The 67,069-nt window shown below is 48.9% G+C and overlaps 23 protein-coding genes across 23 annotated transcripts; 10 read left to right on the top strand and 13 right to left on the bottom strand.

Annotated features, from left to right (window-relative positions):
- Window positions 1–1,395: 1,395 nt before the first annotated feature.
- On the top strand, window positions 1,396–2,586 carry ANOM_002083 (uncharacterized protein; the record flags this gene model as incomplete). Its single annotated transcript, XM_015547340.1, has 1 exon — window positions 1,396–2,586. One exon carries the CDS (start codon window positions 1,396–1,398, stop codon window positions 2,584–2,586), a length of 1,191 nt encoding a protein of 396 aa, XP_015411036.1.
- A 1,599-nt stretch (window positions 2,587–4,185) lies between these two features.
- Window positions 4,186–5,340, top strand: ANOM_002082 (uncharacterized protein; the record flags this gene model as incomplete). Its single annotated transcript, XM_015547339.1, has 1 exon — window positions 4,186–5,340. One exon carries the CDS (start codon window positions 4,186–4,188, stop codon window positions 5,338–5,340), a length of 1,155 nt encoding a protein of 384 aa, XP_015411037.1.
- Window positions 5,341–6,630: 1,290 nt separating this feature from the next.
- On the bottom strand, window positions 6,631–7,731 carry ANOM_002081 (MDR family NADP-dependent oxidoreductase; the record flags this gene model as incomplete). The annotated part of the gene is made up of 1 exon (XM_015547338.1): window positions 6,631–7,731. One exon carries the CDS (start codon window positions 7,729–7,731, stop codon window positions 6,631–6,633), a length of 1,101 nt encoding a protein of 366 aa, XP_015411034.1.
- A 1,382-nt stretch (window positions 7,732–9,113) lies between these two features.
- Window positions 9,114–12,239, bottom strand: ANOM_002080 (non-ribosomal peptide synthetase; the record flags this gene model as incomplete). The annotated part of the gene is made up of 1 exon (XM_015547337.1): window positions 9,114–12,239. The coding sequence occupies one exon, from the start codon at window positions 12,237–12,239 to the stop codon at window positions 9,114–9,116; it is 3,126 nt and encodes a 1,041-aa protein (XP_015411035.1).
- Window positions 12,240–12,920: 681 nt separating this feature from the next.
- On the top strand, window positions 12,921–14,037 carry ANOM_002079 (NmrA/HSCARG family protein; the record flags this gene model as incomplete). The annotated part of the gene is made up of 2 exons (XM_015547336.1): window positions 12,921–13,175; window positions 13,231–14,037. The coding sequence occupies 2 exons, from the start codon at window positions 12,921–12,923 to the stop codon at window positions 14,035–14,037; spliced, it is 1,062 nt and encodes a 353-aa protein (XP_015411004.1).
- Window positions 14,038–15,557: 1,520 nt separating this feature from the next.
- ANOM_002078 (cytochrome P450) lies at window positions 15,558–17,302 on the bottom strand (the record flags this gene model as incomplete). The annotated part of the gene is made up of 4 exons (XM_015547335.1): window positions 15,558–15,720; window positions 15,772–16,238; window positions 16,297–17,016; window positions 17,078–17,302. The coding sequence occupies 4 exons, from the start codon at window positions 17,300–17,302 to the stop codon at window positions 15,558–15,560; spliced, it is 1,575 nt and encodes a 524-aa protein (XP_015411003.1).
- A 702-nt stretch (window positions 17,303–18,004) lies between these two features.
- Window positions 18,005–19,762, top strand: ANOM_002077 (cytochrome P450; the record flags this gene model as incomplete). Its single annotated transcript, XM_015547334.1, has 4 exons — window positions 18,005–18,223; window positions 18,290–19,013; window positions 19,066–19,528; window positions 19,597–19,762. 4 exons carry the CDS (start codon window positions 18,005–18,007, stop codon window positions 19,760–19,762), a joined length of 1,572 nt encoding a protein of 523 aa, XP_015410998.1.
- A 339-nt stretch (window positions 19,763–20,101) lies between these two features.
- ANOM_002076 (glycerophosphoinositol/ glycerophosphocholine transporter) lies at window positions 20,102–21,697 on the bottom strand (the record flags this gene model as incomplete). The annotated part of the gene is made up of 3 exons (XM_015547333.1): window positions 20,102–21,022; window positions 21,079–21,450; window positions 21,506–21,697. The coding sequence occupies 3 exons, from the start codon at window positions 21,695–21,697 to the stop codon at window positions 20,102–20,104; spliced, it is 1,485 nt and encodes a 494-aa protein (XP_015410997.1).
- A 721-nt stretch (window positions 21,698–22,418) lies between these two features.
- ANOM_002075 (MoaD/ThiS family protein) lies at window positions 22,419–22,736 on the bottom strand (the record flags this gene model as incomplete). The annotated part of the gene is made up of 1 exon (XM_015547332.1): window positions 22,419–22,736. The coding sequence occupies one exon, from the start codon at window positions 22,734–22,736 to the stop codon at window positions 22,419–22,421; it is 318 nt and encodes a 105-aa protein (XP_015410996.1).
- A 754-nt stretch (window positions 22,737–23,490) lies between these two features.
- Window positions 23,491–25,766, bottom strand: ANOM_002074 (bifunctional molybdopterin adenylyltransferase MobB/molybdopterin molybdotransferase MoeA family protein; the record flags this gene model as incomplete). The annotated part of the gene is made up of 4 exons (XM_015547331.1): window positions 23,491–25,250; window positions 25,307–25,344; window positions 25,398–25,438; window positions 25,497–25,766. 4 exons carry the CDS (start codon window positions 25,764–25,766, stop codon window positions 23,491–23,493), a joined length of 2,109 nt encoding a protein of 702 aa, XP_015410995.1.
- Window positions 25,767–26,560: 794 nt separating this feature from the next.
- Window positions 26,561–27,129, top strand: ANOM_002073 (molybdopterin synthase catalytic subunit; the record flags this gene model as incomplete). The annotated part of the gene is made up of 2 exons (XM_015547330.1): window positions 26,561–26,806; window positions 26,881–27,129. The coding sequence occupies 2 exons, from the start codon at window positions 26,561–26,563 to the stop codon at window positions 27,127–27,129; spliced, it is 495 nt and encodes a 164-aa protein (XP_015411002.1).
- Window positions 27,130–28,148: 1,019 nt separating this feature from the next.
- ANOM_002072 (uncharacterized protein) lies at window positions 28,149–29,582 on the top strand (the record flags this gene model as incomplete). Its single annotated transcript, XM_015547329.1, has 1 exon — window positions 28,149–29,582. The coding sequence occupies one exon, from the start codon at window positions 28,149–28,151 to the stop codon at window positions 29,580–29,582; it is 1,434 nt and encodes a 477-aa protein (XP_015411001.1).
- Window positions 29,583–32,129: 2,547 nt separating this feature from the next.
- ANOM_002071 (sulfite oxidase) lies at window positions 32,130–34,143 on the bottom strand (the record flags this gene model as incomplete). The annotated part of the gene is made up of 3 exons (XM_015547328.1): window positions 32,130–33,732; window positions 33,789–33,859; window positions 33,883–34,143. 3 exons carry the CDS (start codon window positions 34,141–34,143, stop codon window positions 32,130–32,132), a joined length of 1,935 nt encoding a protein of 644 aa, XP_015411000.1.
- A 4,754-nt stretch (window positions 34,144–38,897) lies between these two features.
- Window positions 38,898–40,484, top strand: chi3 (putative class III chitinase; the record flags this gene model as incomplete). The annotated part of the gene is made up of 5 exons (XM_015547327.1): window positions 38,898–39,006; window positions 39,061–39,147; window positions 39,192–39,205; window positions 39,260–39,387; window positions 39,443–40,484. The coding sequence occupies 5 exons, from the start codon at window positions 38,898–38,900 to the stop codon at window positions 40,482–40,484; spliced, it is 1,380 nt and encodes a 459-aa protein (XP_015410999.1).
- Window positions 40,485–43,601: 3,117 nt separating this feature from the next.
- On the bottom strand, window positions 43,602–45,452 carry ANOM_002069 (uncharacterized protein; the record flags this gene model as incomplete). The annotated part of the gene is made up of 3 exons (XM_015547326.1): window positions 43,602–44,577; window positions 44,626–44,881; window positions 45,431–45,452. The coding sequence occupies 3 exons, from the start codon at window positions 45,450–45,452 to the stop codon at window positions 43,602–43,604; spliced, it is 1,254 nt and encodes a 417-aa protein (XP_015411032.1).
- A 1,202-nt stretch (window positions 45,453–46,654) lies between these two features.
- On the bottom strand, window positions 46,655–47,744 carry ANOM_002068 (uncharacterized protein; the record flags this gene model as incomplete). The annotated part of the gene is made up of 2 exons (XM_015547325.1): window positions 46,655–46,947; window positions 47,069–47,744. The coding sequence occupies 2 exons, from the start codon at window positions 47,742–47,744 to the stop codon at window positions 46,655–46,657; spliced, it is 969 nt and encodes a 322-aa protein (XP_015411033.1).
- A 1,103-nt stretch (window positions 47,745–48,847) lies between these two features.
- Window positions 48,848–50,610, bottom strand: ANOM_002067 (GMC family oxidoreductase; the record flags this gene model as incomplete). Its single annotated transcript, XM_015547324.1, has 3 exons — window positions 48,848–49,037; window positions 49,086–50,268; window positions 50,325–50,610. The coding sequence occupies 3 exons, from the start codon at window positions 50,608–50,610 to the stop codon at window positions 48,848–48,850; spliced, it is 1,659 nt and encodes a 552-aa protein (XP_015411042.1).
- A 711-nt stretch (window positions 50,611–51,321) lies between these two features.
- On the bottom strand, window positions 51,322–52,199 carry ANOM_002066 (sulfotransferase family protein; the record flags this gene model as incomplete). The annotated part of the gene is made up of 2 exons (XM_015547323.1): window positions 51,322–52,058; window positions 52,112–52,199. 2 exons carry the CDS (start codon window positions 52,197–52,199, stop codon window positions 51,322–51,324), a joined length of 825 nt encoding a protein of 274 aa, XP_015411054.1.
- Window positions 52,200–53,445: 1,246 nt separating this feature from the next.
- ANOM_002065 (uncharacterized protein) lies at window positions 53,446–54,231 on the top strand (the record flags this gene model as incomplete). Its single annotated transcript, XM_015547322.1, has 1 exon — window positions 53,446–54,231. The coding sequence occupies one exon, from the start codon at window positions 53,446–53,448 to the stop codon at window positions 54,229–54,231; it is 786 nt and encodes a 261-aa protein (XP_015411043.1).
- Window positions 54,232–54,641: 410 nt separating this feature from the next.
- On the bottom strand, window positions 54,642–55,413 carry ANOM_002064 (uncharacterized protein; the record flags this gene model as incomplete). Its single annotated transcript, XM_015547321.1, has 3 exons — window positions 54,642–54,689; window positions 54,745–55,230; window positions 55,276–55,413. The coding sequence occupies 3 exons, from the start codon at window positions 55,411–55,413 to the stop codon at window positions 54,642–54,644; spliced, it is 672 nt and encodes a 223-aa protein (XP_015411055.1).
- A 1,210-nt stretch (window positions 55,414–56,623) lies between these two features.
- ANOM_002063 (cellulose-binding protein) lies at window positions 56,624–57,964 on the top strand (the record flags this gene model as incomplete). Its single annotated transcript, XM_015547320.1, has 3 exons — window positions 56,624–56,980; window positions 57,045–57,364; window positions 57,418–57,964. 3 exons carry the CDS (start codon window positions 56,624–56,626, stop codon window positions 57,962–57,964), a joined length of 1,224 nt encoding a protein of 407 aa, XP_015411056.1.
- A 393-nt stretch (window positions 57,965–58,357) lies between these two features.
- On the bottom strand, window positions 58,358–59,917 carry ANOM_002062 (uncharacterized protein; the record flags this gene model as incomplete). Its single annotated transcript, XM_015547319.1, has 1 exon — window positions 58,358–59,917. One exon carries the CDS (start codon window positions 59,915–59,917, stop codon window positions 58,358–58,360), a length of 1,560 nt encoding a protein of 519 aa, XP_015411044.1.
- A 3,636-nt stretch (window positions 59,918–63,553) lies between these two features.
- Window positions 63,554–65,887, top strand: ANOM_002061 (putative MFS transporter; the record flags this gene model as incomplete). Its single annotated transcript, XM_015547318.1, has 4 exons — window positions 63,554–63,746; window positions 63,803–65,531; window positions 65,582–65,631; window positions 65,700–65,887. 4 exons carry the CDS (start codon window positions 63,554–63,556, stop codon window positions 65,885–65,887), a joined length of 2,160 nt encoding a protein of 719 aa, XP_015411045.1.
- Between the last annotated feature and the right edge of the window lie 1,182 nt (window positions 65,888–67,069).

Here is a 67,069-nt window from a genome sequence, read left to right as displayed (position 1 = left end):
GATATACGAAAAAGTCAGTATTGGTTAGTCTTGCATAGCCTGAGGTATCCTTAATGCACTATTTATATCCAAGCCCATACCTAGCAGGTAACCTACTCGTCCGTAGGCTTTACTGTGCTCTTGAATACTCAGACATGGTGTTGGGAATTCCATTAATCTGAAATAGTTATAAGGGTTATGGAAAAGAATAGAAAGAGGTAGAGGTGATGTCTATGAATAATGTCCTATTCACTACCATGAGTCTTATGTCAGAACTTATGTCTGTGATTACATACTAGAATTTCCTTCTCGAGGCACCGGCAAATGCTTCGAAAAAGGTAGTAAGATTACCATCACGTCTCCATTGATGTGTCTATGATCTAATGATACCACCTGCAGCCTCTTTGGGTCTTAGTTTGGTCTGAGCCTTTGCGCATTTCGTCCTTGTTTCCATGTTCTTTATGTGTGCTCGGTCCTATTCCACTCGTTCCCTCATAAATCACTGTACGGTTAAGTGTATACAGAGCTTGGTACTTTTATATCACTCATACATGCACGCAGCCAGGAATACGTGATTGGCAGCCCGAAGAGTTAACCATTCCATATGCTCTATTTTCACATTTGCTTCCTAGTGAAACCACACTATCTGGCCCAGATATCAAGTATCGGCTTTTAGAAATAAACACCTTAAAGTCAATGGAAATTGGCATTATGTGCCAAGACACTTTGGCCTTTCCCAAAGCTGATGGTAATACAGGAAGGCAACAATGAACATCATCTCGGACCATTCCCTCGAAGATGTATACTTAGCCGAGATAAAGATGGAGTTACCCGACTTAGACATGGAAATGGCCCATCGGGGTTGAAAGGAAAGACACAAAAAAGTCTGACAAGGCACCTCCCAATAGCACTCTGGTACATCACGCACCGGAACTTTTCAAATAGGGGTTCATTTAAGTCCCTGTTGGTATCTCCGTACATGTCCTGGACTGGAAAATGCCAAATGGTTTATAGTACTAGTTTAAATCAGTTCCATTGCCCGGAAGGGTCACTCTTATGGTAGATAAATCCCATGTAGATCGGCTAGAGACCCCGGCAGTAGTCGGTTTCAACGAATATGAATATCTATAAAAGCTGTACGATTCCAACCGTGGATGATAACTTCATTCCTCCAAGCCTAGCACCCGTTGGCAAGTCCTCATCAAAGAGTCTTCACAGCTGTTATTTCATTTTACATTTACCCGGTTCATCTTAGACGCATCAGCTCGTTAGTGTGAAAACGATACGAATAGAAGCAATTGGTGTGCCACAGCCATCCTATATCTGGTGACGGCAGCGAACATCACTCCTCTACGGCAAGCCTCCTTCGCCTTCCGTCAGCCGCGCCTTATCACCAGTCACTCTGGAATCTACAAAATGCTTCCTCACAAGCTGATCTATTCTGCAGATGGAGGTCCAAGGGATTATCGTACCCTCCTGAACTTTCCCCCACAATTTGCAATTTTTTCGCGATGTTGGGATATAGAATCCGTACAGGATCCGGAGCCACCGCATTTATTTCTCTCCGATATTGAGCGTGACAAGCTAGCCTGCAAGAAGGCGATAGAGTACGATCATGAGTGGCTGTGGACGAAGTCAACTTGCGCCGACCATATTTCCAGCAACGACCTCTTGAGATGTATCTATGACATCTATGCGAAGGCATCCCTATGTTTTGTATATCTATCTGACATTGGACCCCACCAGGATTGGAAGGAGAGCGTCTGGTTTAGGCGGACAGATACACTCCTAGAACTGGTGGCCTCGGGGAACATACTCTTCTTCAGAAGCGATTGGACGAAGGTGGGTAGCAAAGATGACCTTTGCGAGGAGCTGTCTCTTCTCACAAACATCGATGAGAAGGTACTAAAGGACCCCGGAAAAGTGCAAAGTTGCAGCGTGGCCGAACGTATGTCTTGGGCATCTCACCGACAACCTCCTGTTAATAGACACGGCAAGCCAATAAACGAAGAATCCGCGTACTGTATGATCGGAATCTTCCGTGTGTCCGAGTCGTTTGTTCCAGAGTACGGCGTTGGCCTGAAAGAAGCGATGCTTCAGCTCCAGCATGAAATCATGGAAGCATGCCCCAATGACCTTTCAATATTCGAATGGACACACAGCGATATTAATGACCCACGTACAAATGGAATCCTTGCGGGATCGCCATTCCAGTTCCGCTGGTGCCATGATGTTGAAATAGTTAATGTTAGGGAAACGATAGAGAAGATACCAAGAAGTGAATCAAGTGATGAGATGTTTTCTATCAAAGTGCACGCTATCGCTCAGGGTCCGGGCCAGATCAGCTGGGTCCTTAACTGCTACCACCGTGAGTTTGGTTCTCATTCGTGCACGCTCATTCCTCTGAGCAAAGAGCCGCCCAAATCGCCCGAAACGACTACAGTAGGGTGTCACCGTACGGACATTAGCAAAGTAAGCAATATTGATCTTTCATTCGTGGACAGGAAACAGACAAGAACCGGACGCCTCTACATCAGGAAAGATGGAACTGCCTTCTTTCGGCGGGGGGACTTTGCTGCCAATCCCCCTGATGTTTTGATGGACTAGGGTGTTCTGCCTTTTCTATCTAGATGAATGAGCGAACAGCTTATCCTTTGTTACTTCCCATACATCCACTGCCTCAATCTGTTGTATGTTTCCACGTTTTCCAAGCTCAGCGCTCGGTGTCACTCCTTGCAAATTCTTACAAATTGTTTACCAGATGGCCCAATGACGATGCCATCTGTCTGGCCACTCTTTCTTTTGACATGCTCTATCTGGTTTTCTAGACATATTACAAGAGTTTATCAGAATGCAATTGCTGGTTCACCTAGTCCATCTGGTTTATACATGTCGTAATAAGAGCTCAGTAGCATTGATTGATCCCACGGGTGGAAGAAGACTCAATGCAGTAGGCTTATTGAACCAATCCCATATTTAGTGAGTTATAAGACGGTTTACCAAGGGGATGTGTTCGGCAGCGTCCAATAAAAGTCTAAAGACTTTCCTGAGGTGAATGGTAGTTCTGCTGAACACACTACATTGTAGCGGTGTTTGGGCTTTTCAGACAAATTGGGCTACCTCGGCTCATGGTCCTCTACTTCAAGATTCATCTTCCTTAGCCCGATCCCTTCTATTACCTTTCATTCGATTCATTATTCTATCATTTCGCTTCAATCAGCTTCAGGATAGGGGTGTCCAGCCGTATTGGTCTGATGGTTTTCTTTGAGCATCCCGCAATGGTTATGTAGAAGGTCAATGGGTAACGGATTAGATGAATAAAGGTCTCTTAGAGCCAGACGGGGAGTTGTTTGAGATTCCTTTGTGGTCAGTTGGGGTTTTTTGTCCAGTCATTGGACCCACTGCTTTCAGTGTTTTATCTGAATCATATAATCACGGTGCTACACAAACAATGCCCTTTGACACTGAGTTTCGGCTGTAGTGGTCGTGACAATGAACAGGCAGATATAGCACGGTGCATGTTCGGTTGCATATGGATACAAGTAAAGGGAAATAACAGCATGGCGAATCAACCTACGACATCCAAGCCGGATTACTTAGGGCTGTCTGGTAGGTACGCAGTGATGATGATGCGAGACCATGAAGACTAGGCCAGCAATAAAAGGCTTGCAACTCTCCTGCCATCGAGGACATAAATACGGTATGAAGAAACGGCCCGTTAGCATGGCGAATAAGAGAACGATCTCATTAAGTACCTACTTCGGTGCCCTACCAAGTCTACAAATTTAGCACAACAGCACCAAATTGAATTCATTGATATGTAGTTGGAGAAAGCTCCATAGATAGCTCTGATTGGGTATCTTAAGATCGCTCAACAGCCATAGTCGAAACATTTGAAAGGCCATTCTCCAGTTTTATATTAATGGTTCGGAAGGACCCGCTGCATTCTGAGGCAGTGTGGGTGATGCACGCCTGCTCTGTCCATCAGAGGTATCCCTATAACCAGTTGGCTTTCTTTATAGACCTAGAGCCTTTGTCCAACATGGTCGTCCTTGATAGCATCGTGGTTATAAGAGCTGAGAACCTGCCATCCTAACGATTGCCCAATCCAATGCTACAAATATATCAACATCAAAGCAAGATTATTTCTGATTTACGTTCTAGTTTGACCCCTCACGCTGCTATCTCCTCTAATTCCCGAACATAATGGAACGTGTCGCAAGCTCTCGGGATAATAACCATATTGAGGGCTCAGAAGCGACGCAAGCTACCCCAATATATGCAAGTGTTCTGAATGGGAGCCTCAAGCCGTGCCCACCGGAAGACGTACAGGTCAGCATTTTCTCCTATACCTGGAGGGATTTTAAGCCCGGTTCGCCAGTTACGGAGAGAAAAGACACAATGTGTACAAAATACGCAACCTGGGTTGGCAGAGCGTACGTGCAACTCGCTACCTGCTTTAAATTCAATGGTGAAAATATCATGCCGCAAGAGGACATGGATATTTTGCAGTATTCGTGGTACCGAAGGGCAGCTGTGTGCTTGGTCTATCTCAAGGATGTCCAGTACACAGATAGTGGTCCGGAGATGAAAAATAGACTTCGAACAAGCCAGTGGCTTCGAGAGCCCTGGGCCTTGCAGGAATTGCTGGCTTCACAGCAAATCTACTTTTATTCTCAAGAGGGCACATACTTTCAGGAGACAAAGTCCAGTTTACTCGACTGGTTTGAGCAAGAGACTGCGATCGAAAAGTCAATCCTCCAGCATCCTCAGAACGTAGAGAATGCGTGTATCGCGAAGCGTATGTCCTGGGCAGCCACTCGAATCTATGACACGCCGGATGCGGTACACAGCCTAAAGGGAATATTCAATGTGAGTATGGCTTCGAAGCGGGATAAAAGTACACGCGATGCTTTTCACCGGCTGCAGATAGAGCTGATAAAGAAGTATTCCCGTGATCTTTCGATATTCGCGTGGAAGGTTGACCATCAGAATGGGCCTCTCAGTCACAACATATTATTGGCAGATTCACCCAGGGAGTTTGCCTCATGCTCGAGGCTCGAACTCTGTGAAATCCAGTTGCCTGTGTCGCAAGTTTCTAGAGGTGATGAAAATATATACCTCAATATTCCTCTCCGCCATATGGGGAATATTTATAACATGTTATACCTTAACTGCTATGAACCTGATGAACTACTTGCTATAGGGATCCAGATCATAATTATGCCAGAAACACAGTCCGTTCGCCGGTTTGATGTTACTGAGACCAAACGTTGGTATAAAAACCCCGAGTCGGCGAATATCAGAAGCAGACGTTTTGTTATAAAACCATCGGGGGAGGTAACAATTGAGAGAAACTAGTCTCGCTAGTAAGAATGCAGGGAAAGGCTGGCACAGTCAGAGGAGAGACAGCGTCATCCATGCAGAGCAGTCTTGCTCCCACTTCATTCCTCGGAGGCCACGGAGCCTGTACTGGTTACCTTTAAGATGCTGAAAAAACTTGCGTATTAATGACGAATTGTTATACGTTTTAAGTACATCCACGTACCTTCTATTTGACGGTCTTGCTATGCCTTTCATCTTTGAGCAAATCATACTTCTCGTTGTATCTAAGTGGCGTTCTATATCAAGATTCAATCATGGTGCTTTCAGATGAATGGACCTCTAGCCACTATATGACACAAATTGCACAATGATTCTAAGTCGCTGGTCCATAGTGTCACTCAATTTGGCGCTTCGATTAATTACTGGCATTGAGTCTCTTAGGTAGACATTAAGATGTACAGTTCCGATTATATATAATCCTGCCGAATTACATGGTGTGGTAATCCCATTCTCTAACTCCTTATACATAACTCAAAATGCAGCTTTCGCATAAATAAACCAGCATAGCAACTATACAGACCGTATTAATGTGATACTAAATTTGTTAAAGGCATTAAGTTCTCCGTTGAGACCCTGAACCAAGGCAATATAGCCCAGGTACCCGAAAGGATCCGAAGAGCCACGGCTCACGGGTGTTTCGATGGCCCGAGCTTTTATCTGACCGCCTACTGTATATTTACAAGGTGAACGTGAGTTGTTTAGTATGAAGGCGGCCCCTCTTCGTGTAATTCAAGCCTCTAAGAAAAAGCGCAAAAATATCGGTAAAGTATCAAGACTTAGTAAAATCTTCTCCAGCTAGCATTCCCGTGCTAGCAATCGAGTGAGGTACAGGGATTTGGTGTTCGGTAAAAGGCAGCGCTTTTGTCAGGCAGAAGGAGGTGAGCGGTGGGGCGGTCTACAACGGTCGCTGTTTTCCCGTTTGGTGGATGAACTATGACCGGCCAAATTCCCCAGTTCCCATTGAAGAAAAAGTATGTCGAGAGATCGGAACTGACGAGAGACGTTCAATGGGCTGGAGGGAATTCACCGGCGTCCTTACAGGCCCCTGGAGTATGGCACAAACGTGATGTGCTGTCGCGTTGGCTCGCAAGCCAAGATGATTGCGGAAGGTAGTCGTCGCATATGGCCCATGTGACCATGTATGCCCTGGATTTGCTGCGATTGGAGACACGGAGGATGAGGGAAAGGACAGCCTCAACTCTGTCAGGGCAGCGCGGGCGAACGGTGTCGAACGGTGTATTTCCCAGATCAGAAGCACGTCGCTGATCACGTAACCGCTAAGATGGTATGCGTATGCGTATTCTCGCTGGAGTAGAAGGCCTCCACGAAGGCCTTAGCCGCGTTGTCCATACCGGTAATCTCGAAGGTAGGGATCTTGAGTTTTTCTTCCTTGACCCATTGTTGCATGCGCTCCATATGAAGCTTGCCCCACTTCTTCCCAAAGCTGGGGTCAGACAGCGCGAATCCGCGGATCGTAAGTCGTTTCAGAACAGTATTGTGCAAAAACATGCCGATGATAGGGTCCAACACGGTCTGCTCGGCGATCGTCCCATAAAACATGATCCGGCCGTACCGTCGCATGGACGCGAATGCTGCATTTAAATGTCTGCTACCGAGAAGGTCGAAATGGGTATCAAGCCCGCCGATATTCAGGCGGGACATCCAGCTCAAGTTATCATAGTATATATCGATGCCGTCGGGGACGAGACGAGGGAGAGCCTCGTAGGGACTCTCCTTGGCGTAATTAAATCCTCCATCGAAACCGAGTTCTGTAATAAGAAAGTCGAGTTTTTCATCTGATTCAACACTACCGAACACCTTCAGCCCTTCCAGTCGAGCCATCTGGCCGACGAGTTGGCCGATTTCGTCGCTCGCACCCGCGATGAGGATCGTTTCACCTTTTTTAGGTCGACCGATTTCGTATAACGAGGAGAAGGCTAAGAGACCTGGGACGCCCAGGACGCTGAGGAATAACCGAATATCGTCGAACTCGCAGGGATTCTCGAGGAGCTTCAAGTTGGTCACGTCATTGGCTTTAATCAGTGCGTATTGTTGAACCGGCAAGCGACCGATGACCATATCCCCCTCCTGGAAATGCTCATTGTTGGATTTGGTGACTTTCGCGATACTCATCGTCTCAACCGGCTTCCGGCCCCGCAATTCCGTCGCGTCAGCCGAGGAACTGGCCAGGTCCCGTTTGAAAAGGTCGTAGGTCGCATAGAGGAGCTGTAGCATTAACTCGTCCTCGGCGATCGGGGCGGTCGCATCATAGGGCACGTCCTCGAGGGTGACCTGTTCCCCGGCGACCAGATATCCGGAGTCCATATTCTTAATGACAAGGACCTTGTTCTCCGTGTCTTGATCCATCGTGACCCGTGTCATCTCCGCGAAAACGGAGACGTAGTATTTAAAATAAGCTCGAGGACAATCCCAAATGCATGGCGACGCGCTGGAGGTGCCTGAAAGTCGAACGCGCCACTTCTGAATGGCTTTTAAAGGATCAAAAGGCGCGGAACATGGGGGAATTTGACATATTTCAAGTATGAACACAAATAATTGGAGTCCGTTAGGAGTAGTGGGGTGCTGACGACGGTCAATGAGGGGCAACCCTAACTATTTATCCCTATAGTGCGCCGTTGATCAATGGTCTGGTGGAGAAGGTGAGACACCCTTTTCCATGATCAGCAAATCCGAGTGAAGGGTACACGCCAATCGTTGAATCTTTCCGTCGGCAGAAAATCACATCGACGGTTGAGGAATGTTCTCACGGTGGTTGATGATAATCCTTGGAAGGATCTATTTTGAGGACATTGACGAGGGGGTGTGCCAGTCCCTACTAGTACTTACTTAGGGTTCTCTCGTACCACGGGGGGCCAACAAGCGGAATAGGGGCAAAAGGCAAACGCCCCCGTGACCAGAACCCAATCTGCATGGTTTTCCATGTTTTGTCATTGGGTCAATGGGCCTCACCGCTCACGCACTGGGGAAGTTATGCCGGGTCAGCCCATCCCCCACCGCCTTCTCCTTTCTCACGGCTCGCATGCTTAGGCACAACTTCTATATATAGGATCTTCCTCTCCACAACCGACTATTGACCCGTCTACTGACGCCAAGATCCGAGAATAGACCACTCTATTGCTATATCAGACTATCAGTTGCCACGGCGGGCATATCCAGCCGTTTGTGACGGGAGGCTCCGTGACTATCTCAATGAGAATACGTGTTCTCAGGTGGAACTGTGTGACAGAGAATTGAACAGTTGCAGTAGCTCGCAACCCTGATTTGTTCCCGGGTTCCTCCTGATTTGTCCCTACTGACAGCATGCGTTAGTCCATGCCCGTTTAGAGCTAGAAGTGTCGTTAGCCGACACCGTTTTCGGCACGGATGTCAATAATTTGACATTTATTTTTAGCGGATTAATATGAGAGTGAATCCCAGAACCCGCGTGGAAAATCAATAGTTTCCAATGCCACGTGGAAGACGGCCCGGGAGAAGGGACCAAGGTCAGACCACAGCGAAGGGAGGTGGAGATTGATCTTGATATTGACATTGCAAATGGCTGCACTATACGAAAACAAAGCCTAATTCCCCCATATGATGACGTTCTTTAAGACAAAACCCAAGATACCTGAAGAAATACCTTCCCCCAAGCCCGACTAAATATAACTTCTTCATTGCGAGCATACAGCCGAGATTAACATCTATACAATCTTCGGCAATGCAGCCAATAGTGTTGTGGATCGTGCTCCTTAGCTGTCCGTGCCGTTCAACGCATTTTCCTCTTTCGGACACGTTAACTGAGTTTGCAGGTATCGGATATATTTTTGCATCAAGGCGGAGTCCAACACGGGAAACTTGAGACCGCCAGGGTAGCTCTCCAGTGCTTGTCCCGTGTTGGTGGTGTCATACACGGGCATGTTCTCGTACAGCTCCCACCGTGTGAGTCCTTGGTATAGCTTTTCCGTCAACATCGGTTGTAAAGGCCGAAGCCGCTCAGGGGACTGTCTATCCAACTCCTCGATCCACTGCTGGTAGCTTACACCACGGACGGAGGAATCGCCTCCCTCGGTCAAGGAACCAACCAACTCCATGGAGTCATTCATATCCAAGGAGAGGTCCCGGTTTGGAGGCACAATATGATATACCCGGCCCACAGCAGTAGCCGCTGAGGCGATATGCAGGATAACGGCATTGACGTAGTCAACGGGTACAAATTCCTTTCGTTGATTTGGAAGTAGAGGATATGACCCCATCTCTTCGCAGGCAATGATTAACCGGCTGAGAAAGTCATCGGGGTTACAGACACCAGTTTGGCTATGTCCCGTGATAAAGCCTGGCCGATATACCACAACGGGAAACCCGTTATCCATCAGACGTTGTAACATGTTCTCCACCACCCACTGGCTTTGGGCATATCCGTGGTCATAGGGAAGGGCGTCTAAGTGTCGCAGAAGGGATTCATTCTCCATAACGGTCCGTGTGCCTGTTACAAACCCCGTCGGGCCGAAACAGGAGATACTAGAAACATAGTGCAATGCTTTGGACCGACCAGCACATGCCAGGCGCAGGACATTCACGGTACCTTGGACATTGGCGGGACGATGCAGTGAATAGGGCTGGGTGTAGTTAACTCGGGCACCGAGATGAAAGACAACACTAGCCCAGTGGGCAATTTCCTCAAACCGATCCGGCCCTAGCCCAAGATACTTGTCTTCTAGGGTGCCACAGAGAGGTAATAGTTTATAACGAAACTGGTCCTCCCAGAGGTTATATTTCGCTAGCGCATTTTGCAGACGCCGAAGGCCCGTCGCTGGGTCCACAGCGCGTACCAAGCATCCGACCTGATGCACGTTCGGCTGACGCAGTAGGTCAGCAAGTAAGAACGACCCTACAAAACCGGTAGCCCCGGTTAAGAACACCCGTCCCTCGGTGTCACGACACCAATCGACCGGAGGGCCCGCAAGAGGGACTAGGCTGTCCGCAAGCTTGCTATCCTCAAGCCACATGTGCTTTTCTGACTCCTTGCAAAAGCTTTCCTGGGTGCCATGTATACGTTCCTCAATTATACCGGCCAGTCCAATGAGACTGCTATTGTCATACAGTGTCAGAAGAGACACCTGAACATCAAAAGCTTTCTGAATGCGACTGATGAGCAACGAGGCTTGCATGGACGTAGCACCAAGGAGGAAAAAATCAGCATTGTCATTGGAAGCGGGGACAGGTACACCCAAAATGCTGGCCCACAGGTTGGCAAGTTTACCGCGCGTGCTATCCTCGTTGTCGATATCGATATGCTGTTTAGCCCACCGGTTGCGGAATAGCTGCTCGAGGTACTTTCGGTCAACCTTGGCATGGCTATTGACAGGCATTTTGGAGATGAGCTCAATCTTGGGGACCATGTAGTCCGGCAGGACAGCTTTAAGCATATCCACGGCACTCAGGACCGCGTGGGGCTTAGTTCCAGAGAGGGCAACTGCAAAGGCAACCAGAATGGAACCGGCTCCTTCAGAGCCCGCTTCTACCTTCAGGGCTACTGCCTCGGAAAACTGTCCCGTTTTCATAATCGCAGACTCGACGGCTTCGAGCTCAATTCGAAACCCACGAACTTTGACTTGATGGTCTCGTCTTCCGACGTAGTCAATTTGGCCATCTGCCACCCGTCGGCGGACAATGTCCCCTGTTCGGTAGAACCGCTCACAGTCGCTACCTTCAATAGGCACGAAGGAAGCTCGGTTCTTGTCTGACTGGTTGATGTAGCCTGGGGAGACACCTGCCCCACCGATAAGCAATTCACCTTCGTGGCCATCCGGGACTGGGTGACCGGCCTCATCACAAATATAAGCTACAGTCCGTCCGATTGGCTTTCCAATGCTGACTGCTCCAGCTTGCACATCGGCGATGGTCACTCTGTGTGCAAGGCAGAATATACAGCACTCAGTCGGGCCATACGCGTTGATGAGCTGTGTCGGCGGGCCTGCTTGGAAGATAGTCTCAATGGCCGGAATATTGGCAGCTTCGCCTCCGATGAAACATAAGCGTAACTTCTCAAATGCACGAGGGTATACCGACGCTGCCAAATTGAGAATAGCGGTGGTAGTAGCCATCACCGTAATTCTCTGCTGATCAATGTAGGCTGCCAGGGCTTCTAGATCGAGCAAGGTGACCTTGCTCACTACCACAATGCAAGCTCCGCGCAGCAGCGGTGCCCAGATATCAAAAAGGGAGACATCGAAGCTTGAGTTGTTGACATGGGCCACTCTATCTGTTGGGTACAGAGGCTCGAACGGCGCATGGAAGACCACCTGCAGAATAGAGCGTGCCGCGATCTGAACGGCCTTGGGTTCGCTGGTCGTGCCGGACGTATGTATGATGTGGGTGCGATGCTGGAGGGTTGTCTGCATAGGCTCGTCATTGTCCGAGACGCACGAGTCCTTGGCAAACGACGCGCTGGAGTCATCGACGACTAAGGAATGGAATGGCAGGTCACGATGCTGGTTAGCCTTATCGACGAGGATATACCTTGCCTCTAATCTGTCTAGTCGACCCTTGATCTGCAGGTCAGGCAGAGTTGGATCCATGGGAACACAAGTACCCGCTGCATACAGGATAGCCATTTGGGCAACCACATCTGAAATTCCATGTTGCACGATAATACCAACCGGCTCTTCTAAATGCAAATTTCCCTGTTGAAGTTCTTGGGCAAGCACTGTAGCCCTCACATGCAGGTCCTGATACGTCAAATTGGCATCACCGTCCACCAGAGCAAGGGCGGAAGGGTTGAGGAAAACATGATCGAAGAATTGTTGGGCAAGACCCTTCCCCTGGCGTACAGCCAGGTCATACTCTTCCTCATGAGTCAATATTTGAGAAGGCATCGAGGGTGTCTGCTTGGGTCGGTAGTAGAATATTCTCTTGATAGGTAGGGAAGGAAGTTGAGCTACACAAGTCACCCTGGAAGGAGCTGTTTATATACGCCGTCCAATGCTTTGTCACCTTGTACATACAGAGCCTCGTCCATATTGTCATCAGTACTACATTACTGCATGATGAACCGAGAGAAGACCCGAGCGCAAGGAATCCAACCCTGATATCAGGCCGCCCAGGTAAGACAGTATCCTGAAGTTAGGAAGTCCCATACCTTCATGGGAAACCGCTGTATAGCGCCATTTATCGTAGGTATATGGTGTGGCATCGTGGGAAGCACTATAGGCCAATGGGAAGCTGTCATCGAATGCGAGGGCGGCCTATCCATGCACATAAGGGCGTAATGTTAACCTAAATAGATGATGACACGAGCTGCGTCCTACGAGCCAAACTCAGATACTCCAGGATGTGCTTAACGCAGCTCGTTTGATGCCGCCGTTCATTGCGTAATGGTGCTGCCTGCTGCCTGGAACTCCCCTTCTATGGTTGTCAGTTATCTATAAAGTCAGGCCCAGATGCGCAAGTTCGGTTTTCGGAAACCAACTCAGTCTTCCTGTTCTTTTGATGATATCTACCAATTCATTACGAGACTTTGTCTACTGAATACAGCGACTCCCCGACACCATTTCGTCATGAGCTCAGATCGTAAGCTCATCACCATCTTTGGGGGTACAGGCAAGCAGGGTGGTTCCGTGGCTCATTCGCTGCTTCAAAGCTCGGACTTTAGTGTACGTGTGATTACTCGAAACCCTGAGTCTGATGCCAGCCTAAAGCTTGCTGCCCTCGGAGCCGAGCTCGCTCAAGGAAGTGGATTTAGTAGCGATGACATGTTGTCAGCATTTAGTGGTTCTTGGGGGGCATTTGTCAACATCAACTCTGATGACAAGGTGGGTATGGCTTATGCTACCTCGACAGAGTCAAACCGTTAACAGGCGTATTAAGGTCTTTACTACTGAAGGTGGGCCAACAGAGTTCGACATGGGCAAGATAATCATTGATTCTGCTGTTCAGGCTGGTGTGAAGCATCTCGTCTTTAGCTCTGGGCCCCCTTGCACGGAGATGACAAATGGCCAAGTACGGATGAAGGCAATGGACAGTAAGACCCCTCATCACAGGACTGTGGACCGGAGTAATAAGAATAACCCCTGGATAGTGAAGAACAAGATTGAGAATTACGTAAAGAGCCTTGAATCTTTCGAGACCTTTACCCCTATTGGCGCCGGCTGGTTTCTAGAAAACTTCCTCGGCAAAGAGGTCGCTCCTGTGTTCGGTGGATTTCCCTATTTCCCTGATGACCACGGATACCTTACTTTCAGAGTACCATACTGGGGTGGAGATGAGCATGTTCCATGGTTAAGCGTCTCAGACGACTTCGGAGATATTGTTCAAGGTATCTTCCTGGACCCTGGTCGATGGAACGGTCACTTCGTTCACGGTGTCAGCGACATCCGCAGTTTTGAACAGGTCGTAGCGGATTTCGCCGCGGTTACAGGACGCAAGGCGCGGTTCCAGCCCATATTACCCACATGGGAGGCATTTGATACGCATGGAATCCAGGAGCTTGAGGACGTGAAACTCATGTTTGGCTTCACGCAGCTGACAGGCGGCCGATACTTCGGGCCGGAAGCCACGGAGGTCGATACCGCCAGGCAATTGAAGCAGATCACAGCGTTGAAGTTGGGTCGGCCGGAAGAACAGCACAAATTGACTTCTGCGCGTGACTGGTTTGCTGCGAGATTTACAAACTAGGGTATTGCTCTTTGTGATCTATGGACTCCTTGCTCAGGATTGTATAACGGGCTGGTGATATGGCCCGAGGTACCTAGTTGATTATTGTATCGAATGGACGTTAACTTTTATTGGGACAACCCTGAAGAGAGTAGTACAGTACGCATGATTGTCTTGAAGCTTTCAAATAGAACTCTATCCAATTATAGATGTCTCGTCTGGATTGTGCTGTCGTTATGGATCAGGCCCGCCAAAGCCAGCGGCTGCATATACGCCACTAATATGCCATGTGTCATGCTACATGCATATTCAGACCTGAATAGGACAGGTCAGGAAGGTCCCAATCATCTATCACAAGCATAGTCGAGTGTCATAGAGATTCATGCGTCTTCATGCACTACTAGTAAGACCCGTAGCGATCGGCCGGAACTCAAGCGCCAAGGGTCCAGACATATTCGTATTCAACGCTCCTATATCGTCCTATTGGAGGATACGAGGTCCGAGTCTGACAGTGAACTACATCCTTCCAGCACATAAGGCCACCGTTGAGTTTGACCTTAATGTTCCGCCGCCCTGCATCTCATCACACAGACCCACCGAATAAGCATTGATCCACCATGAGTGGTTATTACTGTGGTTGTGGATGCAGTAGTGGCAGTGTATATGTACATGTTTCCTGTTCTGTCTACTCACATACCGGATTGACTTTCATGCTCAATGATTCTCTAAGCCGCTGACCTTTCAATATCATCTACCAAGTGGAGTCCCCTTGTGAAACCTCACACATCAAACATTGTGGTTACAATGCTTTGTATTACGGCTAGCCCGTACAAGACTAGAATACGTGGCCGGTTGGAGGACTAAGTTGCTTTCCGGCTTCAGTCGGAAAGGCCATGCAGTTGGCATATTCCGACCCATGGATACCGTGTGCTACATCGGCTGCCGATCATATTGAGATCCAGGCAACCCGGTTGCTATCGTACCACCCGACATGTCTCTGCCACCTGCAAGTTTTGAATTCAATACTTGGCACATAGTTCAGCGACCTCGTATAGAATGCATCTCCTGATTCTATTACATGGCTTGACCATGGGTCAAGCATATTCAGGTTGGAGGGTTCTGTCGGTAAATGTATAGCCAACTTCGAAATGGATCTAGTGGACACCGTCACATTGCACAGCGGCTGAAAGTTCATTTCCAAGACCTCGGGCTAAGGCGGAGAATCATAAGCCTGACCCTGAGGCATTCATTGTGCAGGATGGGTCTATACGGATACGAATATGCGCTGTAACCATAGCTACTGTTGTACGATCGATACTTTACCACCAACCCCGTTATATGACGTTTCCATCTGCATGATCATATAGCAATGATACACTCTGATATTTCCCTTGCTCTACGGCCTATCGGAATCTACGCAAACCCATTTGACATCTGAAAGTCGGGGTGGAGAAGATGTAAGAACCTGTCTTGTCTATTGCCCCCTTTGCCTCCTTGTGCAACGACCGCACTCCCCCAAGGATGGCATAGCCCAACTGTATTCAGTTCCTCCTCTTGATCCGAATGATGTGGGATAAGTGGGGTATGTTGAGATCCGCAAAAACGATATTGTCCGGGCGTTTGTCCAGTGGCTGGATGTCATAATTGACGATGATGTATGCAATGACAATCTTCATCACCTGGAACGAAAACCATCGGCCGGGACTGAAACCTAGTTAGCGTAGATAAGGTGGAATAACGAACCGAACTCCCTACCATGCATGTCGCCCATGACCAAAAGTCAGATACTTCTCATTCGTCAAAGGCAACACCGGTGCTTTGCCGCTCCCAGCCCCAGCCAGCTTTGGAACAAAACGGAATGGTTTGTAGGTCTGTGCATCATCGTAGAAGTCGTCGTCTCTCTGGATGTTGCCGGACAAAACACACAGCCAAGTCCCTGTTGGGACCTTCTGTCCGTCAGGTAGCACAACCCCCCCACGACGTACAACCTGGCGATGGAGGGATCTCGGTGATAACGAATTCATCCGCAGGCTCTCCCGAATGGCGCTGTCGATACGATTCAGTCCGTGTGACATGGGCTGACCAGACTTCTTGCTTGAAGCGAATACTGACTTTGCTTCCTCACGGATGCTATCAAGGTAAGCGTGCTCCGACTCGGAGCTCAGCAGATCAAGAAGTACATTTGTGCATGTCGTCCAGAGATTATCTGTTGGTAGGAGGGCCTGTGCGCAATCAGCCAAGATCTGGGAATATACCAAGGGACTAGGTTGAACCACGTACCAAAATTCCAAGCCATGTTACCATTTCGCTGGGGCTGACCGACTTAGGCCCGACCCCGGCAATCACGCTATTTGACATCCAGGTTATCAGGTCCCCTGGCTCGCCTTCGAGTAAATTGTCCTTCGTCCTATCTTTCTCTTTCAGCCGCTCCATCCGTTCCTTGAATAGTGGGGACAGGTATGATCGGACCCGAAGGACATAGTAGTAAACTGGCAAACCCGCGAGCAGCGCTGTAACCCGTCTGAGAGGCCAAGGTGTAAGCTGAGCTGCGAACACCATAGCAGTTCCCAAGGAGCGGGCATATCCTTTCACATATGCCATATATGTGGGGTCTCGACAGAGAGGAAGTCCCACATAAACGCGCTGCGTCGCCTGGTACATGATCCTTTCGAAGGCTTGAACCATATTCACCTCTTCCCAAGAGTCCGTCTGACCGACAATCTCATCCATGATGTGCTGCACTTCTCTCAAGACATCCTGCTCTGTCTGTGCAACATTTCGGGTGAGATCATTCTGGAGGACTTTGGCGAAGGAGTGCAAAGCTGATGCATCGAACAATGGCCAGATATACCCCAGCGCATCAGTATCGTCACTGGCCTTGGCGTGAGACAGGATATCCTCTGGTTGGGTGACCAGCCAGCGCACATGCTCCGGAGGTAGGATGACTTGAGGGCGAAAGTTGATGTTCAGCATTGCAAAAGACTGTCCATTTTTGGAAAACTGTACGGCCGAAAACGATAGCGTAAGCCTTGTCTTATATGGAAGAGTTAGATGGACGCACCAATTCGTATCCTTTTGTCGAGGTTTTGTTTTTGGCGTTGGCCTCATTCAAGCATGCCCGAAGTGCTGATAACGGCCCTCTTCCATTGATTGGTGATTTTAAGGACGATGGCAATCTAGCGTAAGCAATCCATGGACATAGTAGGAACAAGGACACAGCAATACAGGTAACTGCTGAGGCTAATTTCAAGACCCCAGCGACGATGGTATACTGCTCTTCCGTCATTGTGGATGCTATGCGAGAATTGACAAGGTTCCTTGTCTATAATATGTCCTTGAGCTTCTTTAATACCTCCAACCAACCCCTAGACTACAGCGAATGTAATGCTTCACAGTGCCATTGAATATGTGCCGAGTGCAGGATATCTCAGTCTTGATGGAATGTAGCCGCTTTCCCATGCTAAACTCAGTCATATGCAGAGTCTTTTCCTTCACTCACCCATTCAATCTCCTTTTCCGGCTTCTCCTTAGGACTCATACTGTTTGGTTCAAACTTTGTATCTGTGCATTACAAAAATATCCTAGTCATTGGACGCCTATTATTTACTGTGTGGAAGATTGGCTGCAGATCTTGGCACGCCAAATCACACTTCATGTTCGTATTTGACACATTGCGACCAAGCCCCGACGCAAGGGAGACCAAATTTACCGTAGCATAGAGTGTTGGGTAATATATGATTACGCCTGAGTCTGGTTTTGTATCCCTGAGCGTCACATTTAGAATACAGTCGGCCAGTGGTTCCAGGGAACCGGTCAGCTTATTCAACCCTAGGCGTTCAAGAGCAGCATGTTCTAAACATTTGATTGTCTTCCTGGTTGTCAGATTCTTTCGTCGAGGATGGTATCTAACGTAGGCCCATGTCCTTTTACATTAACACTCAGTAGCAAAAGGCTCTATCGAGATTGAGAATTCACACACAAAATTAGAATGCAGGCTGAAAACATGGCAACCAGCTTAACAGCTCAAATGCTTGTCGCCTCTCTTTGTGTTCTGGCTTTTGTTCTACTATGTCCTTGGTTTGGTTATCTCAGGTTGCCGTCATCTATGCGATGGTGGCCCTCAGTTCCTAGTGGACCTCTTTCTGCTCTTAGATTAAGTCTCAAGGAGTACAGCGGGTCCAGATCCAGCGAGAATGGCTATAGAAAGGTTGGCACATGTGTTGGACAGCCCTCTATTCACATGCTAACGAGTTCCTTTTCTGCGAGATTGTAGTTCTCCACACAGGCAGAGCCATTTGCACTATGCAACCCAAGCTTCTATCCCCAGGTCTTGCTACCACCAGAGCAGATCCCATGGCTCCTGAGTCAACCAGAAAACGTCCTGTCCCACGAAAAGGCCAACGAAGATGTCCATGCGCTCCCATTCCTCGCCCCAGCATTCGACAACTACGACCATCTTGAACTGATTAGGGCTATCCGGAACGACCTTACTCGAAATATCCCGAATACTGAAGACGCATTTCTTGATGAACTGAGATATACCACAGATGAAGCACTCGGCCCTCCCGGTGACACTGTATGGAAAGAAGTTAATCTCACTACAGTATTGGACAGCGTAATCTTCGGAATATGTCTACGGCTCTTCTTCGGAGTTTCTCTCTCCAGGAATCGGAAGTTTGTCTACTATGTAAAGGCATTTACTCGGGTCACTGGAGCTATGATGCTCTTCGTGTCTCAATTTGTTCCCTGGCCGCTGAAGTCCGTCGTTGGTCTCGTTGCCGGACTTCCCATCTATTATTACTGGGTGCGTCTCATTATATACCTGTATCCGACATTCAAGGAACGCATACAATGCCTGAGAACCAAGAGAGAGACTCCACCAGCAGACATGGTCACATGGATGGTTGATCTGGCCATGAGCCAGAATCCAACACCAAGATTGAACATCAGCGGTCTCATAGTCCGACTTACCCTCATTGTAAGTGCATATATCAGCGGTATTTCAGTCTCAGGATAAAATTAAAGCCATACTAACTCCTTTATCCACAGGTATTCCTCCCCGTCGACGTGCTCATAGCAATGACGGCAAACTTCTTCCTCGACCTCCTGAGCTCCGACCCGACTCCCGATACTACCAAACCCTACGTGAAGAAGCCACAGCATCATTTGCAAACCGGGACAAATCCCAGCCCATCTCCCAATCAATGCCACAGATGGAAAGCACCATTCGGGAAAGTCTCCGTCTCAGTCCGTTATCCGACCGCATGCTATCCCGACGGGTCGTCCAAAAAGGAGGCATCACACTTCCTGACGGGCAGTTCCTGCCCCGTGGTACCTGGCTTGCCGTAGCCGCGGTTGGTGTCCATCATGATGAGCAGACGTATGAGGATCCGGATGAATATCGGCCCTTTCGCTTCCTTTCAACGGATGATGAAAAACAGGAATCGAAGGCGATGATGATCCCGGTGACGAGTGAGAAGTTCTTGGCTTTTGGGCATGGGCGGCATTCTTGGTAAGTGGTTTATCCACACTGTTGATTCCAAATAGTGTTGGTAGAAGGATGGTGATTGACTTGTTTAGCCCTGGTCGTTGGTTTGCAGCTCATGCGATGAAGCTTATCATTGGGTATGTATTGATCAATTATGATATCCAGCCCTTGGATAAGAGGCCGGCGAACTCCATTGTTGGTCAGACTATTTTTCCTCCACTGGATGTCAAGATTCGTGTGCGGCGGAGGGAGTATTGATAGCTTGGGGTGGCTGAGAGGTGGTTGAGGGCTTTGATAGATGTATCGCAGGTATAATCTCAGGTTGGCCTACTAGATAGTTGCTTGTATGTGTTACTTGGAAGTACATTCTGGTTTCAATGACAGTTTAGTTGAGCTTGTATGAATGTTGAAAACAATGCCTTAATTAACTAAAGGTATATGACAGACATAAGGTGCTCTATCATTGATCTAGCGGATATACTTTTAATTTGTCGACATAGCAAGTTGAGTTTGAGCCCACCGTCCCAGAAGGCAGCAAACATTTCCATCACCATATCTTCATCTTAACACCAATCTATTAACAATATCATGAATGTCCTAAGCCTTCTCCATCGGAAAGCCATTCTCAGCCAAGAACTGACTCAACTCCCGATCCTCCTCCTCCAGGTTTAACTCACTACTCTCCGGCAAGAACCAATACACGATCATGCCGAGGATAGCAACACCACCCGCCAAGTAGAAAGTCGACTGCTTGCCCGCCCTCTCCTGCAACGGCGTGAAACACTGCGTCCCAACGGCGGCACCCGTTCTTCCAAATGCAGTGGCAATACTGTACCCCATTCCACGCATGGCGGTGGGGAACGACTCCGTTGAGATTAGTCCGATGGTTGCGCCGGGCCCCATGTGACCCAAGGCTTGTAGCAGGCCGTACAGGACCACGAACGCGGGCATATTCTTTGATAGATGAGGGAATGTGCCGCCGATGACGAACCCCAGTACCATGTAGCCGGCGAACCCGAGAATGCCGGTATATCGGCGGCCGATTGCATTGGTGAGCCAAGCGCCTACGATGACTCCAGGTATTGGGAGAGCACCGAGGATGACCTGCCAGATTGCCGTGGTCCGGATGTTGTGGTCCTTCACCAGGGAGTTGATGATCGTACTGGACATGATGCTGTTGGGGAAGTTGATGAAGTCATAAAGGAAGAATGCGAGGGATGTGGTGAACAGACGCCATCTATAGCGTTTCAATAGGAGGAGGTAGAACTTGAGGGGACGTTTCTGGTGTTTGAAGTTCGAGTAGTGGAATAAGGTTGAGTCGGTCATGAAGAAACGCAGAACCATGATTATTACTGGCAATATCGTGGCAATCGAATATATCGCGTGGAAGGTGACTGGGAGGTTTTCATTGCTGGCGATGAGGCAGATGAGATAGATGATCATCTGAATGGGCGCAGCTGAAGTCGCCATCAGCGTCGTGAAGGAAACAAACAGTGGTCCACGGTATTTCCTTTTGAACTACTAAAGTTTAGTATATCTATGCCATAGGTGAACAGAAGCAGTGTCTGCCTTACGTCGTCAGATTCCTCAATGCCAGCCGCTGCGCTCGGGGGATACTCGCCCCCAACACCGAAGCCAGCGATACCTCGCACTATCACAAAGTACCAGAGCATATTGCGCGTCGGATGCACTTGGAGCGCGAGTGTAGACATCAGAGTTCCGATCGCGACGAGACCAGAGGTGAATAGTAACCCTGCTCGACGTGAAAACATATCTGATGTGTATCCCAGGGCGAGAACACCCAAGATGGCGCCGATTAGGAGCGAGTTGCTGATGCGCGTCTGCATCTCCGAAGGGTATCCATTCGTGCCTAGGAGCTTTTTGAAGATCACATTGGTAGGATTGGCAAGACTGTTTTGGAACCCGTCGCTGAAGTTGGCGATGTACTGCATGAAATATCAGTTCTCGCTCCATGCTTCGCGCCAGCAAGGTTCAACTCACACAGCTGACAATGGTCAAATTACTTTGCAATTTCGTGGGGCGATAGGAGTCCCGCCTGCTGGGGTCGGGAGAATTGTCATAGACTAGTGTGTCTTCTTTGACTGTGGTTTGCGTGGCTTCATGCTCCTTTCCTGCCTCTACGGGCGCATCGGCCCTGGCGTCTGCCATTCCATTCTCTGGATCGTAGGCCATGGCGAATTATGACAGGTGAACTCCCGCACACCGTAACCTGAGCTCAAGGCAGTCCAGAATGTTTAGAAGACGCACTGTAAGCACGACGCTGATCGAGATTTAAATCATTTTGCATCAGCAACTAGGAAAGGCTTCGGTTTCGGGCGGTCTCCGGACTAGGGCTACGAACCCCACTGACGATAAGAAGTGTGCAATCAAGCAACCTAATGAATCGGACCCACAGGCACGGTGGCGGTTAATCTCTTCCTTGGCTGGTACATAATGTAACCATTCGAGTTTTGTGGCCTGCATGAGTATACTTGGTTGTTGTTATGAGGCCATTGCTCTCCTGGGCTAAGGTAGCATGACATATACAGCCTCAGTTCATGAGAAGGGGGCGCTTCGTAGAAAACCAGACCATTCTTACCTGGAGGAAATATAACTGAATGGGCCATTCCAATAAGTCAACTGCCAATCACCCAGCTAGGTACATTGCTCGCAGTTACCGTGGTGGAGTCAGCGCTCGGGCCGAAAACCGGGACGGCTTCGCTCTCTTGTATGCATGCCTCATGGCCTTACGGGGCATACCTTGGTTTAGTTGTGAGTTGCTTGATATCCATGACTCTCGATTTTATATAAATCTAATGCTGCATATGCACGCTGTGCAAGTCAAAGGTGGAGGCTTATCTTTGCAGGAAAACGGTCTCATCTCTCTCATATCTAAAGTGAAGTGGAGACAGACTTACCCCGAACTAACTGGGGGAATAATAGCTACTTCATCACCGTCCTTGATAATCACCAGGCCCTGATTTTGGCCCTCCGGGGCAGCTTCCATATCGCGGAGTTTCGCTTTCTCCTCCTCCACATCCACGTATTCCACATTAACACTAACCCCACAACTCGTTAAAATCTTTTCCTCAATCCCAGGATACTTGGATTCCAAGACATCGAACAATTTCGCCAACGGAAGTGGTGCGGGCAGAGACTCTGTTTGACGGCCCGTATAGCTCGATGCGCTGGCGAAGTAATGAACCTGGAAGGCCCCGGTCGCTTGAGCCATGGTTGGCGAATTTATTTCTTCGTGGGTATTTTCGTCTGTGGTAGCTCACAGGTTTACCCCTAGATTAATTAGCAAAAGAGGTTTCCTTTTTTTTTTGCTTGCCGTGGGGTGATATAGTTACCAAAGAAGCGTGGGATCAACAAGAAATTTCTCTCGGTTGGCAGAAACGTGCAAATTTGGTGTCTAACCGCTGGATAACACTGTCCACACCAATTAGCAAATCATCTGGCTTTATCTCCGCGGGCTGTGATTGCACCTCCGAGCAAGATGGCCTGAGTCTGCCGAGCACAGACCCTAAGGACGAAGCTAAGGCTGCGCCGTATGTCCCAAGTGGAGTCGCTCTAGCCTGGCGTCTTTTCCGTCTTCGGCAAGACTATGGAGCGAATCATGGCGGCGTCGTGTCGCATTTCGTTGCAGTTTTTAGATGGCTTGACACGGCACGCCCTGAAGCTACGAGCGAATGATAGTCGAAGTATTGCTCTGTCTCGTCATCGCATATACAGATAGTTGGATTGGCTGCTTACCTGTCCTCTCGGACTTTCTGATTTACCTTGCCAGTTTGGTGGCTGGGATTTAGGTTGACGCGAGCCAATCCTGCAGAGCTTGGCTTCGTCTTGATATGACGCCAAGCATACTATAGGACACTAATATATATTCTTCAGGCCAGAAAGATCAACGCATGAACGATCCAGTCATATTGTCAACGGCGCAATAGTATTGGACTAAATGTATAAAACCACCTAAAATCTACACATCATACCCCTGACCGGATAGGGCCCATAATCAACGCTTCTACCAGCGTTCCCTTTTCAATATATCCCTGTCCGGGTTTCAATACCAAGAGAGCATTCGCATGCGCAAGGTTCCCAACCCTCGAGCTCCGCTGTCCTGTAACACTAACCCCCGTGCTACAAGCATACAGCAGTCCATCCGCTTGGGATGCCCTGACAATGGCACAATGATATTCCGTGCGCTCGCGATTCAACGGCAACTGATGCATCAGAGTCACCGTCACCACAGGAAGTCCCGGTATTGGGCCGGACCCCGAGGAAAGCCTTCCCTGGCCCATCCCCATGAGCTTATGCAGACAGGGTAGCACAAACAAATGCAAGCTGACCAGAGCCGAGGCGGGGTTCCCGGGTAGCGAGAAGATGAGTTTCTTTCCCCATGTTTTCGGTGCATCGTTCGTTTGAGATGGTGACCGCTTGACGGGGATGCTGGCAAACGTGGTTGGCTTCCCGGGCTTCATGGCGACACGACCAAAATGCACCGTGCCGCCAAGGGAACGCTCGATGGTGGGCTTCAGGAGATCTAATTCTCCCATCGAGACACCGCCTGTCGTGATAATTACATCGATGCTGTTTTCTTCCTTATTGACCGCATTGCGTAGCCGCTCTTCGAGCTCACCTGCAGGGGTATCAGGGGCGATACCCAGATCAACGGTGGGAAAGCCCCAAGATGAGAGACATGAAAGTAGGGAAAGCCGATTAGAATCACGGATCTGGCCACCATGAAGTCTCTGGGGATCATCATGCGGGACTAACTCATCTCCTGTGCTCATAACGCCAATACAAGGCTTCTTATAAATCTTAACTGTGTTAGTGCCGGTTGCTGCCAGAAGGCCGATTTCACCTCCGACGGGTGTGATAATATCGCCCTTTCGAAGGATCCTTGAGCCCAATTCAATGTCACTTCCGGGTTGCCGTACGTTCTCGTTGGGCTTGATATCATCCGTTAGGATTTCCACCGTGGCCTCCTCGGTGCCATCTGGTGTGGAGGAATGCAGAACAGTGTCTTCAACCATAACCACCGCGTTTGCGTTGGGAGGCAGTGGTGCACCAGTAGTGATACGCGAGATCGTCCCGCATTCCAACGGGGGAGCGATGTCACTAGCATTTGCGTGCGCAACAGAGGCAACAGGAAAGATGCCCTTGGTTCCTCTAGTAGTAGAAGTTGTACTATCTTCATTCAAGTTAGGAGCAATCACTGCATATCCATCAACAGTACTAGCCCGATAAGCCGGCACGGCCTCTCCAGCGTAGACATCCTCAGCAATCACGGATCCAACCAAGGCAGGTGTCACTGGGGCCTCAACGATGACTGGATCAGGAGTATGGTTACTGATACGCCAGAGAGCTTCGTCAACCGACAGCATCGGATATGGGGATAGGCGATTCCGTCGGCTTGGCCCCTCGCTCGTGTCATTTGATTTTGCGGTCTTATTTCCGTGATGCCGGCCACAATCACTATGTCCCAGTTGCGGTTGGTGGTTATGGGAATGCTCGGTGCCGCTCCCTTGATTATTTTCCGCAGTGACGCCGGCTTCTGCTTCAAGTTTCTGCATGCCGCCAGCGTGTAGAAGTCGGGAGTTTGCCCCGGCCGCCTGTATGCACGCGTGAGGAAGAAGCTTTACAATGGCCTCAAGGTTCTCTTTCGCCCCCTTCGGCGACCCCGGGAGAGTGACTATCAGTGTACCATTCCGTACTCCTGCGACAGGCCGAGACATCATCGCGACTGCGCTTGAGATCAGTCTTATTTTCGGCAGAGTAAATGATTACGCTTGGTCTTACATGGCGTGACTTTCAACGATGCATCCAACATGCCATGCCTTGTTGCTGCGTGTCAGTGCCAGCCGTAAAAGACATCGGAGACCAAACATACACAAGTCCAGGGGCATGCCGATGCAGGAGAGGAGTTACCGCCTGTGTCTCAGAGTATCAGAGCTGGGGTTATGCTAATATTGTCTGTGTTTCAACGAACCTCAGGCGTATTGTCTCGAGTAGTGAACCCTGTGCCACCACTGAGGAGCACTAGATTCACGGCATCTTGCCCGTCGGTCCAGTCACATATGCTCCTTTGTATATCGAGTATATTATCGGGGACTATGTTGGCGAATGGTGTCTTCCAGGGACTTTGGCCTGTGGCTAGTAATAGTGGTGTTAGAGCATCCACGACCCTATCGGTCGACGGATCCTCGGATGCAGTATCTGATATGATCAGTATTGCGGGTTGTAATGCTGTGTTCGCCATGGTTAACCAAGTTGATCAACGGAAGTAGAGTATGTTAGACCCTATACTGGCGCAGAATGAGTACGGGAAAGCAGTCACTCTATATTGACATGGCCAGGAGAGCATCTAAGACCTGACAGGCTACATATTGTTTGTCAGACCATAAGTCCTGCTCTATAATTACAAGACCCCTTGAGTGTGAGGCAGTGGAGAGCTCAACGCCCAAGATGCCCCACTACTCTCCGAATTCCTTCTCTCATCGTGCGTGCATTACAATGCCTCTATTTGTCTCACTCAAGGGAATCAGACGGGAGATCAACGGCAAGACACAAATGTAACCTCATCGACGTCCATTTTCAACAACATAACCCGGATTAAAAACGACCTTTCACCGCGAAATCTCCGACACGTCGCTGAAAAACATGCAAAGCGACCATCTCCAAGGGCATTAGTCTGCCAACAATCCCTCGCATGAGGGTTGACATGCATCACGTTAGGTTTTCTGTAATTGGTCGATTAGTTGTTCCCAGAACAGCCTAGCGCGGGGTCACGCTGCCCCACCGGTTTAGTAGCTTCGAACCCTACTTTGCAGAATACGATCAAGAACAATTGCCCCTCTTCAGCTTTGGCGCATAGATCCACTGCCTTGGGCGATTTATCTTACCGAGTCTTGGGTCTTGTTTGTGATAGATAGGCGGCTTGCAATGGTCCAAAGAAGTGTAGTGTACTACCAGTTGTAAGATCATAAGCAGAGCAATTGAGGACTTTCGCACTTGAATATATATCTTCACCACGTTAGACAGCATTTCTTCAAAATGGACGTCTCAACAGCAACGAGTACAGTGTCGTACCCGTCGATACCTTCCGAAACCGAAAACTCGACCCCCGCTCACCTTGACCGGTCTACATTTCCACGCACCGTCACTCTACCCGATGAGAAAATCCATATCGAATTGACATACGACCCCCTCAGTGCTGATACAGCATTATCCTACACCAGTTCCCCCGCAGCAGGCGCAAATGTGTTTTTCCTAGGGACACGCGAAATACATTCGACGGGCGTGCCGTAGCTCAGCTCAGCTATACATCCTACCCACCACTGGCATTGAGGACCCTGACAGACATCGCGCGACAGAGCAAAGAGAAACACGGGCTCATCGCCGTGAGCATCTCCCATAGGCTGGGAACTGTGGCCGTTGGGGAGGCGTCGATTTTAATTGCTGTCAGCTCGGGGCATAGACGTGCGGCTTGGAGAGCCGCCGAGGAGATCCTGGATGAGTGCAAGGCCAAGGCCGAGATCTGGAAACGTGAGGAGTTCGTTGGTAGCAAACCGGAGGACGGAGAGTGGAGGGCAAATAAGGATTGGGATGGGGAGGGAATCTAGTCTCACGTCGATAATGCCTATTGTTTACGGATGCGGGTGATTTAAGATTAGAGTACAAAACTCTGCAGTGTCAACTGATGCTGTCAAACTTGTCATATGAATAAACTCGGCTATAAGCAGATGGAATGTGGGTTTTTCCGCATTGTGTTAACACTTGGAATTGTAAGAATGCAATTGTACTAGTAGACATCGAACTATCTTGAGAGTATAATATGAGCGAAGAAGCAGTAGTGCAGGTTGATCACATCAATTCAATTAATTGATCATGCCCAAAGAGTGTGCGTTCTTGAATATGCAAAGATCCGATTCCCTGGTGGCAACTTGCCCTCGACATCATTACGTATGACCAGGCTTAACGAGAACCCTGCATCTGGACCCTTGATAAGAGCAAGGCATACCCTGTGACTAGCCTATTTATTAGCTCTACCTTCCTACAAGGGCCAATGCACCCGCGACTGCCACACAAACCATATCGTACCAGGCGTCGAGTCAATTCAGTAGTCAATGATGTTTGGTGTGATGCAGGGGTGAATTATTGGTCAGTTAGACTTGCCAGAAACAGCCAGAATGGACATTTCAGCCAGTCAGATTGGTTTAAGCTTTCCTTCGTGTTTTGACCCACGGTAAGTGGGATACTAGACCTCTCCTCCAAGTTCTGCATTGAGTTCAGCAAGCGCCTGGAACCCAGTCGGAGAGGCGCCGCCTGTTTCCTTCTCAGACACGCCAAGGCGTCTAGGCTTGGCAACAGTATTAGTTATGCACCAGATATAACGTCTAGAACTGCTACTGGTGTGCAAGGGTAAAATAGTCTTTGGCCATGTAGCTAGTGACATATTTCTCCACGGACGAGGTCGTTAAAATGTCCGTATAGGTGCGGGGTACTGATTCAGGTCTTCGTAGTAACTGTAGTGTCCGTCCTTGAGTGTAACCCTGCGAAGTATATAATTACCTCAGATTTCCCATGACTTACGAACGAGTTAGTGATCAATTGCTTTCAGGCGTGGCATTCTTCCTGCAAAATGTGGACCTCATCGCGAGACTACCTCATGCTGGCCATGCTGGCCATACCCCAGGCCCACTTAGTGTCTGCGGAGAGAGTGCTGGGTGTGTACATTTTCGCCCGCCACGGGGACCGCACCCCTAAAATACAGGGCAACACCCAGCTTACGGACCTGGGATATAGTGAGGTGTTCATGACTGGTAGCTACTACCACAACCGTTATATCGATTCAAACTCTTCCCTTCAGATTGAAGGTATCAGTGCGGATATCGTCAATCTAAAGCAGCTTAGTGCATCTGCGCCATCTGATACTGTGCTGCAGAACTCGGCCATCGGCTTCCTGCAGGGTGTTTACCCTCCAGTTGGCACAATTGCAAGCCAGGAATTGGCCAACGGGACTACGGTGGAGGCGCCACTGAACGGGTACCAACTGGTCCCGCTCTCGCTCACCACCACCGGAACAAACAGCGAGGACAACACATGGCTCCAGGACACCACCAAGTGCCAGAAGGCCAAAGTCAGCAGCAACAGCTACTACAGCTCGACACTGTACAAGGATCTTCTGGCGTCCACTCAAGACCTCTACACCTCCCTCACGCCCGTCCTGAAGGCCCAGTTCTCCGAGTCTGACATTAGCTTTAAAAACGCCTATTCCATTTGGGACTACCTCAATGTGGCGAGAATCCACAACTCCAGCACGGAGAACATGCCCACCGACGCTCAGTTCCACCAGCTGTTGACCCTGGCCAACATCGAGCAGTACAACCTGGCCTACAACTCGACAGAGACCGTCCGGGCCATTGCCGGTGCCCAGCTGGCCGGAGAGATGCTCGATGGGCTCCGCGAGACGATCAGCACACAGGGTAAGACCAAGCTGAACATCCAATTCGGCTCCTACGGCACCTTCCTCTCGTACTTTGGGCTTGCCCAGCTCCCCAAGGCCAACTCTGACTTCACCGGCATTCCCGACTACGCCTCTTCAATGGCATGGGAGCTGATCACCGACTCTACCAGCGGGTTCCCCGACCCAGCTGACATCTCCGTGCGCTTCATCTTCCACAACGGCACCATCACTGGCTCTGGCGAGCCGACTGAGTTTGCCCTCTACGGCCAATCGAGCGCCACCATCTCCTGGACTGAATTCGAGAAGCAGACCAAGAGCATCGCGGTCATGTCTACGGAGGAATGGTGCAGCGCGTGCGGCAATACGGATGGAAAATGTGCCACCTCGTCCTCTGACTCTGCCAGTGCTCAGTCGACCGGCAGCAACGATAATGGGATCTCTAAAGCTGTTGCCGGCGTTATTGGTGCCATGGTTACCCTTGCGGTTATTTTGGGCTTGCAGGCGGCTTTCTTCTTGTTGGGTGGCTTCACGGTTGCCAAGAGGAGAAAGTCTGCTGCGGGAAGTATTTCGTCTGATACCACGGAGGCAAAATTTGTTGAGCATCGTTGATTATCACGGTCAAGACAAATGGTTCGGTCGTGGGGGTTGTTAGTCTGTAGGGTGTTAAGTCATCGTTTATGAATATGAGCCAGCGATGTGCAGAAAAGGCTCTGGATGTATTTACGAGAGATATATAAGTTTAACGTGGACTGTTCTTGTACAATCTCCTGATGCGTTAATTCGTACTTTGAATATTCCCAATGCAATAGTATCTCCTAGACTATCACTTCTCGGCTTCTTAGAGAGAGCTCTGCCTGGAAGTAGACTGTAGTTATAAACATCAATTATCTTACTTCATTGCTTTACAACCAGAGAGTAAGCTCCCAGATAACAGTATCTGGTAGAGTAACCGTTTATTAAAATTTTCTCCAAGGCGAATATACAATACCTGTGAGTCATGCACAAGAGTAATACCTCTACCGGATATTGGGAAGATCGACAACCTCAATGTAATTACCTCGAGCGGTTGCTTAGATATGTATCGCCGTCTAGATGCTGGCTTTATTAGAGGACCAAGGGGCGGCCCGAAGAGTGACCCGCCGGAATATTAGGGACGTGCTAAATGATTTACACTAAGGTTGTTTCAGTATTTATTCAGCTATTACTTGGAACTATCTACGACCTATATTGATCATCCATAAGAGATGCTTTGCACTTGTCATAATAGAGGGACAACCTGTTAACCATAGGAAGGGTTCACTGGGACGAAAAAGGCATCGCGTGGTCAGATCGAGACCTATTTGTGACACGGACGATCTCCCCAAGTTTCTCCATTCCCCCTTCCCCCCTTCCCTCCTCTGTATATATGCCCTTGCCAAAGTACTGTACGGCTACGCCTACAATCATATGTGTTTTCATTACGCCGCTACTCTCGAAGAACATAACTGGGTTGGCGGAGGACTTGACGCGTATGTCTACCATGTCACGCCAACTATTGTAGTGAAACAAGTTCGTCGCGACCGAACCCCGGAAGAAAAGCCAACGGAGCATCTTTCCCTCAAGGATGTCGCGTTTTAAAAACGTCTTAATAAGTGCCAGGCGCGATGCGCGAATATTGTTGAATGTTTTCTCATTCTCCCAGACCATCTTTTTCGATCATACTGCACGCATAAGGCCATCGCCCCTCGTTTCTATGAACGCCAGGAGCGAGAGACAGGAACGAATGGCGTTCGCGGGCGTCTTATCAAGGTTAAGGAGTACGAGGATCCTGTGCTTATCGCTCGGTGGATACAATAAATCACGTCTGCTCTTGAATATGTCGAGAGGATGGGATTCTGTCATAACGATCTACATGCAGGCAACTGCCTTCTGGACAGAAACTTCAACTTGAAGTTGGGTGATTCTTGGTCGTGCAACCATTATTGGACAATTACTCGAAGGTACCCTGCCTCCACGGGCCCAACTAATACGTGCTGGGCCATTGGAAGGCACATACGGTTTATGTTCCGCCAAAACGGAACGGTTTGCGGCTGGCACACTTGTATACTTCATGGTATACGGCCATGAACCCTACGACGACATTGTCCTAAGCGCCAAGGAATGGGATCGCCGATTTGGGGAAATGGAGTTTCCCGAACTTAACCGCCATGAAGTATTTGATGGTCTCATTTCGGCTTGTTGACACAATGTTTATCCTACGATGGCTTTGCTAACGTACGACTTTGAGCGCAAAACAAAGCATATAGTCCGGAATACAGATCCCATCTCCATTGACTCTGCTAAGGAGACAAAAACCTGCGAAGCATTGGTTCGCCGAGGCTTGCTGGGACCTGAGTTGGCTCTCCGCTTTCAGCCAGTCTGGCGGAGATGTCTAAGTGCTATTGTGCAGAGAAGCATGTTTATTTGGCAATGCTTCCTACAAAGACTATCCTGGACCTGGCCTTCATGATTGGCTGTGGCTTGTGGCATATGGGTCGCGGAGATGCTGATAGCCCATCCCGGCCATTAACGAGTGACTTCGAATTTCGGGCGCGAATTTACGAAAGATACCTACCTTACCTCTAAGGAGCGGCTCTATTCAACATAAGCTACCAGGCCGGCTAACACGATTTCATCGAAGTATCTTCACTCATGGTGATGTTAAATCTCGCAATGTCATGGTCGGTGATCAAATTATTCTCACCACCTTTATGGGAATTTCTAAGGTTAGATAGGCCTAACATTAACGTCATTAGTGTCTGAATGCCGACATCGAATTGAAGGATGAACAGTCTGTCCAGACTCTCGCTCAGCTGCCGTGAATCATATCTAAGGGATGGATATTTCAATCAGTATATATATACGTTTACCTTTTCTATACCCCGGGACCGAGTACTGAGTTAAAGCAGGCCCTGAGCGAGTCCTATTTTAGGAAGGCAAAGTCACCAATTTCTACACAAGAAGTATTCATAAGTTATGAAATCGATTAAGTTGAGCATGGTAGGTTATTCTCTTCTATAGTCCAATCTCTTTGTGGTCCCGTGGCGAGCATATTTCTATACAAACATTACCAAACAGATAGTGAGCAAATTCGATAAACTGTATATTTCTGGGTACAAAATAATAATCTGATATTTCTCAATTTAGCATATACTTGCTAGCTATACCATAACGCAATATTATCCACCCCCACCACTCTTCGTCGTAAAAGTCATAAGCGAAAGCTGCCAAAACAATTGCCAATTTTGGATGCAGCGTACTAAACCGCTTCATTATCCGCATCTCTGGGGTACTTCTTGAAGAAGTCCTTGTATTCATCCCAGGTCTGGGTCGGGAGCTCTTCGGGCCATGTGATAGGGGCGATAGGCTGGCCATGAGCTTGAACATCTCGATACGCTCCGCAGTCAAGGGCCGGCTCTTGTTGATGCTGTAGACGGAGATTCTGTGCGCGGAGCTAGTGACATGCAGACCCCAGTTCCATGCCGCACGGACAGCCAGGGGCTGCGTGTTCAGGGCGTTATCCCAGCAACGGCACACAATTTCGATCCATCCCTCCACGTCGCAGGGCAGCTCGATCTCCCAGGTACGCCAGGTCCACTGGCCTTTCTTGGACATGTTCTCGAGCGGCACGGCGTACCAGCTGAAACCGCCATCGGCTGAGAGCTCCACGCGCTCAGGCCATCGGCCACCACCGGAATAGGCCCAGCCCTTGCAGCGGATCTTGCCGTTGTGGATCACGACTTGGTTCTTCCACGGGGACATGATGGCAGAGCTGACCGGCATCTCCTGGATCTGGATACCATCCGTGGGGCGCTGGTTATGCTTGCCAACCTGCTGGTTGAAGTAGAGGTATTCCTTGCTCTGAACCGGCGCCAGACTGGGGGTCTCAATGGCCTTGATCCGGTACAGCCACTTGACACTACGAGCACCAATGTATCCCATCACCATCACTCTCAGGGGGTATCCGTGGATCTTAGGCAGAGGCTCGCCGTTCATCTCCCAGGCAAGCATCACTTCGTTGGCCTTGACCTTGGACCAGGGCACACTGACCAGGTAATTCATCACTTCGTCGTTCTTGAAGTAGGTTTCGGCACCATACAATTCAAGGTGCTTGCCGCCCTCCAGAAGGCCGCCACAGTCTTTAATGACCTTCTTCAAGCTGATACCGACGTATTCGGCGGTTCCGATGGCACCTTCAGCCCAAGGGGCCTGAGGGACCTCGTCACCCTGACCCGCATAGAGGCTGATCTGCTCGATACGACGGGTTCCGGAACACTGCATGGTAATCATCTTCTTCATGCGAGGGAACTTCGATTCATCCATCAAATCATCCAGAGTATATGTCTTGGGGTTCTTGACAAGACCATCCAGCCTCAGGAAGAACTTGTCCTTGTCGATCAATGGAATACCGCCGTGATTCCGGACGAAGTGAAGCGAGTTAGGCGTCACTGGCTGGGCAGTGGTGAGTCTCTTGGGAGGCTCGCCGTTGTAAGGGAATTGCAGCAGATGGAGCATCTCGGGGTGCTTCTCCTTCAGGACGGTGTTCCATGAGTCTTCGGGTACGTCCGTCAGCTCACCACCAATGGCATGATGCCACTGTTTCCAGTGCGTTCCGGGCAGCACGGGGTTGGAGTCGGGGATAGGGCCCATCTGGAACTCCGGGTTGGGCGGGAAGGCCTGGGAGGTGAGGATCTTGTGGGCGGCCTTCTTCCTCTCGGGGTATTCCTCCCACTCGACATATCTGAGAATCCATTAGTATCTGATTCACACATACACAATTCACAGAGTCAGCATTACCCTTTCCATCCCTCGAGCTCGCGAGGAAACAACTTGTTCGGATCGCCAACCGCCTTGATGGCCGCCTCGTCCTTGGTCATCTTACCATCCATACCTTGGGCTGGATGTAGACGGTCTCGGAGCCCGTTTGGTCCAGGAACGGCAGCTTGGCGGCATTGATACCCTGCTCGATCTTCCACTCATCGGGGCGGTTCTTCACGCCCTTTGGCAGGTCATTCGTGGACTTGGAGGCGGGTTGGTCCTGCATTTTGCCGGTGGACTTGCCCTTCTGTTGATGGGCGTCGTGCGAGAGTCTGTGTTCAAGGTGCTCGACTTTGCGCTCGACCTTGCGTTCGATTTTCTTCAAGTGGGACATGGTTTATATTTTGCTGCGGGACAGTGCTAAGCGACTTTGACCCAGCAACGCAGTCTATTCTTATATACTACGCAACGTCAGGCCGTGAGTTGGAGCGGGGCAAATCGGCCTTCCGCAAGTGGAAATAGTAATACACCAATCATGTAGCTGTGGGAACAAGGTTCCGGAAACAGTCCAGAACGTCCCAGTCTAGGGCTTAACTCTCTTCACACTCGACGACGTCTTCCCAACGACTCCGATCTCTCTGGGTCAGAGAAATTTCCGATCCGGTGGAGCTGGCGTGGCTACCAATGACGGAGATGGAGAGGATCATCATCATCACCTCATACTGCCGTGTGGTGGGGCACGCTATGATTAGGAGGATGAAGCTAGGGATGACACTGGAATGTGCAAAAACAGTCGACAGCCTCCCCGGTGAATCTAGGGCAAGGGTGGCTGGTTGATGCATCTTCATTAGAGAGCTCCTTTCTGCTGAATTCAGCCGTCAGGATGCATTGATGACAAGCTGTCAGTCATTGAGTTCGAGTGATGTATCCTAGAAGCTATACTTCTTCCATTCCACGGTACTCATGCGGGATGCCCACCCCCAGGGCTTGGCCCTAGGGCCCTCCCCTCCATGGACCCCTACATACCGCAGCGCAATTGCCAGACACCGTCAAGCTGGAATCAATTCCCAATTGGAAACCTCGGCGAGTGGTTCCGATAAGCTTGGCTTCCCTGATCGCTGCAATTGGACGGTAGGAACCCACAACGGTGGAGGTGAAGCGAAACAGCTATTCCCCGATAAGCAGTTCACAAACAAATTGTCTGCGTGCACGGTCCTCTATTATGATGCAGCTCACCGCAGCCGGGAAAATCGCCGGTCGTGTTCGAAGTTTAGGAATTGCGCCACCTCATGACGGGGGTTTAACTTGTTGAACCTACTACAACCGGCGAAGATGATCTGTCAAGTGGTGGTTCTGCGCCGAGAATGAACCAAGTTTGTCGGATTGCAAAGGAAGGGCGTTGATTGGTGGATAGGTCCTTGGTACTTTTAGTTACCTGGGATAGCTTTTTCACTCTGGAGTGTCTTGGTTAGACAAATCCTGTTGGAGAGAGTATAATCGTAGTGTGCGAGAAAGTGTAACTCGATCGATCGGTGGTGCAAATGCCATCAATTGGGCAGTTGGATTCCAGCGTTTACGAGGGGTAAAAACGCCGAGACAGTGCTAGTTTTATTATGCAATCACTAAGATATGATTAGCACATCAGCTGCATTATGCAGAGCCCGACGTGGCATCATATCCTCTCTGCAATTCCCCTCCTCGACCACCACTTGCACCACGTGCATGGATATTATTCGCAGCGAAACGGTCAATCGGAGGCACTTGAACTGTCGGCTCGTAGCGATCGGCTCCGTACCAATGGTGACCTCATAGTGGGCCTTCCTGGGAAATGAAAAGTAACTTGGTGGTCGTGATAAGGGTCTGGCCAGTCAACCGCAGCCGATGTAACCCTAATTCCCGATAGTGATGAAGACGACGGTCGGCACGAAAGCCAAGCCCAGTGTGCAACGCATCCCAACGTCAATAGTCTTATGTCAATGGGTCGATGGCTTGAGAAATAACGTTTAGCACCATGGAGTCCACTGCTCAATGCCATTGTCAAGTGCACATGATATGTAGGCCTCGTTGTTCTTTCAAGTCTCGTAGAATCAGGTATCACGCGGCAATCTACAATGAACTTAGCAAAGGGTTTGTTGGCCTAAGCTTCTTCAGGTAAGAGTACTACTGCAATACTACTCTACTGTGCCGCCGCCTTTAGGCAGGCCTCTTGTCTCAAGGTCCAGGAAAGGCACTAGTACATTTACCATTACGTTGGGAATTGTGAGTTTTTTCTCTGGAAGAACGCTGGTCAATCATTGAATTCCATCTGTAGCCATAACCTGGAAATATACTTACTGGATGAATTAACAGTAACACGAAGTGCGTCGCTATGTATATGACTTGATGAATTGAAAACAACATATTTGAATACCACTCCCATCCAAATTCAATTACTACTGTGGTCGTGTTTCATTCAACAATATGTTTTCAACCGACTAGGGTACATCATACCACACTAAGCTTGCACTGCGAGATTTAATTGCGTATACCTTGTTATCTTCCATAGACTACCCTGATACGCAAAGATATCGCATATTCCTAGCCAATTAAAACGCTACCAATAGCGACTAGTCCATGCTTGCACCGAGCTATGTTCAAAGCAGAAATACTGTACATAAGCTTCCACAAAGTCGAGGTTTAGAGTAGACTCGGTCTATGAACTGGAGTTCCCGGCTCTCTCAGCTGTTGTTCCATAGATCATGTTGTAAGATGTTAGAAGAATATTCGCAACAGATCTCAGTCCTTTCTCGTTGGACCTTAATCTTGTTGTCAGCAATGTAGCAAGTGCACATCGTTCCGGTCTCTGACTGTGCATGGGTGGTCCTGAACTATCATCATGTCTTTCATTTGGCTAGATGACGCTTTGTACACCTTAAACATGCAATGTGACTGGATGTTCATCTGTTAGTTGGAATAAAACAACAATGTTTCACTGGCTATGTACACCTCGTTCAGTGGTAACAATGACTGCGCTGATTCTCATTAGACTTCGATGTCTACTTCATTTCTTTGTCATGACGGTGTATGACGGCGAAAAGTAGTCACTTTGATTACAACACCCTATCATCTGAAATCATCATAGTCGATACTCCCTAGCATGTAGTATTGCAGGTACATATAGTTACAACTGCCAGGACCTGTCGATCAGTACTGGATTCCTGCAGGTACCCTGTTAATTGCCGACGTTACGGTATACTTGAAGAGAGTCCCACGTAGTCGATAAGTGCTAGGCACCGTATGATCTTGAAGAATCTAATCTATTTGTATTAATTTGTATTATCGCATATCCTGCAGTATATGGTTAGACCAGGGACAAGTAGTATTTTCGGTCGAACGGAGTACCGATACCAGGTACATTGGCCCTTGTTCTGAAGAGCAACGTTAATATATGTCTAGACTAGATGTGATATCCATCGCAGGGCAATGTCGATCAGGGCCTCTTTGTTCCGACCAGAGCGGGGTAACTGTGACAGTAACACTTGTCCACTTCGTAGGTAGATATTGAACACAAGTCCTAGTACGGATAGTTTTATGGCAAGCGGATAGTTGTCCATGATCTACAATGTTGGTGTCCGTACTGGGGTCTCATGACTAGTCCCCCGGAGCACAATGGCCACCTCTTAACCCCGATAAAGCAACTTGTATTTGAGATAGGGTCGTAAAGAGGTCTCGCGATCATGTCTCTTGTGGCCAGATGAAATTGAACAGGCGGTACTAAATGATGAGGAACAAAAGAATGGGACCACAGGCGACCAGTCATAATGTAGGGATGTCTGCAAACCCCTGGGCGAAGCTTGGCGCCGACAGCCATGTATAAACATGCCTACCGATTACTTAAGGTTATTTAAATGAAGTACGAATGAGAGTCCAAAGAGCACTATACTCTTGAGACAAGGGCCGGAGGCGGTCGTGTCTTTAGATCCCTCGCATTCCAGAGCGTGGAGGGGAAATGAGATCGAAGCCATGGGTGCCACGCAACGTTTCGAACCTGCAGCGGTGGCTGATCGGAAGGGATTCTGATTGCATGATCCTCGTACAAAGCCACAGGGCTGACAAATGAATTTGTTCAGACTGTGGAGGAGGGAATATCGCACGTGGAAGGTGCATGAGACAGAAGAACCAACAGCGCGACGGCCACAAGGGATGAAACAGTTTCATTGTAGTTTAACTCCCAGATGGCAAACGTTCCTGAACCCCTTTCCATACCGTTATGACACATCATTGGCAGGATGGATCTCCCTTGCCCAGCCGCGGGGTAGAAACAATGTGCCATGCAAGTCTAGACGGGCCGTCATCAGGCCCTGGAGCGAGTAGCGGGTTAGCTTCATTTCCCATGCCGGCATGTGGTTACCCGGCAGTGTTGCATTAATTTACCCGCTCTCGAATGGCCGTTCTTCCATGTAGCCTTCTTGTGAAACCCTTCTTATCCGACACACGATATCATGCAGGGGCACTGGGTATTATATCGTGGACTTTAGACAAGGTTCTCACGATCATACCGCCGGAAGAGGTGATCAGATCACCTGCATGACACTCTCTTAGGGCTACTCACCTGATGGATAAGAATGCTTAGCGGCGACAACATGGCAACTCCCAGCGACTTGAATCCCGATGGTTTATCTGATTTTCGAATGCAACGCCGTTTGTCATGCCTTGCACATACACTAGCCAAGCAACCTTGTACACCATCGCTGACATTTCGCAGGGCACACGAGAGCGGCGCCGCCCTGTAATTCCGTTTGAAACGTATCGCGTGCAAACCACCATCGTCGTCGACTTGGCCTGTCGAGTGTGCGTATCTCAGAACGATGCGAAGGTTACATTCTTCGGAAATTCATTGTCGTCTCACGGATGCAGCGGACTATTGAGATCGAAGAATGAAGCCAAGGAATGTATGTACAACTCAAAGAAGGCCGGTCCTAAACACCCATGACAAACGCAGATGACACCCAATGTGCGCATTTAATAATACACTGACCCGTTTGCGCACCAAGAACCTTTGTCAAAATCTGTATAATAAGGCCCAACACTCCCGGGTATTGAGTGGTACTCAACCTGAGCTCCAAGTCATTCAAGCCAGTTCGACATTGCGTTTCATGATACCCCACCATGCCTTCTTCAAAGACTGTTGCTCTTTTCACACTTGCTCTGGCTTCTGCCAAAGGCGCGCTGGCCGCGTTGAACCTGAACAGCCCAAATAACATTGCCGTGTACTGGGGTAAGTATACGTGGCAAGCACGGAAGCTGTGGAACAACTAACATGATCTCTCAGGTCAGAATTCCTACGGACAGGCCACCGGTCCATACGTTCAGCAGCGTCTGTCACATTATTGCAGGAGTAAGCCTGACTCCGCGCCATGTAAAAGCAGCAGTCGCTAACAGTTCTACCCACTTTGTGTACAGCAACGGACGCAGATGTACAGAACAAATAGACCTTGACCCTGTTGAGCATTTACTAACAGGACTAATAGGTATACCAACTCTCCTTCGTCACTAGGATCAACGGAGTTGGCGGTGTTCCTGAAGTCAATTTCGCAAATGCCGGCGACAACTGCACCGCGTTTCCAGGAACTCAGCTTCTAGACTGTCCACAGATTGCGTAGGTACGCACCAAACCATACATAGTAGACAAGCTAACTAGAGCCTATGATCAGTGAGGACATCAAAGAATGTCAATCACTTGGACGGACAATCCTCCTTTCAATCGGAGGAGCCACCTACAACGAAGGCGGCTTTTCCAGCGAAGCAGCCGCAGTCGCTGGTGCCAAGATGATTTGGGAGACATTTGGACCGGTTTCCAATTCCTCTGCGAAACGACCCTTCGGAGATGCGGTGGTCGACGGGTTCGACTTCGACTTCGAGGCCGTTGTCAACAACATGCCGGCCTTTGGAAACCAGTTGCGGTCGTATTACGCCAGCGATACTTCAAAGAAATACTACACCACCGCTGCACCCCAGTGTCCCTACCCAGACGCCGCGGACGGCCCTATGCTCAATGGCGCTGTGTACTTCGACGCGATATGGATTCAGTTCTACAACAACTTCTGCGGACTTCAATCGTTCGTCCCCGGCAGCTCCACACAGAATAACTTCAACTTCGATGTTTGGGACAAGTGGGCTCGTGAAACCTCTTTGAATAAAAACGCCAAAGTCTTTCTCGGTGTTCCTGGGAACCAAGGTGCGGCTGGCACCGGGTACCAGCCGATATCGAGGGTTAGCGAGATCATTCAGTATGTGAAAAACTTCAGCAGTTTCGGAGGCGCCATGATCTGGGATGCGAGTCAGGTGTACGCCAACAGCGGCTTTCTTTCAGGACTCAGGTCCGCTTTGGGAGGTAGCAGCGCTGCTCCAACTACGACGACGAGCCCGACCACGACATCGACAACGACCTCACCTACCCCGATGACGACCACGACCTCATCTACAAGTACCACGCTGATCACCACCACGAAGTCCACCACAACCAGTCCAACGTCGGGCACGCCAACCGCTACACCCACCTCGACGGTGTGTCCGGTTGCTGGGCAGACATGCCCGACTAGCGGGTCGTTTTCTTGCAATGGCAGCCAATTTGGTATTTGCGACAATGGGCGCTGGGCGATGCAGGAATGTCCTGCTGGCCTTGTTTGTGCCCAGAGTGGTTCGGGTGTTTATTGTGACTTCCCTGGATCGGCTGGTGTCGCACCTTGTTCTTGAGGTGCTATGCTGTGTGTGTGTGTGTGTGTGTGTGTGTGTGTACATCTTCTTTTCTGGAGCCTCGCAGTACATTTTCGTAGCAATTTCTGGAAATATTGAATGTCCTATATGAGGTAGCATTATGAACCACTCCTGTAAACTCAAATAGTCTGGGCCGTTGTGGCGTGACATTTATGATACGACGGTCTGTAGTTAATCCAAACTAGTACAGGTACTTTTATCCTCGAGGTATTTGTATATTCTTTCTAGTATGGCGCTTCTCCCTGATGAGTATAGGATTCCTTCACTTAATACCTTCCATTTCTTTCTTCTTCGAACTTTACTTTTCTAATCTTTGTACCTAATTAGCTGTTGTTCACTTTCTTAGCGTCCCCTAGGCGACTTCATCCTGCCAGTAATTATAATAAAGGATACTGGTTAGTCCAGTACTTAAGAAGCCGGGTATTTCCTGTCTCAGTACCAGAACTCCCGAGTGGTAGTTGACTGACATTGACTCTCGATTACTTGAACACCTATATTCTTGGTGTTGCACTGTACTAGATACATCCACTGAAGGCGCCGAAGCAAGATTGAAGCAGAGCTTTCGGTGCGATAAATAGGGCTCCGCATGGCGTTGCAGTGGAACCCCAGAGACCGGCCGACGGCTTTGGAACTCTTATATGACGAGTGGCTTATGAAGGGGCTATAGTAACGGCACGAAGGGAGACTCTCATCCACAGTTCTCTGTCTCTCTAACCTTGACTCAGTGACTAGTACCTCAGTCTCTACTGCCGGGGATTCCTAGCCTGCCCTTCCAAGATCACGACCTATGATCCAGGATATATTCCTTCAGAGCGTTATTAATTGTGGAAATGGCTCTTGCTTGGCCCTTTTCACATCGAGAGAGTTGTGGGTAGCAAGGGTGAACTGTCCACCCTACGCAGTGTAGAATATGCCCCGGGGGCAGTAAGAATAATACCAGGCAGTAGACGGAATCTGATGGGTATGTGAGCTATATGTTGGGACACGTAAACATAAATAGTCTGTCCGAACACTACCTGGGGCAGTGGGCTCGATGTACATACTTACTACCACGATGACTACATCTCATCTCTTTCTTTTCTTCTTTAGAGCATGCATGCATGTATCTGCCAAGGCGGCCCCGTCTATTTACCCCAAATGAGGTCAAAGAAGGTGAATGATGGAAGAGCAAGTGGAAGAAGTGAAGTCAGGAGGACAACACAAAGTGAAGTAACACGTGGATCAAGATTGAAGCTACGCTTCCGATTACTTTACTTCCCTCTTCTTCCTGAACCCACCCTTTTTCTCTTTCCTCTTCCTCTCTACCATCCACCCTCACTACTAGTACCTATCCTCTACCATCTCCTCAATCTCATCTGTTCAGGATCCAAAAATGTCATCTCACACGCCCATCGACAAAGCCGCGAGAATCCAGGCTCAACACGCAGTGATCGAGCCCCCTGCCTTGGGACCTGTTCGTCCTCTTCAGATATCATTCGTGGTTACCCACAAGGCAAGTCACCATAAGTCTAAATTATTCTTGTTGGATGGTACGGGTTGGCTAATTCGCTCAAGTATCTCCTGGCCGATGAGGACTGGGAAAAGGTAGCTTTCGAGGACTTTGTGGCCATCGCTGGCGCATTTATCCGACTTGAAGATACTCAGAATGAGGCTCGTCTAGCTGTGTCCGCAGAATACATAATCAAGAACGGAGACAACAGTCCTGGGTTGGGTCAGAAAGAAATAACTGTAAGTGTTCTACATCTATCTTACAGCCAATTATAGTAACCTTTGTATATTACAGCTTTCTAAGTCTGATCTGCAAGACTCTACCAAGGACCACGCAGAAGCATTCTTGGGTGAGGTCAAGTTCTATTTCACAGTGCTTGCAGACCGGGCCGGTGCTGCACCAGACTTCAACGTGAAGTACACTATCTGGGTATGATATACAGTTTTATACAAAGCTCGCGGTTGTACTGATGTTTATCAAGACGCCTCTTGGCTATTCTACTTTCATTAATTCGGTCGAAAACGCGCTCTGTCAGCCAACTAACCAAGACTTGGCCTCTGAACGCATTGATACAGCCAAGCCAAAGGGAGTCGAGCAAACCCACGAGCCTGACAGTAACTTGGCCCAGCAAACCTCAGTAAGAAGGCCTTCGTTCTGCGATTTCATTGAACATTGAGACAGCTGGTTAACCATTGATAGGCTCAAACGCCTCCTGAGCAGCCCCCCGCTCCTGTCCAGCGCCAGCCATCCTCCGCTACCGCCTCATCGGCCGCAGACCCTAACATACACAATTCGACTTCTGTTGCGCCTACTGCCTACGACGCTGATTTTCTACGTCGGATCTGCCCCGCTCATCTTTTGGGCTACCCCTGCGAACATGAACGCCTGATGGGCACCAAGTGTGATCGGCTGTCTATCTGCAAGGTAAGTTCCTTGTAATTTAGTGTGAGGGCTTAATATAAGGAACAGTGCTGATCATAGAAATATAGCATGTCGAGAACTACACCTGTCAAGGGGCCACGTGTCGTTACCTTCATGGGATTCCTCCAACTTGCATTGACCTACTTGCTGGCTATGAATGCGACGGTTGCGACCGGGCTCATGATTACCCGGATGCCAGAGTGGCTGATTTGGAAGATATGAATACCCACATAACTGGTATTGAGTCTTGACAACTAGAACTGGTGACCTAGGCAGAAATATCGTATCATACACTTGCTGTTCTACCGTCTGAGTTTTCAGTATCAGGCTGAGAAACCTGGCAGATCGAGATAGAATAATAGCCTTAGTAGCTGTCATTTATGTCGTCTATTTCACAAGTCGTCACATTCTAGTTGTACTTACTAGCTATGTCAATGCATCAGCGGAGATATTAAACTTGGCATCGAGTCGGGTTCGGGTTCAAGATTTCATACTGTGAAGTTCAAGAAACAACTACTGCAGCACTTTTACTTTTTCCTTGTGCGCTTTGATAACTGCGTAATTCGGTATGAGCTGACCGAATGTGGTCGGAATTGCGTATAAAGATACGAAGCTCACGCAATATGATAGTGGAAGTTCATATCTAGGTCCACACTGGGATTATACCACTGGTATCAATGCCAAACTTACCAGCTCGGTGGTACCCAGTATTTCTCCCAGTGATCCTCAGTATCGGCCTCCTTGAACTTTTCGATTCCACCGACTACACCATCCTCACCAACTTCCCAGTGACCGTTTTCAATGTTTGATGCCCAATTCTGTAGTACCTTGTGTAGTTGTACATGCCGCAGATCCACGAAGCCATTATATCCAGACTGGTAAAGATCATCATGCATATCTTTCGGCTTCGGTACAGTATCACAAGCATCCACGCCCATCTGCTGGTTGTCGCTTGTGCATGCCCAGCCGTACTGGCCAATATTAAAAGGAAGAAGTAGGTAGCAGCCATTAGAAAACTCGCGATTAGAGGGATATTGAATCGATGACATATAGAGCCCTGCTGGGGTAGTTGGTATCGTTGGTGATTCTGGGAGAAGAGGAACACCGCGATTTGTGGTTTTCGCGCCATCCTTGTAAAATAATAATAACGGGGATTCGAGAGGGTAGTCCTGGTCCTTTGACAAGTTGGAAGGGAGGAACGGTTGTTTACCAAATTCAGCAGGGCTGGGCAACCGGATTCCAGGCGCAAGATAATGAAAGGGAATCTGCATGGTTGAGATTCCTTTCAAAAACTCGAAAATGAATGTATTAGAAGGGATATGGGCCGCAGCCGCCTCGAAGTCAGACCATGTGTTCGACGAGAGCGAGGGGTGGATAGGTAATCTGGATTTTATGGCTGCCACAAGCCCCATCATTGCAGATACGGCCTTTTCGACGTCTGCTTGGGTGTATGGTCGCATCATCCATTGTGATATAGGATCCGGAGGTCCTTCCCAGGTTTGCACGATATGGTCAGTTGTGGATACCTTCCCTTCCTCTATCATATCGAGATAGGCGGAAAGGATGATCTCTAAGGGCTTAAATCCCCATCCGTGTGTACACATCCCGTATAAATCGTCGGTGTGGCCGACAAACGCTGCTAATGATCGTTCTTGATCGTATCTATCATTCGTTAGCTACAGTTGGCTTTCAGGACATGATGGGTCCTACACAATCCCTACCTCATCTCCAGAGCTGTAACCGCTATGCTGGTACAGCCAGACGAACCGATGAGGGTAGTCGTCCTCAAGCCATGTCGTGAACAGCAAAGATGGGTGAGTCAGGTCGTCAAGCCAGTAAAAGAATGAGATGTTATCGTGCGTGTCGGCTCGAAATGTGTAGGCTAGTTTCAGGAAAGCAACCAGATCTGGGCACAGGTGTTTGGTGACATCCTCTGTTGGCGTATGATGCTCCCACCATGTTACTCCTGGAGTTGGGTTAGAGTTTTGTCCCCTGCCATTCTGCCCTATCCGGTAGATTTCATTATGCAGTTCAGCACAACGATCAAAGTTGAAGTTTCTAACCCGGTGTACTGCGGACATTTGGTTTGCAGAGTGTGCACCAGAAGTGGTCAAGATGGAGAAGATTTAGGGAGGGGCAAGTGGGCTGATTCATACTTATCGCGCTCCACTATTCAGTAGCTAGGTGTTTTTTCCTATTTTTTCCCCCCGAATTCGGTTCCGATTGGTCGCTCAATTCAAATACTATAGAACTGTTCATATGCTTTGTTTTACCTGCAGGAATTGAGCCCTTTTGCAATCACATGACTGATCCCTGTATCCCGGTGACTCGGTCAGAACCCATCATCAACAATTGTATCAAACAACACTGCTTTCATGGTCATTTCTGTAATCGTTCACGTCTATCATGGACTAAAAGAAGACTGACAGGTTGGCCATGTTGTCATTACGTCCTTTTCTCCTTTTCTTCAACCACTATGGCCCACATTCTACTTCCTCGTTTCCTCAACACTTACCAGTCTCGTTGCGGTACTCCATCGTTTGGGCTCCACACACCGACGAACCGCCAAGGACGATATAGAGCATTCAGATCATATTGGACCCGGAACAGAAACCATTAGTCCCGCATGACCCGATATCATCAAGTATCTCACCATTTCTAGAGTACAGTTACACCGTTAGCACCGGAAAGAAGCCCTGCCCAAAAACCATATTCTAATAATACAACATACATATGCGTCCATAATCAAGCCAATGCCCTCTTCTTTCGGATCCTGGCAAGTTTGCCCAGTCGCATCATAGGAGGGACACCCTTCTGTAACTCGGATGCGCCTGAATCTGTTGCATGATAAAGGGCATGTGGAATACCGGGTTGTAGCAGCATGTATTTTGCACATCTTACGAGATCGCTTGTTAACATAGGTGGCTAGATCATCACCCTGCTAGAGGACGGACTCACTATTCCAGTTCAGGTAGACTAGAGGTATTTGATATATCGGGTTGTGCAGTAGGTTTGAGGATCAACATCCAGTATATATGAGACGCGAGAAGAAACTTGGCCGTTCTTTTCTTAACAGCTGTGTGTACCCCTCTTTATATTGTGAACAATCCCTGTGCCCATTGGCCTTTCCGAAAGGCCAGTCGAATCGACCTGATACAGCCACAACTTTATCGTACTTTAAAGACAGCACCTTAACAAATGACGACAGGGCTTTGCAGCCTGTCTGAGGCGATGTGACTGGCTGGACACAAGTTGGACCAGGAATCCCCCAATACCGACTCCTCCGCCCAGTCATTTATATCCAACGTGGACTAGCCAGTTGGCACGATTTGAATGAACCCCGCCCATACTACGTACCCCTCTATGTCGCGGTTTTTCATGTTCTATAGGGTTGTACAGTGGCTTGTTGTGATACATGTATTCATGCCTTTGAGAAATTGCCATAAAGCAGACACCTTATGTATGGGACCGCCTGGATAGGTGCCCAGTCTAGTATCACCAACATTCCCTCCATTTTGAATACTTCATTCATCTAGTTTGAACCGTGAAGACTAGGGATAACATATATCTCTCTAAACACTGTCTAAGCCAGACATACTCAATATCTTTTCTTGAACAACTCATCTATACTACAGCTCCCCTTCTAAATGTACCAAATTGAACCTGGTATTGTAATAAAAGTAGAATAGTATCGTACAGCAGGGCAGCAGCCGTGTGCTTTTGCCAGATTGTTAGTTTCCTAACTCTCCAGATGATGTTGAGATGCAAAGCCCCCTTTTGCCACACCTGGCTCCAAACCCGTCGCCTCTTGACGCGACACCTCTGTGCGCACAGCATCCCAGAAATAATTATATGTAAGACGAAACTCTTCGAGGTGCGGTGAATCTGAATCGAGATAATCAGAAGCGTTGTTGGAAGCTGCCAAGGAGCGTATAAATGCCTCGAATCGCTCCTTAAAAATGGGTGTTTTCATGTGCGTTGACGAGACAATCGTGGCATGTTGCTCCAGCACAAGAATGGTCGGCGTATACTCTTAGCAGATAGTACATCAGCTGTTCAGTAACAGAAGATAGAACGACAACGATGAGAAACAAAGATGAGAAACAAAGAAGACAGACAGTATATAGGTGACATATTGGGGGTTACGACTTACTAATTACCCCAGCAAGGGAAGGAAGAACTCCGTAGAGCTGTTCGAAGACTTCACAATCATTACGGGGAGGAAATCGCGTGCCATCCTCCGCAACGAAGCCCATATCGTATAACTTCGCATCAGCTAGGAAATTCCCATCGTGGGCTGCTGTGTTTCCTCGGCCGATAAGAACCCTGTCTTCGCTGGACGCGATCTTGAGAATGTCCCTCTGGAATATTGAAATGAATCTAGTCCTCATTTGTGAATAGCCGACGATATATCGTGCGTGGTTCTGTCGGCCGATGACATCGATCATGTAATGGAGACCAGAAATCTTCTCTTGGAGTCTTCGATGGGTGGCCTCGTACTGCCGCTTGTCCTCGGCCCTGTCCGCGGCCCTGGCCGATTCCATTTTAGCGACTTTACGTTCTAACATACGTAATGTGCTGTTATCACGGGGGATTCCTAGACCCATACTGTTTCCGGTCCACATGTCATCGTGCACCATCCCAGAATACAGATCATCGGTTTCAAGACACTCAGCCAAGGATCTTTGGGAGCCAACCGTCATCTTGGACACTGAAGCTATGTTCAGCGTGGTTGCTACCACAGCCGTGGACCTTTCGTCGCTGTGTATGGCAATGTCATGGTCAACAACAGCCTGCTTGCGCTTTCTTGCGCGTTGCGCTCGGGGCATGGCGACGATATGATAGCAAATGTGGTCGTGCAGACTTGCAGTGAAAAGAGATGGGTAAAAATAGTTGCGTGAAACCCAGAAGGCAGAGTAAACCGTGGTCAAGGGGAGTGCTCAGGGAAGGTGCTTTCAAGGAAGACGTTTCATGGAAGGGGCGTCCTATTTGAGTATATTGTCGAACCCTGATTGGTATTGATGAGATCCCTTGCCTTGATGGCGTAGATACCGGATGAATGTGGGGGGGTGAGGATGGCAGAAGGGTGAATGAGACCGATAGCCGACAAGAGTATTGAGAGTGGATAGAGTTAACGATGGTAGCGAGGGTACGTATGGTCATTCCTATGCCAGACGTCCACATTTCATGCAAAAAGTCTGACCCATCAATGACGCTGTCTTAAACCAGATATATTCGAAATTACATTATTACATACCTTGTGCCTTTACTCCTGGCCTACTTTCTATCGCTTCGAAGCCTTTCTACTTAGAATTTCTGGCTTAGATAACGTCGGTATCTTGGGAGATAGAATTAAGTGCTTTGCGATCCCTTATATAGATCGAACAGGGAAGATAAAGACCGTGCTATCAGGTATGTTAGTAATGAATTTTTGAGAGCTGCTATGAGATAATGTAAATCCCTTATATGTAGCCCCAAGCAGACCAGCCATGTCAGGGCTTAGTGTCCAGCATTGACAAATAAAATCGACACTCGTACAATGTTGCTCCAAGTGCGGTTAGAATACCATGCAGGCCGGAAAGTAGAGATTTTATGCATGTCCGACTATTACCACCTAGTATAAAGCTGATAATATGCGAAAGGTCATGATGAAACACTAGCGGTCAGTACACTAGATATCCATTTCGTAGGCTTATGTATAGCTCTATGCGTAGACTGAGTCATGCAGATAAATGCAAAGAACATTCTTATGCTTGCTTATGGAGGCTCACAAGCTCTCTGGTCTAGTTCAGCGATCACTTTTTCCGGCCTATGCGTTGATATTCTTTTACCTATATACACTAGGGTAGGCCAACAAACACTCCCACATCACTATCCCATGACAGGAGGTACAATAGCGAAGGTCAGTTTCAATTAATTGGATTGAGTTTACTCACGCCTTGCTGGCGATTACATCCGCCGCCTTCACAGCCATGGCATACAGCGCGGCCTGGATATGGCCCGCGATTGGGGTGGGAATTACGCTGGCGTCGACAACGCGCAGGTTGGATATTCCATGTACTTGGAATCTGTTATCGACAACTTTACCCATTGAGCATGTTCCCATAGGGTGGTACGTAGAACTACCTTCGTTAGTGACGACCGTTTAGAAGAGCTAGTTGTATACGCACAATGCTCCATGCCGAGCCCTAGCATCCAAATACTCATCACTTGAGTTCAGGCTAATCGGCTCGAATCCATCTGGTGGGGTCTCCTGATCGATGAATGACTTCGCTGAATCGGTCCCCAAAAATAGCCGAGTGGCAGTGCGCAGCCCCGTGCGCCAGGCGTAGCGATCCACCTCGGTTGACAGGTAACTGGGGTCAATTACAGGAGGATCGGTCGGGTCTGTCGAACTGATGGTAACATGGCCTTTCGAAGTCGGCAATAGGCCAACGATGGTCATACATATGTGAGTGCCATCTAGGGGTACAACTGGGTCTGAAGGACTACCAGCCGCGTACAGCACGATGTACTCCAGGAAGGATCGCTCGGCTTTCAGGAGAGGGTGGTCTGCTGATGGTGGACTCCCTTCGTCCGCTGTAATTGCCTCTACCAAGCCATCTTTGGGGATGCTGGTAGTGACAATCCAGTCTACGGGCACACCCTGTCCGAATTCAGGTTTGGCAAAGAGAGGATTGTCCGACCCAAGGGCATACCCTTTTGAAGGGTCTTTGAGCTTCCAGTACTGTGCAAACTCTAGATGGTCGTAGAGGTTTCGTCCAACATCTGGGGCGTCAACCACAGCAGGGATGCCGTGCTGTGACAATATCTCTCCTGGGCCGATTCCAGAGAGCATCAAAAGCTGTGGAGTGCGGTATGCTCCAGCAGAGGCGATGATCTCCCTGCCGTAGTATTTCTCGCCGCTTATTGTTTCAATTCCGATGGCTTTCGGTGTACTATCTTCCGAGGTTATAAGAATACGCCTCACGAGTGTGTTGGTCATGACATGGACACCATCAAGTGGATAGGCAGCGCTAGCCAACTGACGGAGTCCATCACGGCGATCCTCTGCAAGCTCTGCCCGGCCCTGAGGATTACCTCTGTTTCCATCCAAGCCTGGTAGGGCGCGGACATTGTTCTCGTCCCATACCTGCGCTAGTGTCTCGCGCAGTGGATATTGGCGACCGGTTGAGGAGACCGAGGCGACATACAGCGGACCGTCAGATCCATGTTGCCTATCCGTTTGGCTTCCGTCGGTGTATTTCTCCGTCGCGATGAAATAGGGCAGCATAGAATCATAGCTGTAGCTTTCGTCCCCAACAATCTCAGCCCACCTGTCATAATCACTACGATCACCACGGATCCATCCGCCTGGCAAGAATTATCAGTCTGCGAATCCATGGTCATGAATAGCTACCGCGCTTTACAGTTATTGATCGCGGTTCCTCCGCCAAGGCATTTCCCCGCTGGGTTTCCAATCTTGCGACCCTCGAGATTCTTCTGAGGCGTCGTGACATATCCCCAGTCCAAATCACATCCGATGAGAAATGCTGTATTGTTTGCATACGGGATCAAGGTGTTGTCAGAGGCGTCAACGCCGGCCTCGACCAGAAGAATATTCAATGACTTATTGGCATTGTATAGTCGATTTGCAACGACGGAGCCTGCGAGGCCTCCACCCACGATTATGTAGTCGAAATGTACTGTGCTCATGTTGTATCATTACTTTGTCAGAAGGCTACAGGCTGGCGGGGTTTGATCTTATTTATAATCGCTTACAGCATGAGGCTGTGCTTCGTACATGCATTAGCCTGGCGCTACTTCTATGCTCAATGGCTCGTCTAGCACAATAATTCGACGATGCCTCGTAACCGTCGGTGATCGCCGCCGATTATTACTGATCTTCATTTATGACACAGGATACTCTCCAGTGGCGGCGTGAGATACAAAGAATATGCTTGCAGACTGGTATTAATTTATCTGAGGTCATACACTTATTGGACATATGCTTTATATACTCTCCATTTGAGGCTGGCCCAATGAAATGGCTGTTTAGGGTTGGATCAGTTACCTGTCTGTACTTCCAAACATCAAGCCACAGATGGCCTCTTGGGTTATGCGCCCCGGATCGTGTGTGTAGTACCTAGAGAGTGTTCCTGCACAGCTACAGCCCACCTCCATCCGCTCCCTTGACTATTTTGCATCATATGTGTAGCCTAATGTAGTGCTCACTTGCCTGTCATCGTCTCAATTTCCACAGGGATCCCCGTTTTTAGTCTCATCTTATCTGACATAGCAACAAGTATTCCGCAAAGCTCCATCGTCGCCTCAATCTCCTGAATATGATAAAACAGTAGTGCTGATAATTCTTAAACAATGTACTTCTTTGCAATGCTAACTAGACACGTTCACTCAATCCAATAATCAAATCTCATCATGATACCCCCCAGCATACCCTCGCAACCAAACCGCACCCAAAACAACCACCAGACCCAGCCCAACCCAGGAAAGAAGCGTCCCAACAGCCCCCCAAAAAGCCATATCGACATGCTCATTCAGCGCCTTCGCAGTATACTCCCTCGGCCACTCTTCCGCAGGAACCTCAACTCCCAGAAACGGACACAGCGCATCCCACCCATCCCTCCCGACCTTCAACTCCAACCTCCTCTCCTGTGGAACAGCCTCCCTCACCCTCCGATAATGCTCGTGAAACGCCTCCTCGCACGCCCCCCTCTCGTAACAATTCCCACAAAAAACCCTCCAAACCAGCTCAGACATGCGATACAGCGGCCCAATCTGCTTCTTGTCGCAGTACTGCCAATACCGGAAGAACGGCATCCGGATGAACCGAAATAGCGTCTTGTCCATGGACACCCACCAGGAATCGAAGTCCCGGGTTGTCAGGATGACCTTTGCGTCCGGGTAGGCGTGGATGAGATCCTCCCAGAATATTGATGCCGGGATGTCGAGGACGGCGTCGTAGGTGCCGATGAGTCGGTCGAATTCCTCGCGGCCATAACGGGGGATGTTGTTAGGGTCCCGGTTGAAGAAGTTACAGTTCAGCGCTTCGATCCAGAGGTTGAAGTCTCGGGGCGGGGACTTGAAACATTCGGAGCCGTGATACGGCGTGTAGCCCAGTTTGCGGAGGGCCACCACGAGGGCTGTCGCGTTTTGTTAGTGTTTGTATAACTGGGGATCATAATGGGGGACGCACAGTTTGTTCCGGTGCGAGTTAGGCCCAGGCAGAGGATGCGCATGGGTTTTGTGCGTGTGTTAGGCTCGTGGTCGATTAGTCGGGGCATTTTGTGGAGGTTGTTTTTGAGGCGTTGGTTCGGAGGGGGTGGCTTGCTTTTGTTTGTCGGGGAGTTTTTGTTCAAGGTGTTTATCCCGGGAAGATTTACCGGGTTGTTGCCAGGTAGATGTATGCTATAGTAGCATGAAATATAATTATGTGGCTGGATTTTGGGTGGAATATAAATTAGTGAAGCGGATAAGGTTCGATTTCGTCATCATTAAGAACCCCATCCACAGGAACATGCAGAACATGTAGGGCTTGCTGCTTCTATCCAGGAACCACCCAACTTTGGAAAATTACCATTGTATATTGGGGGGAATATGAGCAACGGTATTTAGTTCCTAAGAGATTCTATGATTTTTCTAGTGTTTGAATGAGGAGATGGCTAGGAAAGCTCCTGGAGCTTTCTGCAGATCTATAGGAACAAGAAGAATGGCATTGTTTTTCTTTCAACCAGGATCCAAGGATACTACGTAGTTTATATCTATCTTAGTATGAACACTCAGCTCTATCAAGTTATTCCATTTATGAACACAAGGAGAACATTCTATGTATTGTGACTTGGGTGCAGCTTGTTCCATTTATATGTGTCTGGATTATCGAGGGCATCCTGGTCAGATGATCACTGTGGGTCAATCCATTGAGCTTTACTTTTTCCACCAGAATATAGAACAAATCAATCTGCTTAATCCCTTCTCAGGATGAATTTCCACTAATGCTCAGAATATTGGATTTCTTACTGGTAGCTTGGTTTCTACTATACTAGCCGCCTTTAACTCTGAAGGCAGCATGCTTGGTACCAGTCACGCAAAATACTCTTCATATATGCAGAAATTTGGCTTCTTAATCGCATATATGCAAAAATCATAGAATTGGTGATGCTCCTCTAGTCTCATTCGCCCAATAACTTGGCTTTTCGTGCCCAACCACACTCGATAACTTGTCAGCCTTGTCCAGTTAAGTAGGATCCGTCCTAAGTGCCGTTTCTCTTCCCATCTCTCTATATTCTTCCTTCTTCTGCTTTTTGTTTTTTATTTTATTTTAGTATATCCTTCTCCTACACTCTCCAGTACCAACTAATATACTCCTCTACATAATCCGCACCTGGCTGGGTGTGATAGTTTGGCCTTCCGTAACTCAGCAGTCACACACAAAAAAAAGTAAGCTTGATTGACTTTCTTGTCTTCTCCGACTAAGTTCTTCTTTTGGAATATTGCAAAGTTACGGCGTGAGATCCCCTCCCAGCTAAAACTATGGGAGCTGAATCATCGCTCAATGCCCCACCTTCTCCCCATTTCCATGATCCGTATCTAGGCCTCCCCGAAATTGGGAATGGTATGACTGGGGTTATTCTTCAGCTTGGGGAAGACCGTGCTGTTAAGAGAGCCAAGCAGTATCAGCCCGGGTACCTCCCAGACCGCGAGGATGTGGAATACATGAACGACATTAATCAGCAAACTCTAGAGAATGAAATCTGGGTCTTTGAACGCCTGCGCAGCTACGAAGGAATTATTCCCTCTTTCCGAATATCCAAGTACGGGATTGAGCTAGCCCTGGCACAAGGCGATCTTGAGTCATATCTAGAAACCTCTCCCGAGCGCGAGAACTCCCTAAAAGTCACTTGGATGTCTTGTCTCATTGACACCTTCGCACACGTCCACTCTCGCCGAGTATTTGTGGATGATATTGCCCTGCGCAATATCCTGGTCCTGGATGAGCAGCTTAAATTGGCGGATTTCGGACAATCTATCTTGTTACCGCTGGAAGCCGATATTACTATTGCAAATGAAAACGACTTGAATGTTCAGATTGAGATCCTTCATCTTGGCTGGATTCTCTATTCCATTGCGTCCTGGCGCGTCCATAAAGACTATTTCTTCAGTCCTAAGAACCCGGACCTTATTTGGCCTGCATCAGACTCATTCCCAGATCTTGACGGTGTTCTCTTTGGGCAAATAATCAAGAAGTGCTGGCGTGGCGAATATGCGAGTATGGATGATGTGAAAGATGAGGCTCGCCAATTGCTCGCTAGTGACTAAAGTCATGCTGGTGCCGGTTCTCTTGCCTGGCTCCATAGCACAATTAGATTCACCAAAGGACCTGCCATCTGGAGACGTGTTCCAAAAGATGGTGAGTACTTTCCCCTCCCCTGTATGACTTTTGCTTCTATGGTTCTGAGTTGTATATGTCATCCATTAACTCTTTTGATAGAAGAGTTGTTTGCCGTTTTATTAAGAAACCTTGGTCGGAGTTTAATATACTCCTAAGCCAGGCTATTATATCTTCCTTCAGAAATGCCTTCATCATGTCGGTATAAAAAGAAGAGTGCCGAACACCATTTCCAATATGCAGGCATAATATTAGAGAGCGAGCCCTGAGTGCTCACCGTGTTTTTGATTCGTAATTTATATGGTCATTACCGCGAAAACTTGGTTTGAGGAGTCCCAGTTCAATAGAATTTCGTGTTAGGGGGTAGACCCTCTCTCTGGTCATTTCTCTGGAGTTCGTGATAGTTAATATCTGGTATTCAAAGAAACGAAGGGAAGACAAACCAAAACCTCTCCGAAATTTTCAACAAGATCGGCTTCATATTTGCAGTATTCTTTCTCACGGGATCCCATATCATCAAAAGTCATTGCGACATCAAAATCAATCCATACGATTCTACTACCAGACACAACCAGCATATTCTTCGGGTAAATATCATGGTGGTGGACAAGAGCACTGTGGATCTCTTTGATACCATCAACCGCATACTGAAAGAGAGCTTCGGAATAATTCACGCAATTCAGTCGTTCGGCATTCGGTAAGTACTCGAGGAGAATCGCCCTCGGTTGGAATTGATCGTGGATGAAATGTGTAAGAGGTGGCGCAAAAGCGGACGGGTCAACACGATCGATATAGCCATAAAAGAATGGGACAAAGCCGCGTTCGCACACGCCGAATTTATGGAGGTTACAATAGGCATTCAATTCACAGCGAAAGCGATTTAGGTCGCGGCCCCTTTTACTGTATCCTGGGTCGCCATTATCGTGGAACTGACACGTCAGCGTCGCCCTGGAAGATCAAAAATTCGTACTCACGAGCTTCATAACACGCGTCTCTCCATATATCTGGACTTCATATATGGTTGAAGATTCTGAGAAGTTGATTTGCCGTTTTATGGTGATATCGCTAGGATCCAGATCCAGTAAGTGATCCCCCAGCGAACTCATGGTCATTGTGCGAGCTATGGAGAGATGAAAGTGTTGGATGAAGGAAGTTTGGCCAAGCTTGAGAGACATGCGAATCCTCTGGTCATATAATGACAACCAAGTCATGTGATAGATATGTAAGGGGTGTTGGACGCCTTTCGGTAATACTAGGACTGTGGTATCTTGGAATAATAACTAGGGTCTAGATTCTAGTAAACACAGGTGCAGAACCAATGTCACCGTTCACGATCCTTGTGGCTTTAAGTTACCCCATACCCCCTAAGTCTGCTATTTCTATGTCTAATTTTTCTGTCTTCATCCCCATATCTATAATCTTATAACATTATCGACTAATACCCTCTTCTCGACTTGTTGGCTATAGTGAATCCTTTCCTGTAAGTAATAAGCCCAGACATTGTTCAGGCCCTCAACCAATCATAATAGAAATATCATGATATATTGTCGCTCCCATGGCAAAGAATGATATCCTGCTATCTAGTGAATGTACCTATAGTTCTATAGATCTTGCTAGAGTGCACCTTGCTTAACAGTGATTTATTAGATACTTTTTAAGATCTTCAGGGTGACTGAGAGATGATGTATGCTGATACCACCCGAGATTGAGGCACCTCAAGCTTCAGGCGCGGAATAACAAAAGTATTAAGAAGGGAGAGAAAAAAGAGAGAGAAAAGGAAAATGAAATAAAAGAAAACCAAAGTACCAGAGCCAATGCTATACCGCACCCAAAAAGGCATTTCCTACCCATCACGATATACAAAACACGCAGAAACAACCTAAAGACACCGAGCAGAAAAAGCAATATGACGACATCCAGGTGCTGAGGTAGTTCTAGATAAGGTAATCGGAGCCACGACGGTGCGTAGACCTTCCGTATGGGACGAGAGTGCTAATACATGACTAGCACCGCCATATAAATGAAGAAGATTTCCCCGCATTCTGCACTCCGCATTTTTCCCCGGATCTTGAATACTACCGTCTCTGTCCGAAAAGGGAAGGTTTGGGCTCTTTCTATGGGGGTTTCCCGGGTTTGTTTTTCTTCAATATTACTATGTAGGACGTAGGGGTGGTGGGGGAAGTAAGTGCCTTGTTTTTCTGTTTGCATGGCTGGGCTGGGGTTGTATAAATTCATGGATAGTCCCCCTGTCCAGAGAGTAATTTCTGTGTAGTCAACGGAAGTGGATAAATCTACAGAGTTTGGGAGCAGTATCTGGCAATCATGGCTCTCCTGACCCATCTACTAGTATTATATGCAACATGTCTCACTCTCGTCCCCGCCCTAACCCTCAATTCCTTCCCCAGTAAACCGCGAGTCTTCGTCCTCTCGGACATCTCCAATGAACCGGATGACGCCCAGTCACTCGTCCGATACCTCACATACAGTAACCAGTTCCAGACGGAAGGCATCGTGGCCACGACATCAACCTGGATGAAGAACGAAACTGACCCAGAGGCCATGTACGACATCATCGATGCATATGAGAAGGTCGTCGACAATCTGAATCACCATGCGCCAGCGGATTCCCAGTACCCATCTGCAGAACATATGCGGAGTCTAGTCCGTGCAGGGTCTCCGGTATATCCCCTAAGGTTCCCAGGACCCCACTTCACATCAGCATACATACTAATAACACCAACAGCTCTTCGGTATGGCCGCCCTAGCCCCCAACGCCACCTTCAGCGCCGGGGCCGAACTCCTCCTCGACCGCATTCAAGCCACAACAAACAGCAGCTCCCCTCTCTGGGTCCTCGCCTGGGGCGGCACCAACGTCCTCGCGCAAGCCCTCGTCAAACTCCACAAGGACAACTCCCCGGAAAAGGCCGCTGCCCTCCGACAGAACCTCCGCATCTACACCATCTCCGACCAGGACGACACAGCGCCTGGCTGCGCCAACAGTGGCCAGACCTGTTCTGGATCAACTCCATCCACGGCTGGAACCAGTACAGCATGTCCACCTGGGTCGGGATATCGGGCGATGAATTCTACGGCGTCGATAAGGGCGGCCCAAATAGCACCCTGGTAAGCAAGGCCTGGATCAAAGAGAACCTCCAAATCGGGACCTTGGGTGCCGCATACCCGGACGTGGCGTTTACCATGGAAGGAGATACGCCGTCATTTCTTTACCTCATCCAGAATGGACTGGGGGTGTCGGAGCACCCCGAATATGGGTCATGGGGCGGTCGGTATCAGTTGGTGACTCCCAATCAGCATGGGCTAGGTTTCCGACATTATGCGGACGTGCAGGACCAGGTGGTGGGTCTTAATGGTGATACATTCAAGTCGAATAAGGCGACAATTTGGCGGTGGCGAGATGCATATCAGCATGATTTTGCGGCGCGCATGCGCTGGACGCTGACCGATGATGTGACGAAGGCCAATCACCATCCTCTTGTGAAAGTTAATGGGAGTTCGGGCTTGGAGCCGGTCGATGTTTATGGGGTTGCTGGCTCGGAGGTTATTGTAGATGCTGGCGAGTCAGTAGATCCGGATGGGGACGAGTTGACCTTCAACTGGATTTATTACCCTGAGCCCAGTACCCTCAACGGGCCCCGGATGTGAACGTTACGACCTTTGGGTCGCGTGGTGAACGTGCCAGGTTGCCGGTTCCGGTTATCAACAGGACCTGCGAGGTAGGCATCGAGCACTGTGATCTGTTCCATTTCATTCTGGAGGTTAGGGATTCGGGCTCGCCGCCGTTGACTACCTATCGTCGGATCCTGCTCCATGTTGCTAAGTCTGGCTCCCAGTAGCCCCGGGCACAGATTGCTATACGCTATAGATGAATGGTACGAGTTTGATTGTTCTTAGCGAGATGATATGCTCGTGAGTGAGTGTAGCATTGGTATCGTGTATCAGTGATACCTATAAAGTAAGAATAGTCCCAACACCTAACGCCACCCAATATATTATATACCCAATTTCAGGCCATACAGGAGGATCCCATAGTTGTCATTATTTTCTCAGATCATCGGATGACACGCGTTCCAAACCCGCTTCTCCGTCCAAGTTCTCATTAAATAGCATCTTCGGATTGAACGCCAGCGATCCTCTCGGCACGAAAGTCGATACCAAGACCAGTCCTGATATTATCGTGAATTGGACCGAAGCGACATTCTGTATGGCTGCATATATATTGCCCCCATTCTCGGATCCTCCGGTGTCGCTGTATACGCGGTCAATGTAGCTTCCAAGGATCGGCGATGTGATGGCGTAGATGATGATATATGTCGAGTACAAGAAAGCCATCACCGCACCCAGCGCAGAGAAATTTCGCGTCTTCGATTCGACGCGTGCTAACGTGGCTTGGATATACGCTGCCAACGAGACATCGCCAGCCGCCCAGCCAAACGAAATCGGAATAAATGTAGCTGCCGCCATCCAGGCAGCGCTAGCTTGCGTCTGTGGCCGCCAGAATGGTAAGTACCATGTTATGAGGAGCATGACGGCATCTAATCGAAGCCAGGGAACCGGTGTTGTCACCAGATTCGTGAAAAGGATAACGAACAGGGCGCCGAAAAGCTCCCCTAAATTTGATCCCCCCACGATAATCTGCGACCAAGCTGCATTACCCAGGTATCGACGGGCGATTGCGGGTGCTACCGCATTTTCCAGGTAGCGATGAGCATACAACGCAACGGAATACCCTGGAACCAGCCAGATAAACTTGCGCGAGGTAAAGATAATCCTACCGCCAGTCCAGATTGATTCAACAAACAGCCAGAACCCAACAGTGACCGCTTTAATATACGAAGGCTGGCGTTCTAATACCGGTGTATCGTGGCTGCAGAATGTTTCGTCGGTGAGGAAGAACCAGGAGATAGCGGCGAATACGAAACAGATCGGGGTGATCAAGAAAGAATAGTTGTTCCCAAAAAATGGGATCAAGGCTAACGCCGTGCAAAACGCACCACCCGTACCGGACACCTCGTAAAATATGTGCACTAAGGCGTCGAGATGACGCAGTTTCTTAACATTTCCCCCAACAATATCGCGCGGAATAACACGGCGCATCAGCTCGACCATGCCATAGGCAATTCCTGCGACACAGTAGACTGGAATCATGCCATCGGTGTTGTACCGGCCGTAGTAATGGAAATCATGGTCAGGGTGGTGATCGCGAAAGCTTGCTGGTGCAAATGTACCCCCGGTGCTAGCATCGATGATGAGAAGAAGAGCGCTGAAGAGCCCGAATACTAACACTGCGCTGGAGAGCACAATCCGAGAGGGGAATCTCCGAATGAGCGGGGCGATCAAAATGGATCCGATACACTGGCAGGCTTGATTGAGGCCCACCATGAGCCCAACTCTTTGAAAAGTCTTTGCGGGTGTCTTGGTCCGCATCGCGTCATAGTCATAGCGATTAGTTGCAAGGGCCACAATTGAGCCGTTAAATGCCTCTAGGCCAAACTTGTAGATCATAATCCCCAAGATGTAGAAGGCCACATTGCGTCTCTCGCGTGGGGTGAAAGCGTACCAGCCGTCCCGAACAGCATCGACGAAAAATGGCGCCATAGCTTTAGCTATTCCATGGTACTATGAAGACATCGCGACTCCCAAGGGAAGATCGCCTGTAACGACCTGAGACCGTCGCGACCATATAAGTCACCATATTGTAGAGGAAGACCTGGGTTCATCTCACCACCCATTGTGGCTGTAATTATCAAGCGTTCTTGAGTAAGCCCGGTCGTGTTTACAACTTGGCTGCAGGTTCCGGAACAAATCCGAAGGCGACGTTAGGGCACGTTGCAAGGTGCCGACAGCAGCAAAGAGTGGGATGGCTTGAGATTTAATCATGGCGTTATGCATATTAGAATTCAGGCACCGGGCGAGCAAAAAGCAAGCAGGTCTTGGCCAACAATGTCAGGGAATCGAATCACGCTTTCGGGCCACGTGCTGGGTGATCCAAGAACAGCTAGTCTCCTTGCCTAGCAGGCCTGAGCTTTCAGGGGTTCTATACGATAGTTCCAGGTCCTCTCTTATCCCAATCATGTCAAATACACGATCACGGTTAACTCTGAACGGTTCCAATTGCAAGGTTCCATTGTTGACGGGAGGTACCACAATGACTTCAGTTCCACCAGGCCACTGGTTCGGATTTCCTACATACACACGCAACCCGGCTGGACCTCATTCCCACCAGATGACCTCTTCTATTGTGCCTAGATCTCATATCCACTTTTTTTAATTGCATTCAATTGTGATATGTTACATTGTTTCCGACTTTGGTCCATTGGTATCACCTGACTCCGTCATTTTCCATGAACCAAATTGGGCAGAAGCCACTGGGAATGTATATTATTACAAATCCATGCATAATTTCAAAGAACTACTACCTGAATTTACAATAATAACTGCGACGTAACCAGTAGTTTGCTAGGAGCCTGAGATAGCTTAGAGGTGTGATTGAATTACATTATCACCATGTGTTGTAACAGTGGTCCCTCAACCACGGGCTACCTTCTCTTCTCATTGTATACTCCCAATCCATTCTCTGTGTGAATCAAGAGTTACACGTATAAACACGTGGCCAAGGGCTGGTACCCTCGTTCGAAAGGACCTGTCAGTAATCATTGAGGCTCCTGGTTTATTAGCTGTTACCGCTGTTGTTTCTCACTTAGTCAACCTCTCCTCCGCTCGCTACAATTGCGCAACGCGATAACAATGAGCTGCGTACCCTGGAACTGGTTCGCCAGTATACAGATATTCCTGTAATATCAGCGCAAGGAATATGGAGGATAGCATTCCGTCCAGTAGATATTGTCTTAGTCCGGGAGCTCCGACCATATTAATCCAAATTCAGTGTCTTGGAGCGAATTCCGGGCTTCACGGTAATGGAAGTAGTGTGTGGGAGCAGAGCTTCTCTCGCCAAAATAAAGCATCAAGCTTCCAGTGTAAGGTTTTATTAAGGAACTGGCAAAAGTTCCTAATGGCTCTGGAGGCATTCAGTCGTTGACGTCTACGGGCGATCTTTTTCACGCTCAGCCTTTTGGCCGTGGACCATTTGAATCCACAGAAGTGTTTCTCGGAGCATACCAGGATGAAGAGGCGCCTCTTATTCACTAGACAGATCCCCTTAGCATGTCAGTGTTATCACATATCGATTGCAGCCTCTCCAGCATCATACTGCATCCGAATACGGACGTTCTTGCCGATGTGATTGACTGGGAAATGACCGCTTTCTTTCCCGGGGTGGGAAGAGTATTTGTGCCATCAATGGGGCGGATAGTAGACGTTTTTTGACGGGACAGCATGCTGATTAGAAACTCAGCAGTATTAACACCATAATATTTAAAAAATTGAACATAATACAACTAGTATACGATATTGGTTGCGTTCCACAGAGATACTAGGCCCATGCTCGTTGCGATCGGTTTCGTCCCGGTATTCGTAACCGATATATATAAATATATGGTACGAATCCACACGCTATTTTGTTGTTCTCAAGTCAACTTCATTTCCGGGGTGTAATTAAATCGCCAGGAAGTCCATCGGCCTGTCTTCCTGGGCAGTATTCTGAATCAATCTTTTCGTTACCCACACGATGTTGGAGTTACGTTGCAGCACGAGGCCACCGCAGATGATGGTGCCATACCACGGGATTTGCTGTTCAGGTGGACATCGTCGGGTGGAGTCCCCTCTCAATGCTAACAGTAATGGCTTCGTATTATCCGAATATCACTTGTGCGATGACGACATATTTGAACACATGTCGGCGTTTAGAGCACGAATTCAAGAAAGACGATATCTTGGAAAGTTTTATGTGTTGGCTCCCCGATAAGAATTCGCTTATTAACCTCCGCTTCGCGTGAACCCTCCTTGCTCTATTGTTGTCCTTTATCTCCCCCGCCATGCGAAACACCGCGCCACCTGCAAGATGACGGAATTTGGGAACCTAGCTCAAGATCGACCAGGATGGTGGAAATCATATGACTCGAGGCAATGCCAATCGTAGCCGACGATCCCTTTAGCCCTACTTTTTGGTCGATGTTTGTCTGCGGGATGGATGCGTTAGTTATGTGGGGTCGGAACAGTCAGCTGCCAGAACACAAGACAAAATTGAGGGATATTGAAAGACAGCACCAGAGAACATCTTGTTGATTTTTCCAGATACAGACCTTTGTTTATGTGTTATATTTGATTTTGTCTTGTATATATTTATTTCTTCATAAAACAACAACAAAGACAAAGTAAAGGAAAAAGATGGAACGAAGCAAGTCTCATTCGTCATGAAACTAGTGCTGTATCAATTTCTTTGGACTGCGCCTCCATGTGGGTTTTTGGCAAAGGTTCCAAATTAGTCGTTTGCCTGAATACTCGATCACCCAATCAAGGATTGTGCCCAAGGAACTTGTAGCCTTCTTCCCCATAGTAGAAGCCTTTTACTGGCTGAACCATGCCCGATAGTGGAACGAGAGCGTTTCGGAGTTACGCCAGCCGAGACCAGGAATGCTTCCCACGTGAGATTCCTACAGAGCAGCTCCTGTGCTCCATCCTGTACGGTGTGCAGATCTCCGAGTTTAAACATCAACACGAAGGGAGATTGCCCTGCGATAGTATTTACTATCTACCCCAAAGATACTTCACCCAACCAGTGTGTGACAGGCGGACCACGAGTACCGTTGAGGTACCATGGTCCCTTACCATGTCCACCGCCTTCCCTGGGGAACTAATATGGCGCTAGATGGCTTATCGTTTCTTCATTTTTTTTTTTTTTTGTGTTTAGATTTTGATTACCCCGGATTCCTCCCTGGTTCACTGGCGTGTGACGGCTCACCGACTTTATTTAATCCTTTATCATCCTCCCACATCCCACCCGAGTCCATTTCTTCTTTTCTTCCCTAGCTATGGGGTGGCGTTATCCCCGTATAGTCATCGGTTGAGATCTTATCTCGCGGGTCGTGACGGAATTCCCTGACCTGAGAAAAGGAGGGAGACTGCCGCGTCTTCGAGTTAGATACTATCCTTGCCCTAATTTTTATTATTTATTGCTTCACGGTTGAGAAACGCTGTACGACACTTGCGACACGAATTCGGTTCCCTACAGCTGGTCATTGCTGGGATATCCGGGGCAGATTATAGAATTAGTTGCTGGCCCCACCGATACATTTGATTTCACGCGAACATCTAAACATTTTCGTTGCAGCAAAAATGACGGCCACAGAAGCAACAGCTGGTGAACACGCAGAGGCTAGTTCCCAAAGACCATCCTCAGGTCGCTGGTGGAAAAGAGTATTGAATCCATCGTCTGCCGATGATGTGGAGCTCAATCAAGACAACATTAACTATCGCTCCAAGTCCACCTTGGGAATTCTCAGCGACAAGGAAACAGATGAAGTACCTGGTATGTCCTGCAATCAGTGCGCCCCGATAGTTTGAGCACCTACTGATAGGCTCTAGGAACCGTGCTTCTACTATCGTCAAACCGCAATGAGCCATTGGGGCTGAGGCATCAGCCGCAGCGCACATCCCGCTCGTCCCTCCCATCTCCATATCCCCCGTCGCGTTCATCTTCGCGTACCTCAGCAAAAGGTCGGCCGTCTAAGAAGAAGACCGCGGATGGGCAGATCGTCTTGGACCCACAGCCTGACGATTCAATGAACGACCCGTTAAACTGGCCGGTCTGGCGTCGAGATGCCGCACTGTTATCGCTGGGCTTCTATTGTCTGATGGGAGGTGGAATGACAACGATCCTGGCTGCTGGTTTCTCGCAGGTCGCGGATACCTATGGCGTGTCCACTCAACAGGTGGCCTACACCACAGGCCTGTATATGCTGGGCCTCGGAGTGGGATCCGTCATCATGTCCCCGACCGCGATTCTGTATGGAAAACGGCCGGTCTACCTTCTCGGCGCCACACTTTTCGTTATCTCAGGCGTCTGGTGTGCCCTCTCTCCCAATTACCCCAGTCTTGTCGTTGCCCGCGTTTTCCAAGGAATCGCGGTGAGTCCGGTGGAGTGTCTACCCTCCGCGACCATTGCCGAGATTTACTTTTTACACGAACGGGCCTACCGAGTTGGCATTTATACCCTTCTCCTCTTGGGAGGGAAGAATTTGATCCCTTTGGTGAGTGCGGCCATTATCGGCAACTTGGGCTGGCGTTGGGTGTTCTGGGTTGTTGCTATTGTGGTGGGGGCTTGCCTGGTCTTGTTGTTTTTCTTTGTCCCGGAAACATTCTGGGATCGTACCCCACGCCCCCGCGCGCGCAAACGTCCGCATTTGTATCGGAGCGTGTCAGATCTGGTCTCTCAGGGCATTCGCGGGCGCCAGACACATGTACAGCGACTTGAAGATGATATTCCGGAGACTAACACGAACTCCGCGCTGCCCAAGAAGTCCAAGAAGGGCCATGTTGGATTCGTAGAGGACCATGATGCGGAAGCTCATTCTCCTGACGAAAAGGACGCAGCAGCAGACCATGAGCGGGATTCGATCGCGCTGGATGCTCCAGGCGAGGATCATGTACACTTCGCCCACAACGCCGATCCGGAGAAGGCCGATGGGTTTCTCCAGCCCCCTGCCCCGGTCGCTCCTGGCCCCGAGCGTCCATCCGATCTGGGAGTTGGTCGCCAGGCTGCCATATCTCCGGCTCGCAGCGATTCGCTTGATCCCAGCGCCCCGACGAATGGATCGATGCATTATACGAATTGGCTTCGGGAGCGACCCCAGATGCCGTATCTACACTATCTCCGGGTTTGGAACGGTCGAATCAACCATGACAACTGGATACGAGTGGCCGTGCGCCCGTTCATTCTATTTGCCTACCCAGCCGTGCTGTGGTCGGCAGTTGTTTACGCGCTTTCGGTCGGGTGGTTGATTGTCCTATCCGAGTCTGTCGCCAAAGTCTACGAAACACGAGACACTTACAACTTCACCGCCCTGCAAGTCGGACTCGTGTACATCTCGCCGTTTGTGGGAGGCTTACTAGGGACCGCCGTGGCCGGAAAGGTCTCCGATGTGATTGTCCGATACATGACCCGGCGTAATGGCGGCGTCTACGAACCCGAGTTTCGGCTGGTGATGGCGATCCCCATCGCATTATCGACCACGGCGGGACTGATGGGATTCGGATGGAGCGCCGAGGAGAAGAATGCATGGATCGTGCCCACAATCTTTTTCGGCTTGGTTTCGTTTGGATGCTGCTAGGTAGCACGACCTCCATCACGTTCTGCGTCGATAGTTATCGCCAATATGCTGGTGAAGCCTTGGTGACTCTGAACTGGAGCAAAAGTGAGTTCCCTCCGTATCATTTCATTGTTATCCTCCCCCGGACACCGGCAACTAATAGCCGTTTCTAGATGTATTCCACGGACTGGTCTTCTCGTTATTCATTGTCGACTGGCTGAACGGGCAAGGCTCTCAGACCGTGTATTTGGCCCTGGGTGGGATTCAATTGGGATGCCTTCTCTTTACGATCCCCATGTATATTTATGGCAAGCGACTTCGGATGTGGACCGTCCGGAAACGCCTGATGGAGAAATGGTAGATACAGTGCTCGAGGTTGTACTACTTTTCGGAGCAACCTTTGATGAGTTATGATTGGACGTATGTGTCATGGACGTTCTAGTATATATGCATTGTTACGTGCCTGCATCGTCATGATGTGCATTATAGATGTCGAGCTAGTATGTATATAGTATAGAGTGCAATCAACTTTATCTGTCTGAAACTGCCTTGGGGCGAGTCACATGATCGACGGTGCATTACGAAGCTGGAACGACGTAATGGACTGGGCCATGGACACCGCCGCTAATCAGCGGAATTCTAGAACGCTTTAGTCACGGCCCGTGACAGGTGCCCCGCCTCAGGCAGCGATCGAGAGGGACTCGAGGATATAAAAACAAGACCGAATCCAGGCGAGGGACTCAATGGGGACCGATCACCGTTGATCAATCATCGGCACAAACATCAGCCAGTGGAATTGGCAAGCTCGATTGCATTTAAATCGAATCGTGCATCCATGACGGGGCTTCCTAGGGATGGCGCGGAGCTCAGCGATGGAGCGGCAGGGCTAGAGGTGCCAAACGCGTCGATCAGGACGTTTAACTGGTGGCACATCAAACCGAAAACCGGGAGGCCTGGAACTGCAGGCTCCACTCTTACCCGACGCAGCCTAGTGGCACCCTGCAGGTGATCCAGTGAGAAAACAAGCTGGTCGGATGTCGTTTCATCATCTTCCTCCACTGCCCTGCTTGGTCCCCAATCATCAATCATCAGAATCGTGACTTCAGTTCCGGGGCGCCGTCCATCTGAGATCGCATGGGTCTTACGTTTTTCCTCCCCTTGCCGTGCCAATGGTTGCGTACAGGTACCTCCAATCAGCCGGCGTCGCGGGGAACCAGACCAGCATCAAGCTCGGATTGCCATATAATTTGGTATCCCCAAGTGGATGATCTCGCCCTCTCTAACCCTTGTCATTTGTGCGATCCCCCATCGCCACCGACCCAGCAAAAACTCTCCATATGAGGCAACGAATGTCCCTTCTTTTTTCAATTTCTTTTGTTCCCTTACCGTGGGATTGTACCCTTCAGCCACGACGCTTGCTCCATCTGCTGTCCGCCTTGGCACATGCCACGGCCTGCATATTAAACCGGTTTCCTGTCTGGGACATTATTCATAAAACTCATTTTAGACTCCCGGTTTCAACCCTTGTTTACTCTCTCTCTTT

This window comes from Aspergillus nomiae (genome assembly GCF_001204775.2).
Source record: "Aspergillus nomiae NRRL 13137 chromosome Unknown contig00019, whole genome shotgun sequence".
NCBI lineage: Eukaryota > Fungi > Ascomycota > Eurotiomycetes > Eurotiales > Aspergillaceae > Aspergillus > Aspergillus nomiae.
The sequence above is the reverse complement of the archived record's forward strand: the minus strand, read 5'-3'. Positions and strand labels throughout refer to the sequence as shown.